Source organism: Rhinolophus sinicus, chromosome 18, assembly GCF_057876585.1.
Source record: "Rhinolophus sinicus isolate RSI-liver-muscle chromosome 18, RSI-T2T, whole genome shotgun sequence".
Lineage (NCBI taxonomy): Eukaryota > Metazoa > Chordata > Mammalia > Chiroptera > Rhinolophidae > Rhinolophus > Rhinolophus sinicus.
The window spans coordinates 74,557,017-74,629,105 of NC_142518.1; the positions used below are offsets into that span (position 1 = coordinate 74,557,017).

The following is a 72,089-nucleotide window of genomic DNA, read 5'->3' on the forward strand; positions in this document are numbered from 1 at the left end:
GAAGTTTTGTTCTCCATGGTCCTTCCAGGTCTAAAGTTCAACGTTCTGAACCCGGGGCACTCCTTGTGGTTCTGATACTATACTTAATCCAACTATCTTCATTTCATAACCAACCAAACCACGGATGCTCATCTCGGTTTTGGCCAAGACAAAAGGGGCAAAGTCTAGAAAAGCATATCTAAAACTGTGCTTCAGTGCTCATTTCTCAATAACCTAAAGTCCTGGCAAGATGGCCATACTTTGTTCAGGTTGGTTGTGTTAGTGTGGAGACAAGCTCCAACATTCCATGAGGTGTGAAAGAGCTGCTTGTTTTACACTAAGGTTCATTCTCCACATTCCCACAAGAGAGCTGGATATATATTGTTTTGTCTCCACTTTCCCACAACAGAGCTGAATATATATTGTTTTGTAGGCAAACCGCAGTTGGCTGAAGAACAAACATTGATTTAATGTTCCCTGTTTTTCTCCTTTCATATGGAAAGGGAAAGACCTGTGCAGGCTCTTTAAAAAAAAAATGTTCTCTATCATCCAGGCAGGATATGAACTCTGTTGTTGCTCCTCCAAATCAGCAAATGAACATTTGCTAAGCAGGCAGGGATGCAATTCAGGTAGGATACTCAGAACTCCCTGCAGTGGCCCCTGATTATTTCCAAGGTCACTCTCTTTTTCCACTCCCTGATATATCTTTCCAAAGCAGCAGATTGGAGAGGAAGGAAAATATGTAAGCACAACCCTCTCTCTCCTCCCCAATCCTTGACAGCCCCAGAGACCCCAGTTCTAGAGGCTTTGGGCTGTGCGGAGCCATCATACAGATGTAGTGGGTGATGTGCTAGAGTTTGCTTACACCAGTTCTTAAGGGTCACTTGTAGTCATCTCTTTCTGACTCTATGTTTAGTCATGTGGTGCTGTTAGCTTGCAATCAACGATTAGGAATGTTTTCACCATGGAAATTGGCAAACATTACAAATCAGGGCTTTTTTTCTCGCCCACAGAGCCAGTTGTTAAACATTTACTAGCACATCCTTGGGCAAGACAAACTGCCATTGTATCAGATGCAACTCTCTTCCATTCTCAGGTGAGGTGGGACCCTTTCAGCTCTTGACAAATGTTGGAAGCCTTTTACCAGCTGAAGGGCCTCACTGGACTTGGACTGGACTGCTTTGGTTCAATTTCTCACTTTTGGCTTGTTTTCTGTGGCAGTTCTAATGACATATCACCAAGGGACCCAGTCTCCTCACATAGAGGAAGTCTCAGTCCATCAGAGGAATTTGAGGCTCAGGATGCTGGACACTACTGTCAAGAGCAAATCCAAAGGAAAGTAAATGGTAAGAAACTGAATACAATTAAGGGAGCAGTAACTAGCCTGCTTTCAGGTTTCCAACCATCATTTTTGGGAGTGAGACCGATTCCATTACCAAAGAAAGAAGAGAATTTTACACAAAGCCAGAAACCGATTTGAACTTTAATGACCAAAACAGAGAGAATTGGGTTGAAGCCAATTTATAGAATGAATGAAATGGATGGAAATTGAAACAATACAGGCACAGAACAAACAGGCTTTAGGCCACGTGTAAATCTAGGCAAATATAAAACACATGGTATAGTCTCAGTGCACAGGCATTGCTTTCTGTCTCTCCCTCCCATATGTTCCTTCCCTTAAAAGTGGTCAGTCACATTTTGATAGTATTGGAACAAGAGAAAGTTATCCAGTGATACACTGCCTATGTTGGATTTCAAAGGAGAAGGAAAGGCCCCAGCTTGCCTTCCAAAAATAAGGTCAATATCCAGTTCTATCTCTGTCACTCCCATATAATCATCAAGTTTCAGTGCTAGAAGAATATTGTATATGTCAGTCCCCTCCTTTAACAACTTTGGAAACTGAGGCCCAGAAATGTGAATTCCCTGAAGTCTCAAAGCTGGTTAGTGGCAGACTGGGGTCAAAAGTCAGTACTAATACATTACTATAAAGCAGAAGTCAAGTGTTTCTTAAGGGCTCCCTCTTGTAAATATCCCTGTGAAGACAGAATATGTTCTTGTTAAGTTGGGAAGACCCTGATCTTGTTATTGCTCCTAGCTTTCCTATTATAGTCCATAGTCTGCAGTTCTTTTTTCCAGATCACAGAAATATTTACAAATTTAACTCATATGCAGTCCAGAAACCTTGGCTTTTAAAAGTTATTGATAACAAATGCTTGACACAAGAGCATCTGTGAACCAGGTGAAATTTTATCATGTGTAGTGGGGAAAGAATGGCTGGGGTGGCTTTGTTGTATTAGTAGTATATGAACAAACTTCTACCTCTGGGTGGTACTTTTTCTTTCTTCACCATCTGTATTGGCTCAAAATGACTGAGTACTTGGGATGTAATTTACTTCTGGATTGTAGAATTCTATTACTGGGACTTCCTCTTAGTTCTTCTACCATTTCCCAGTTACTAAGGTAATCCCAGTGATTGCACTGAGGTAGCAAATCCCTTTGTACAGAATACCAATATGTCTGATGAAAGTTCCTCTATGGACATTTAGGTTCCCTCTAACCCTTTTGACTCATACAATTTCTTTTCATAATAACTCACCATGATGGCACATTTTAGCAGTTAGCTGGTCATTGCTATCCTTTGAATTCTTTGAATCCTGAGTATTTTCTTGGGTTTCAACATTAAAGGACCAACTTGTAGATATCACTTTCCAATTCTGCTCCTGTAAGGGAAGAGGAAAGGGAATAAAGGGCAATGGATAAATATGTGCTGACAAGCTACAAATGGCGTGCAGCCCGGGGAATCATACACTTTCCATAAGGTTCAGAACAAAGGGGAACCCTAGACCCGCTGGAGGAGAGAGAACTAACATGTGTTGAAGGCCTTCCATGTAATAGGAAAGTTAACTTAGAGTCTTCCCAAATACCCCATGCAGTATGGGAAAACTGAGGCTAATGGAGACCAAGTTTGTGTGGACAGAGCCCCAGAAAGTAGTTTACAGGCTCTTGGCCTCACGTGGAAAGGTGCTGGCTTGGGTAGTGGATGGCCGTCGGCTGTGGCTGGTTGGCCGTTGGCTGTGGCCGGTTAGTCAATTGGCCGCTAGTATAACTGCTGTGGCTACGGAGGAGAGCCGAGGAGAGCCGAGGACAGCCAAGGATTGCCGAGGAACAGAGTCGAGGAGAGGAGAGTCGTCGGTCGGTTGGCGGAAAGGCGGGCGGCAGGCTGCACGTCCGGTGGGCCCAGCCTCCAGTGAGACCATAGTGGTATGACTCCCCTACCTATGGCTCCGTGGGTGTTCCTTTTTGGCCTCACTATATCCTGCGTTCTTATGTGGGGAGTGGGACCAGAGACCCCGCAGGCTGCCCCGCATGACAAATGGCGCAGCGAGCAGGGTCTCCTGCACGACACTCGGGTAGTAGATGGCCGTCAGCTGTGGCTGATTGGCCATCAGCTGTAGCCAGTTATCCAATTAGCCGCTAATATTACTGCTGTGGCTACAGAGGAGAGACGAGGAGAGCCGAGGAGAGCCGAGGTGAGTAGAGGAGCAGAGTCGAGGAGAGTGGAGGAGGGTTGTCGGTCGGTTGGCAGAAAAACGGACAGCAGGTCGCACATCTGGTGAACCCAGCCTCCAGTGAGACCATAGTGGTATGACTCCCCTACCTATGGCTCCGTGGGTGTTCCTTTTTGGCCTCACCATATCCTACGTTCTTATGTGGGGAGCGGGACCAGGGAACCTGCAGGCCGCCACACATGACAAAGTTATTAGGTAATAAGTAGCAGAATCAGAGTAAGACTCCAGTTCTGTTGAATTTCAAAATATGTGACCTTTCCATAACACAAGTCTGCCTCCATAAATGAAGGGAGGCACATCTGAGATGAGTCCTGACTGAACTCTTCTCACACCTCCTCCTGAAGAAGGGGATCACACCTGCCATGTTTATAGACTCATCTGCTCAAGTCTGAGTTTGGCAGCTGTTGACCCAGAAAGGGCATCAAAGGCAGTGAGAAGGGGAGGCATCAGCCTTCTAGGTGCAGAACCCAGGCTAAATTCCTGGCCTTACTTTGGAGCATTCCCACCTGCTGTCCCTTTACCTAGGCTAGGTGAATAGCCCCTCATATACCTGGCTGCCCTCACTTTACCTCCTGCACATAAACACTACTTGCCTAAGGAATAAATGTTCTAAGTATCCAGACAAGAGACAGGCAGTCAAGTCTTATGTAAACTCTTTCTAACACCTGTGCAAAGGGTAGCCTGCAGAAAACCATTTCACCTGCCTGTGGGTTTCTTTGCTGAGAGCACCAAATCTTAGCATTCACTCATGCAACCAATAAATAATGAACTCCAACTATGCTAACAATACCCAGCAACTAAAAATCCTAAAATATATGTGTGTTATCATTTTTACTACAAGGTAAAGTGAATTTTTCAAAGACTGGCCTATCAGAGTGAGTGTCTTCAGAGAATGAGGTAAGTTTACCTTCTTAGAAAATCATTCTCAATACTAGGTATGTGCTTAGAAAGTGAAGCCAGGGGTGGGGAATGGGGTGATCTTCAAATAAGGGGAGAATGAATCTCCTTATCCGGTTTATTTTGAGAATGTGTGCCAATTGAAAGCAGATAATGGACGTCATAGGAATGGCGGCAGTGGGGCGCACTGTTTGAGTTCTCAGTCGGATCTTATCAGAAACGGGAAGCTTATAAACCATCAAAGGACTCTGTTCATCACGCAGAACAGCGACGAGACTTGGGCAGGGATTACTTGCAGGTGGGGAAAATAGGGCGAGCAGGGGAAGAAGGAAGGGAGCGGAGTGGAGACGCAGCCCGCACCTGCAGCGGCGGTGGGGACGCAGGGTGGAATCACGGTCCACACCTGTGCTGTGGGGACTCGGCGGCTGTAGAAATTCAGCCTGCACACTCGGGCTGTGGAAATCTGCCCCGCACCTGTGCCTGTGAAAATCCACCCCACATCCACGGCTACAGATACGCAGGAGATCCCAGGACGGAGGAGAGCATGGAAGCCAGGAGGAGGGCTCTTTGCCTTGCGTCCCACAGCGGACCTCTCCTGCCGCACGGGCAGCATATCCAGCATTTGAGGCAATAACCTCATCGGATACCTCCCGTTAAACCTTAGGCGGGGCAAAGGACAAAAACTCCATACCTGGGCCCCTCCCCCTGCTCTTCCAATCCTACCCCTACCCTTCCAGAGACTTGAACTGGCCCCTGAACTGAGGAGCAGTGTCAGATTACAGAGGAGCCTTGGTGCTCGGGCTCTGGGAAGACTGGCGGGCGGCTCTGGCCCAGGGAGGAGGCTGAGAGGAGTGTGATTTTTGCTGGCCTAGGAGAGAGGGGACTCCTCCGTCCCCAGCCACCACATTTTCTGGCCTGCGGGAAGAGTGTGACACAGCTGGGCTGGGAAAGAGAGGACCCCTCCTTCTGTCCCCAGCCCCCACCCTTTCTGGCCTGCCTAGGGCGGGGCAATTACATAGGCAGAGGCACTCCCAGGGATCAGCAGTAAGCTGCAGATGCAGCTCCCAGCTTTCAGCAGCTGAGAAACCTCCTGTCCGCCACACACACACACAGGGAAGAGGTGCCCTAAGACTCAGGAGATCTGGACACAGGGCTGGTGGTGCTACTCTCAGTGAGCATATGTGCAGGCAAGGGCAGAAACTGCACTGGCTTTGTAAAAACTACCGTCCAGACCCCTCAGCCCCATGCATCTAAATCTGCAGTCCCAACGTCACTATGGGCACCAGGTGACCGGCTCTACCTGCACAATACGCAGGAGATTCTGTGCTACAGCAGAGGACAACCTGGAAAATACTTGGTGGGCTTAAGCCAAGACTGGCGCTGCTTTTTGTTCTGTTTTGATTTGTCTTTATATCTTTGACATCTTTGCCTGTGTTGAGTGGGGGTTGTTGGTTGTTTTTTACATGTGAATGTATTTGATTTTTTCTTTGTTGTTGTTGTTGTTGTGCTTGGTGATTTGCTTTGTTCTGAAATTGCCCTACCAGGGTCCAGCTTAAGAGGCACAAGATTCAACATACCCAGAGGCCAACTCCAGACCAAACTAGGGTACTAACTGGTTTGACCTACAAGAGACACACCCAGAGGGGATTCTTTATAGGCACAAGAGCCCATAGAGGCCAAACCACATTTAAGCGGTCAACCCTCACGCAGCAGAACACTCTGCGGTGGGCAGACACAAGTCTCACAACTAGTCAGCCTAGGAGTTAACACCACCTACTCACAAGCAAAAAGCAATTAAAGATCTTCTTTAACAGGACAATATACACAACACAAGAGTCACTTTTGGAGCACACGCAGAGGAGAAGAACAAAGTAGTGCAAATGAAATATAAAGGACACATACTACATATTAACCCAGCAAGAACTAAGAACTCCAGGGCATCTACCTAATACATCGAAGCAAACACAGACAGTCAGCCAGAATGAGGAAACAAAGAAACATATCCCAAATAAAAGAACAGAAGAAACCTTCAGAAATGGAACAAAATGAAGCAGAGGTAACCAAACTATGAGAGACAGAGTTCAGAATACTGATGATAAGAATGTTTAAGGAGCTTAGAGAGGACATCAAAAAGGATGTAGAAATCATAACGAACAACCAGTTAGAATTAAAGATCACAATTACCGAAATAAAGAACTCACTTGAAGGAATTAACAGCAGGTTAGATGAACCAGAGGATGGAATCAGCGACTTAGAAGACAAGTTAGCAGAGATCACCCAAACAGAACAACAGAAAGAAAAAAAGAATAAAAAACAATGAAGATGGTTTAAGAGACCTCTGGGATAATATCAAGTGCAACAACATGCACATCATAGGAATACCAGAAGGTGAAGAGAGGAAGCAAGGGATTGAGAACATACTTGAAGTAATAATGTCCGAAAACTTCCCAAACCTGATGAAGGAAACCAACATACAAGCCCAGGAAGTGCAGAGAGTTCCATCCAGGATGAACCCATACAGGCCCACACCAAGACACATTATAGTTAAAATGGCAAAGGTTAAAGACAAAGAGAGAATCTTAAAAGCAGCAAGAGAAAGACAGAGGGTTACATACAAGAGAACTCCCTTAAGACTATCAAATGACTTTCCTATAGAAACAATGAAGGCCAGGAGGGAATGGCAGGAGATACTCTAAGTGATGGAAAACAAAGGCCTACAACCTAGATTGCTTTATCCAGCAAGACTATCATTTAAAGTTGATCGAGAGATATAAAGCTTCCCAGAAAAGAATAAGCTAAAGGAATTTATTACCACCAAGCCAGCATTGCAAGAAATACTAAATGGACTTCTGTAAATAGACGAAAGATGAAAACAATCTAACTACAAATTTAAAAATGACAATAACTATGTACCTATCAATAATCACTTTAAATGTAAATGGATTAAATGCTCCAATCAAGAGACAGAGGGTGGCTGAGTGGATAAGAAAGCAAGACCCTTGTATATGATGTATACAAGAGACTCACCTCAGATCAAAAGACACACACAGGCTGAAAGTGAAGGGTTGGAGTAAGATATTTCATGCAAATGGAAATGAGAAAAAAGCTGGAGTTGCAATACTTATGTCTGACAAAATAGACTTTAAAATGAAGAAAATATTAAAAGACAAAGATGGGCACTATATAATAATAAAGGGATCAATTCAACATAGGACATAACCCTAGTAAACATTTATGCACCCAACATAGGAGCACCTAAATATATAAAACGGATATTGGCTGACATAAAGACAGAGATCAACAGTAACACTATCATAGTAGGGGATTTCAACACACCTCTGACTACAAGGGACAGGTCTTCCAGACAGAAAATCAATACGGAAACAACAGCCTTAAATGATACATTGGACCACTTGGATTTAATCGATATTTTCAGAGCATTCCACCCCAATGCTGCAGAATACACGTTCTTCTCAAGCGCACATGGAACATTCTCCAAGATAGACCATATGTTAGGTACAATTCAAGTCTTGATAAATTTAAGAAAATTGAAATCATACCAATTGTCTTCTCTGACCACAGTGCTATGAAATTAGAAATGAACTACAGGAAAAAAAACTGGAAGACACGCCAATTCATGGAGGCTGAATAACATGTTACTAAATAATGAATGGGTCAACCAGGAGATCAAGGAAGAAATGAAAGGATATCTCGAGACAAACGAAAATGAAAATACAACGACCCAAAATCTATGGGATGCCAAGAAAGCAGTCCTAAGAGGGAAGTTCATAGCACTGCAGGCCTACCTAAAGAAACAAGAAACATCACTAATCAACAGTTTATCTTCACACTTAAGGAATCTGGAAAAAGAACAACAAAATAAGCCCAAAGGGAGTACAAGGAAGGAGATAATAAAGATCAGAGCGGAAATAAATGAAATAGAAACCAGAAAAACAATACAAAAGATCAATGAAGCCAAGAGTTGGTTCTTAGACAAGATAAACAAAATTGACAAACGTTTAGCCAGACTCAGTAAAAAAAAGAGAGAGAGGACCCAAATTAATAAAATCAGTAATGAAAGAGAAGAAGTGACAAAAGACACCGCACAAATACAAAAAATTTTAAGAAATTACTATGAGCAACTGTATGCCAACAAATTTGACAACCTGGAAGAAATGGACAATTTCCTAGAGGCGTACAACCTTTCAAGGCTAACTCAAGAAGAAACAGAAAACCTGAATAGACTGATTACCACCAAGGAAATTGAATCAGTAATCAACAATCTCCCAACAAACAAAAGCCCTGGACCAGATGGCTTTACAGGTGAATTTTACAAAACATTCAGAAAAGAATTATCACCTATTCTCCTCAAACTCTTCCAAAAAATCCAGAGGGAGGGAAGACTCCCAAACACTTTTTACGAAGCCACTATCACCCTGATCCCAAAATCAGACAAAGACACCACAAAAAAAGAAAACTACAGGCCGATATCGCTAATGAACATAGATGCAAAAATCCTCAACAAAATATTAGCGAACAGAATTCAGCAATACATTAAAAAGATCATACACCATGATCAAGTGGGATTCATCCCTGGTATGCAAGTGTGGTTCAACATCCGCAAATCAATTAATGTGATACACCACATTAACAAAATGAAAAATAAAAATCACATGATCACATCAATAGGTGCAGAAAAAGCATTTGATAAAATCCACCAGCCATTCATGATAAAAACCCTTAAGAAAGTGGGAATAGAGGGATCATATCTCAACATAATAAAGGCCATATATGATAAACCCACAGCTAACATCATACTCCATGGGGAAAAGCTAAAACCATTCCCGTTAAGATCAGGAACAAGGCAAGGTTGCCCACTTTCTCCACTTCTATTCAACATAGTGCTGGAAGTTCTAGCCACAGCAATCAGACAAGAAAAAGAAATAAAAGGCATCCAAATCGATAAGGAGGAAGTAAAACTGTCATTATATGCAGATGATATGATACTATATTTAGAGAACCCTAGAGACTCCACCAAGAAACTATTAGAGCTGATAGATGAATTTAGTAAAGTAGCAGGATACAAAATTAATATTCAGAAATCAGTTGCATTTGTATATACCAATAATAAAACATCAGAAGGAAAAATTAAAAAAGCAATTGCATTTACAATTGCTCCAAAGATTATAAAATACCTGGGAATAAGTTTAACCAAAGAAGTAAAAGATCTGTACTCAGAAAATTATAAGACACTGAAGAAAGAAATGAAAGAAGATACAAATAGATGGAAACACATACCATGTTCATGGATAGGAAGAATTAATATAGTTAAAATGTCCATACTGCCTAAGGCAATATACATATTCAATGCAATTCCTATCAAACTACCAACGACATTTTTCACAGAACTAGAACATATAATCCTAAAATTTATATGGGGCCATAAAAAACTCTGGAAAGCCTCAGCAATCTTGAGAAATAAGAACAAAGTGGGAGGTATAACAATACCTGACATCAAATTATACTACAAGGCTACAGTAATCAAAACAGCATGGTACTGGCATAAAAACAGACCCATAGATCAATGTAACACAATAGAGAGTCCAGAAATAAATCCATGCCTATATGGCCATTTAATCTATCACAATGGAAGCAAGAATGTACAGTGGGGTAAAGACAGTCTATTCAATAAATGGTGCTGGGAAACCTGGACAGACACATGCAAAAAGATGAAGCTGGATCACCTCCTTACACCACATACAAAAATAAATTCAAAATGGCTTAAAGATTTAAATGTAAGATCTGAAACCATAAAATTCCTAGAAGAAAATATAGGAAGAAACTTCACAGACATTACCCGGAGTAAGATTTTTACTGATATATCCCCTCGCAAGAGGGAAGTAAGAAAAAAAATAAACATGTAGGTTTACATCAAACTAAAAAGCTTTTTCATAGCAAAGGAAACCATCAATAAAACAAAAAGGGATCCTACTGAATGGGAAAAGATATTTGCCAATGATATATCTGATAAGGGGTTAATATCACAAATTTATTAAAAACTCACTGAACTCAACTCCAAAAATCAAACAACCCAATTAAAAAATGGGCAGAGGACATGAAGAGACATTTTTCTAAAAAGGACATACAGATGGCAAACAGACATATGAAAAAATGCTCAACCTCACTAACCATCAGAGAAATGCAAGTAAAAACCACAATGAGATACCACCTCTCCCCAGTCAAGATGGCTATCATCAATAAATCAACAAACAACAAGTGCTGGCGTGGATGTGGAGAAAAGGGAATGCTGGTGCACTGTTGGTGGGAATGCAGATTGGTGCAGCCACTATGGAAAACAGTATGGAGGTATCTCAAAAATCTGAAAATGGAACTACCTTATGATCCAGCAATCCCACTCCTAGGTATCTATCCGGAGACATCCAAAACTCCAATTTATGCACTCCTATGTTTATTGCAGCACTATACACAATAGCCAAGACATGGAAACAACCAAAATGCCCATCGGTAGATGACTGGATTAAGAAACTGTGGTACATTTATACGATGGAGTATTATGCAGCCACAAAGAAGAAAGAAATCTTACCATTTGCAACAACATGGATGGACCTAGAGAATATTATGTTAAGTGAAATAAGTCAGACAGAGAAAGACAAATACCATATGATCTCACTTATATGCGGAATCTAAAGAAAAGAATAAGTGAATGAACTAATCAGAGACAGTTTTGGAAACATGGAGGAAAAACTGAGGGTTGCTAGAGGGGCGGGGGTGTGGGGATAAGGGGAAGGTGAGAGGTTTAGAAAATAGTCGGTAACCACAAGATGGCCACGGGGTTTTGAAAATTAATTTGGGGAACGTACAGAGGGATAGTGGATGGGGGGAGGGGGTTCACACAGTGAGAGGGATATAAATGATAAATGTCTAAGTTTTGCTTTGTCTTGTGCACCTGAAACTAATAAAAAATAATAATAATAATTTAATAGAAAAATTTTGGAAGGAAATACACCAAAGTGTTAAAAATTGTTTTTGTGAGTGGTCAGATTATTAGTGTTTGTATTTTATTTTCTATCTTGTTCTCTATTTTTCATATTTTCTCTAATAAATATACATTACTTTTATAATCAGCAAAAAAAAAAGCTCTATTCACAATCTCTTGACATTTCCTAATTTTACTGTTTGAATATTTAGAGTAAAAAATTACATTTTTCTCAAAAAAAAAAGCAGGTAATACTATTGACATTCTTAAAAACAATTAATTACCCTAACAGCCTCAGATATGGAGAGAATTTCCTCAAAACAACACACCTGGTCCAAGCAACAGAGGGGACTCTGTGGGCCTTGGTTTCTCCATCTGTGGGTTGAGAGGGGGTTGGATTGAATTGATTACTGAAGGCCCTTCAGGTACTGACGCCAACATTTCTTCTATTCTCAGTGCTCGATTGTTATTCCCAGAGAAATAAAATATGAATAAATCCTGAAAGTTTTGTTGGAAAATTTCCTGTTGTAAAAGGTTTTGCCTAAGAAAAATAAATCTGATTTACCATCAATCATTGATCAAAATATATGAGCTTATTATAATTATATGCCAGAATCAAATACAGTAATATAAAGATTTGAAGAGAACATAAATTAGATCATCTAGTCCACAGTTTCTCCACATTGACATTATTGACATTTTAGGCCTGATTACACTTTGCTTGGAGTGGGAGGCTATCGGGTACATTGTAAGGTATTGAGCCTCTGGCCTCTGCCCACTAGACGCCAGTAGCAACATCCCACCCATCCCCAGTTGTAACAACCAAAGATGTCTCTAGCCATTGCCAAATGTCCTCTGGGGATAGGATTGCCAGATTTAGTAACTGTATTTTATATGGCAACACTGCCTGGGAAGGGGGGTGTCACACAGGGTGACAGGTGGGGTCTCTTCTGGGGTCTCTAGTCCTGCTCCCCACATAAGAATGCAGGACATGGCGAGGCCCAAAAGGAACACCCACGGAGCCATAGGTAGGGGACTCATACCACTGTAGTCTCACTGGCGGCTGGGTTGGAGACAAAGGAGGCAGAAGCCACACGATCTGCAACCCGCCGTCCACTTGTCTCTGCCAACCAACCTCACTTGCTAGATGCAATCCACCTCTCTGCAATCCTCAACCCACACCCCGCCACACCATGCCACGCCAGGATGCCACACCACGCCACTACACCACCACAATGCCACACCTTGCTAGCTTAGCTACAGCAGTTATATCATTGGCTAATGGCTAACCAGTAACAGCTGATGGTCAACTAGTCACAGCTGATGACCATCTATTACCTGAGCCAGCACCTTCCTATGTGAGACCAAGAGCCTGGAAACTGCTGTCTGGGGCTCTGTCCCTACAGGGGGCAAAGTTGGCCCAGCTGAGAACCATCAAAGTTTGAAGCCCTTTATAATTAAAGCTCAGCCTTGGAACTTATTAGAAAAGCAAAATCTCAGGCCTCAACCCTTTCTGAATCAGAAAGGACAGGCGTTTTAACAACTTCCTCAGGTGATTTTTTGGTATATTAAAGTTTGAGAAACGATTTAGTTTTAATCCTATGTCTATATCAGACTTACCAATGATGCTTTAAAAAACTGTAGGTGCCCACCGTGATAAATCAGTAGGTCTGGGGTAAGGCCTCAGAATCCATATTTTAATTCTCACTGCTGCTTCTGCCAGTGAGTCTGAGATGCAATAAGGTTTAGAAAATGCTGAACTAGATAGTCCAAACCCTTCATTTCACAAATAAAACTGAGGCCAAAATGAGGCAAGCGACTGGCTCAGGTCACAAAGACTCAGTTGAAGAAACATTGTTAAGCCCCAGAAGTAGACCCAGGTCCACTGACTTCTCATCTAGTATTCCTCCTACTTTCCACTGCTTTCTCCACCATCTTTGAGGTTATCTGCCAAAAGTTGTCTATTACTAAGAGGAGACAAAAGGAAGCAGAGGTGTTGTAAAATCAAATAGACTCTCGAAACTCTGAAAATGTTATGAGTTAGTGGTATTTAAGATAGATAGCACCCTGGTAGGAATGCTGATTCTGGTCTCTATCATCAGCTATAAGGTATGTTGCATTTAAAAGTAGACTGACATGACTCTCATTGGGCTGGTCAAGATGGTGGAGTAGGTAAATGCTGTGCTTACCTCCCCTCACGACCACATCAAAATGATAACTAAACTATAGAACAACCATCATTGATAATTGCCTGAAGTCTAGCTGAACCAAAGCCCTACAACTAAGGATATACAGAAGAGGTGACCTCAAGATTGGTAGGAGGGGCAGAGACATGGAATGGAGTGGTCTCACACCCGCAATGACCATTGAAAATTGAGAGGGATATCTCAGCTGTGGAGGTTCCCCCAACTGCCCCAAAGGAGTAAGGGATCACAGCCCCACAACAGACACCCCAGCCCAGGGTTCCAGTGCTGGGACGAGAAGTTCCATAACTTCTAGCTGTGAAACACAGCAGAGGTTGTGGCTGAGTGAGACAAGGTCGGCAACAATCCCAGTGCTCCTCTTAAAGGACCCACACGCGGACTTACTCGCTGACAGACTCATTCACTCTGAGCTCCACCATTGGAGAAACAGATGAAAAGGTGCCAGGGACACATGAGGAGGAACTGAATTGTCTGGCTGCAGGGCGAGAGCTGGAGGGGCTGGTTTCTCACAGATGGAGGAGTTGGAAGAAGCCATAGTTTCTTTCTTGAGTGCTCCCCACTCCCATCATGCACACAGAGGCAGCTGCCATAACTGAGTCTCCATCAACCTGGCTAACACCCTTTGTTCAGCCAGTGCCTGGTGATTTCCAGAGACACCGCCCCACCCAACTTTCAGGCAAACCCAAACAGCTTCCAGGGGTTTTTCTGTATAAACAGTCTGTCTTGGCTCATGCTGTGGACTTTCCTAAAATCTCTCAAAGGTTTACAAAACCCAAACAAACAGCATCTGGCTTTGGTGTGTCCCTTACCTATTGCTAAGCAGCCCTAATGCCAGCACTAGGCCAGCCAGTTGAGGTTCACGGCTGGACCGATTGAGACACTTCCAAGTGCAGTGTGGGTGGTCACTATTTGTGGATTGCTTTGTGCCTTATGCCACGTGGTCCTGGGAGAGAGCACAGGCTGTGGCTGAACTTGGCCTGAGGTGGGGCCCCTCCAAGGAGGCTCTGGGAAATGGCACACATGGAGGCCAGCTTCCAACTGAGCCAGATCATCACCCAGCCACTTCTGAGGACGACACACCCAAAGGGCAGACTGAGCAGGCACCAGAACCCTGCTAAAGCGAATTCTGCTCTGTGGGGTCAGCCCCTTCACAACAGCTCCACTATAGTTACGACCAGTCCTCACAACTCATCAGCCCGAGGGTGAATCTCTGCCACTGGTGTGCAAAAAGCAACCAAGGTTCAACTACAACAGGAGGGCACACATAACCCACACAAGAAACATAGGTGGAGCACCCAGCTCTGGTGACCAGGGACATCATGCCATTGAACCCCACAGAAGACCTACTACATAAGGCCACAAAACTAAGACTGGGAGGCATGGCAACCCTATGTAACACATAGAAACAAGCACAGGGAGGCAGCCAAAATGGGGAGATAAAGAAAAATGTTCCAAATAAAAGAACGGAGCTGAGTTGAGATATGGATTTCCATTATGACAGCCTGCTTTTTATTCTTTTAAAAAATATTTTTATTAAAATATAGCTAACACACCATATTATACTAGTTCCAGGTGTACACAATAGTTATTCAACATGTATATGGCTGAAGAAGTGATCACCATGATAAGTCCAGCAACCATCTGACACCATCCACACTATTACAATATTATTGACTATATTCCCTATGCTGTACATTACATCCCCATGACGTATTTGTTTAATAGCTGGAAATTTGAACATCTTATTCCCCTTCACTTTACCCCTTTTAAGTTTTTTTTCAATTACATTTGACATTCAATATTATTTTATATTAATTTCACATATACAGCATAGTAATTATTTATATAACTTAAGAAGTAATCCCCATGACTAGTCTACTACCCACCTGGCATTATACATGGTTACTACCATATTATTGACTACATTACCTATGCTTTACTTTGCATCCTCATGACTATTTTGTAACTACCAATTTGTACTTCTTAATTCCTTCCATTTTCACCCTACTTTCCAAAGGCCTCCCATATGTCACCGTGATAAATATAGTACCCACCAGGCATCATACATAGTTATTAACATATTATTGACTATATTTCATATGCTTTACAACCCTATCACTGTTTTGCAACTACCAATTTGTGCTTTTTTTTTTTAAATTTATTGGGGTGACAATTGTTAGTAAAATTACGCAGATTTCAGGTGTACAATTCTGTATTACATCATCTATAAATCCCATTGTGTGTTCACCACCCAGAGTCAGTTCTCCTTCCATCACCATATATTTGATCCCCCTTACCCTCATCTCCCACTCCCCACCCCCCTGACACTCTGGTAAACACTAAACTATTGTCTGTGTCTATGAGTTTCTGTTTCTCATTTGTTTGTCTTGTTCTTTTGTTGTTTTTGGTTTATATACCACATATCAGTGAAATCACATGGTTCTCTGCTTTTTCTGTCTGACTAATTTCGCTCAGGATTACACTCTCAAGATCAATCGATGTTGTCACAAATGTTCCTAAATCATCTTTTCTTACTGCAGAATAGTATTCCATTGTGTACATATACCACAACTTCTTTATCCATTCATCTATCGAAGGACATTTTGGTTGTTTCCATGTCTTGGCCACCGTAAACAAAGCTGCAGTGAACATTGGAGCACACGTTTCTTTATGTATAAATGTTTTCAGATTCTTTGGGTAGATACCCAGGAGAGGGATTGCTGGGTCATATGGCAATTCTATTTGTAATTTTTTGAGGAACTTCCACACTGCCTTCCATAACGGCTGCACCAGTCTGCATTCCCACCAAAAATGTATGAGGGTTTTTCTCCACAGCCTCTCCAACACTTGTTACTATTTGTCTTGTTGATGATAGCCATTCTGACTGGGGTGAGGTGATATCTCATTGTGGTTTTTATTTGCATTTCTCTGATGGTTAGTGATGTTGAGCATTTTTTCATATGTCTATTTGCCATTTGTATGTCCTCTTTGGAGAAATATCACTTCAGGTCCTCTGCCCATTTTTCAATTGGGTTGTTTGTTTTTTGTTGTTGAGTTGCATGAGTTCCTTGTATATTTTGGATATTAGCCCCTTATCGGAGGCAATGTTTGCAAAAATCTTCTACCTTCAGTTGGTTTTTTCTTTATTTCCTCGATGGTTTCTTTTGCTGTGCAGAAGCTTTTAAGTTTCATATAGTCCCATTCGTTTATTTTAGCTTTTACTTCCATTGCCTTTGGAGTGAAATTTAGAAAATGCTCTTTGAATCTAAGGTCCATAAGTTTCGTACCTATGTTTTCTTCTATGCAGTTTATTGTGTCAGGTCTTATGCTTAAGTCTTTGATACATTTTAAATTAATTTTGGTATATGGTGACAGATAGCAGTCCAGTTTCATTCTTTTGCACGTGGTTATCCAATTCTCCCAGCACCATTTACTGAAGAGGCTATCTTTCCTCCATTGTATGTTTTTAGGTTCTTTGTCAAAAACTATCTGTCCATATTTATGTGGGTTTTTTTCTGGGTTCTCAATTCTATTCCATTGGTCTATGTGTCTGTTTTTCTGCCAATACCATGCTGTTTTGATGATTGTAGCCCTGTAGTACAGCTAAAGTCAGGGAGTGTGATACCTCTAGTATTGTTCTTTTTTCTTAAGATTGCTTTGGCTATTCGGGGTCTTTTGTGGTTCCAAACAAATCTGATTAACTTTTGTTCTATTTCTTTTAAAATGACATTGGGATTTTGATGGGGATTGCATTAAATCTGTATATTGCTTTGGGTAATATGGCCAATTTAACTATGTTGATTCTTCCAATCCATGAGCACAGAATGTCTTTCCATTTCTTTGTGTCTTCTTCAATTTCTTTCAAAAATGTCTTATAGTTTTCAGCATATAGGTCCTTCACTTCCTTGGTTAAGGTATTTTATTCTTTTCACAGCAATTGCAAAAGGCATTGTTTTTTGTATTTCTCTTTCTGAGATTTCATTGTTAGTGTATAGGAGCAACTGACTTTTGTACGTTGATTTTGTAGCCGGCAACTTTACTGTATTCATTGATTGTTTCTAACAGCTTTTTGGTGGAGTCTTCAGGGTTTTCTATATATAGCAACATGTCATCTGCAAAGAGTGATAATTTAACTTCTTCATTCCCAATTTGGATGCCTTTTATTTCTTTCTCTTGCCTGATTGCTCTGGCAAGGAGTTCCAACACTATGTTGAAAAGCAGAGGTCATAGGGGACAGCCCTGTTGTCTTCCTGAATGTAGAGCAAAGGGCTTCACTTTTTCATCATTAATTATAAGATTAGCTGAGGGCTTTTCATATATGGCCTTTATTATGTTAAGGTATTTAACTTCTATACCTATTTCATTAAGTGTCTTAATCATAAATGGATGTTGTATCTTGTCAAATGCTTTTTCTGCATCAATTGATATAATCATATGATTTTTGTCCTTTATTTTGATTATGTGATGTATCACACTGATGGACTTGCGGATGTTGAACCATCCTTGTGCCCCGGGGATGAACCCCATTTGGTCGTGATGAATAATCTTATTAATGCATTGTTGTATTCGATTTGCTAGAATTTTGTTTAGGATTTTTGCATCGGTATTCATCAGAGATATTGGTCTGTAGTTTTATTTTTTGTGCTGCCTTACCACGTTTTGTTATCAGGGTAATGTTGGCCTCATAAAATGAGTTAGGGAGTACTGTCTCTTCTTCAATGGTTTGGAAGAGTTTGAGCAGGATTGGTATTAGATCCTCTTTGAAGGTTTGGTAGCATTCACAAGTGAAGCCATCTGGTCCCGGACTTTTGCTTTTGGGAAGGATTTGGATGACTGATTCAGTTTCGTTACTGGTGATTGGTCTGTTTAGATTTCCCAGTTCTTCATGATTCAGCCTTGGAAGGCATATTGTTTCTAAGAACTTGTCCATTTCTTCTAGGTTATTGAATTTGGTGGCATATAGTCCTTCATAGTATTCTTGGATGATCCTTTGTATTTTCGTGGTGTCCGTGATAACTTCCACTTATTCCTTTCTGATTTTGTTAATTAGTGTCTTCTCTCTTTTTATCTTAGTGAGTCTAGCCAAGGGTTTGTCAATTTGGTTAATCTTTTCAAAGAACCAGCTCTTTGTCACATTAATTTTTTCTATTGTCTTTTTGTTCTCTATTTCATTTAGTTCTGCTCTAATTTTTGTTATTTCCTTTCTTCTGCTGATCTTGGATTTCACTTGTTCTTCTTTCCCTAGTTCTTTAAGGTGAAACATCCGGTTATTTATTTGAGATTTTTCTTGTTTCTTTTTTTTTTTTTTTAATTTTATTTTATTAAATGTATTGGGGTGACAATTGTTAGTAAAATTACATAGATTTCAGGTGTACAATTCTGTATTACATCATCTATAAATCCCATTGTGTGTTCATCACCCAGAGTCAGTTCTCCTTCCATCACCATATATTCGATCCCCCTTACCCTCATCTCCCACCCCCCACCCCCCGCCCCCGTTGATATAAATTTCCTTCTTAAAACTGCTTTCGCAGCATCCCAAAAATTTTGGTAGGATGTATTTTCATTGTCATTTGTTTCTATGTATCTTTTGATCTCTCCTCTAATTTCTTCTTTGACTCAGTCGTTCTTTAAAAGTATGTTGTTTAATCTCTATGTATTTGTTTGTTCCTGCTTTCTTTATGCAGTTGATATCCAATTTCATAGCCTTGTGATCGGAGAATATGCTTGGCATGATTTCAATATTCTTAAATTTGCTGAGGCTGATTTTATGTCCCAATATATGGTATATCCTTGAGAATGTTCCATGTACACTAGAAAACAATGCATAGTCTGATGTTTTAGGATGAAGTGCTCTATATATGGCGATTATATCCATTTCATCTAATGTGTCTTTTAGGGCTGCTACTTCGTTATTCATTTTCTGATTGGATGATCTATCCATAGCTGTCAATGATGTATTTAATTCCCCTAGTATATTTGTTTTTGGTCAATTTCTCCCTTTAGTTCTATTAGTAGTTGCTTGGTATATTTCGGTGCTCCCTGATTGGGAGCATAAATATTGATGACTGTTATGTCTTCTTGTTGTATAGTCCCCTTCACCATTATGAAATGTCCATCTTTGTCTCTTGTTATCTTTTTCACCCTGAAGTCTCTTTCATCTGATATCAATATGGCTGCACCTGATTTTCTCTGGGTACTATTTGCTTGGAGTATCAATTTCCACCCTTTCACTTTGAGTCTATGCTTGCCCTTGTAGCTGAGATGTGTCTCTTGGAGAAAACATATGGTTGGGTTTAATTTTTTTATACAATCTGCTACTCTGTGCCTTTTTATTGGTGAGTTCAGTCCATTTACATTTAGGGTGATTATTGATATGTGAGGATATCCCGTCATTCTGTCTTTAGTTTTCTGTTAAGGCTGTGTCTCCATTGTTTCTTTGCCTTTTGTTGTTGACTATTATTTCTGTGTGGTGGTATTGTATGATGTTTTCCTCTCTTTCTTCTTTTATTACAGTATATATTTCAGTTCTGGATTTTTTTGAGTGGTTACCCTTAAGTTTATGTGAAAGAGAGTTTGATATTTAGAGTATTCCGTTTTCTTCAGCACGCTTACTTTCTCCGTTCCTGTATTCTGGTTCAGGAATTTACTCTCCCCTTATTTATGTTTTGGTTGCCACAAATTGTCCCTGTTGATGGTGGTCAAATAGCCTCCTTTAGTATTTCTTGTAGTGCAGGTCGTGTATTAGAAAATTCCCTTAGCATCTGTATGTCTTTAAAGGTCTTTATTCCTCCTTCATATCTAAAGGATATCTTTGCTGGATATATTCTTCTTGGCTCATGATTTCTCTCTTTCAATAGTTTGAATATTTGGTTCCACTCCCTCCTTGCTTGTAGAGTTTCTGCTGAAAAATCTGATGAAAATCTAATGGGCTTTCCTTTGTAATTTACCGTCTTCTTTTCCCTGGCTGCTTTGAGGATTCTTTCTTTGTCGTTGATTTTAGACAGCTTCAATACAATGTGCCTTGGAGAAGGCCTGTTGGGATTGAGGTAATTAGGTGTTCTATTTGCTTCTTGGATTCGAGGGTCCAGTTCTGTCCACAAGTTTGAGAAGTTCTCATCAACGATTTGTTTGAATATATGCTCTGTTCCCTTCTCTCTTTCTTCTCCTTCTGGTATGCCCATTATTCTTATATTGCTTTTTCTGATGGAGTCAGAAAGTTCTTGTAGAGTTTCTTCATTTCTTTGAAGTCTCAAGTCTCTTTGTTCTTCCACCTGTGTAATTTCTAGGTTTCTATATTCGATATGACTGATTCTTTCCTCCATTTGGTCAACTCTACTACCTAAGCTGGTTATTTCATTCTTAATTTCTTCTACTGAGTTCTTAATCTCCAGAAATTCTATTTTGTTCTTTTTTAAAATTTCAATCTCTTTCATAAAATGCTCATGCTGTTCTTTGATTGTGTTTCTCAGTTCATTAAACTGCCTATCTGTGCTTTCTTGTATCTCGTTGAGTTTTTTCAGAACTGCAATCTTGAATTCTCTGTCATTTAAGTCACATATTTCTGTATCTTTAAGTGCCTTCTCTGGAGACTTTTCATTTTCTTTCTGAGCTCTCATGTTGCCTTGGTTATTCATGGCAATTACTGATTTACTATTTCTCTTCCTAGACATCTACAGGAGTGGCTTCTGCAACACGTTGTTATGAAGCGGTCTTTCTTTTGTTTTCCAGTACTTTTTGGTAGAATGCTTTATTTTTTCTCCAACTGCAGCTTATTTTTCTTCTCCCACATGGTAGTGCTATGTTTTCTCTGCACTATTCCAGCTTCTCACACAATGGCGGGATTCCGTGGGAAATGGGCTTTTCCTCTATTAATAGTTTGCGTGGGTCACAGGGCGCAGTGTCCGTGTGGGTGTGCGGAGAGTTTTGAAGTTCCAAAGCTCTTTCTGCACCAGATTCAGAGCCCGTATGTTTCAGTAGTTCTGTTTACTCCTGCAGGGATCCACTCAGTTAGGTGGGGCCAGGGGCGGGGTGAGTTGTGAGAGGTGGCCCAGAGCAATGGTGTCGACCACCACCATAGGTGTTCCCGCCTGCACAGCTCCCTCCCATTTTCTGAAACTAGTTGGGCTGCGAATCTTTCTGCGGTCCACAGTTCTCAGAACAGCAAATATTCTGTTCTTTTGATCTGACACTGCTACTCTTCCGCTTCTAGCACCAGGCAGGTGGGTGTGGGGTGAGCTCTGGGAGTGTAGGGAGGGGGCAGCTAGTCTCAGTGCCTAAGGCTTCCGTTCTGTGCTCGGTAGTGTGGGCTTAAACCACCGTTTTCAGCCTTCTTCCCTCAGTCTTTTCTCTGAAGTCTCTGCCGTGAGTGTTGGGTTCAGCCGTGTTATATGCTGCCCCCTCAGCCCTGTGGGCCATAACCGGAGCCCTAGCAGTCCGAGCTCTTCCCTCTCCCACAGCTGCAGTAGTTCTGGGATGCAGCGAGCTCGGAGCACTGAGCTAGGTCTGCATCCTGTTCCCGCGTGGCTCCGTGTCCATGCTTCTCCCTTCCCTCCTCCCCTGCTCCCTCGATTCGCCCACCTTTAGTTGGTTTCAGTAGTGGACCTCTTCATCTTGTCTCTCTGCTGTGCAGGGAGTGCTTTGTGGATTTATTGTTGTTCGATTAGTTGTAAATTCCCGGGGAGCTTTACAGAGGCTCACCTCACACCGCCATTTTGATGACATCTCCTGTAAGCTTCTTCTTTATCCATTCATCCATTGATGGTTGCCTCTATCTCTTGCCTATTGTAAATAATGCCATAGTGAACATATGGATGCACATGTACTTTTGAACTAGTGTTTTGGATTTCTTTGTATAAATACCCAGAAGTGGAATGACTGGATCCTTCTTTGTCTGTTGTTATAGCATTTGCTTTAAAGTCTATTTTTTCAGGTATTAGCATTGTTATCCCAGCTTTATTTTTTTTTTTTCCATAAAATACCTTTTTCATCCTTTTACGTTCAGTGTGTGTGTGTCTTTTAATCTGACGTGAGTCTCTTGTAGACAGCACATATAAGGGTGTTGTTTTCTTGTCCATTCAGCCACCCTATGTCTTTTGATTGGAGCATTTAATCCACTTACAATTAAAGTAATTGTTAATACATATGTAGTTATTGCCATTTTATTAATCATATTTTTTTATCTTTTTTTCCTCTTCATTTTCTTAAAGATTTGCCTTTACTCTTTCTTGTTATACTGGTTCGGTGGTGATGAACTCCTTATCTTTTTGTTGTCTGCGAAGCTCTTTATCTGTCCTTCAAAGCTAAATCATATTAATAACTTTTCTGGGTAGAGTAATCTTTGTTGTAGGTCCTTGCTGTTCATTACTCTGAATATTTCATGCCAATCCTTTCTGGCCTGCAATCCTTTCTGGCCAATCCTTTCTGGCCTGCAAAGTTTCTGTTGAGAAAACAGCTGACAGTCTTATGGGAGCTTGTAGGTAACTAACTGCTTTTCTCTTGCTGCTTTTAGTATTCCCTCTTTGTCTTTAAACTTTGCCATTTTAATTATAATGTGACTTGGTGTAGGCCTCTCTGAATTCATCTTGTTTGGGATTGTCTGTACTTCCTGGGCTTGTATATCTATTTCCTTCACCAGATTAGGGAAGTTTTCCATCATTATTTCTTCAAATAGTTTTTCAATTCCTTGCTATTTCTTTTCTCTTTCTGGTATCCCTATGATGTGTATGTGGGTATGCTTGATATTGTCCCAGAGGGCCCTTAAACTATCCTCTTTTGGGGAGCGCATTCTGTTTTCTTTTTCCTGTTCTGATTTGATTTTTCCTTCTACCTTATCTTCTAAATCGCTGATTTGATCCTCTACTTCATCTCATCTACTGTTGATTCCCTCTAATATATTCTTTATTTCAGTTATTGTATTCTTCATTTCTGACTGGTTCTTTTTTTATGTTTTCTCTCTCCGTTTTTACATTTCTTATCTCTTTGTTGAAGTTCTCCCTGAGATCACTGAGCATCCTTATAAGCAGTGTTTTGAACTCTGTGTCTGGTAGATTGCTTGTTTCCATTTTGTTGAGTTCTTTTTCTGGAACTTTGTTTTATTTTTTTATTTGGGACATGTTTCTTTGTGTCTGAATTTTGGCTGCCTCCGTTTTTGTTTCTATGTATTAGGTATGTATTAGGTAAAGCTGCTATGTCTCCCAGTCTTTCCAGTTGGCCTTATGTAGTAGGTGACCTCTGGGGCCCAGTGGCATAGTCTTCCTGGTCACCTGAGCTGGGTGCTCCAGCTGTGTTCCTAGTGTTGATTGTGTTTGCCCTCCTCTTGTAGTTGAGCCTTGGTTGCTATTTGTGTGTCAATGAGAGGGATGGACTCTCAGACTGATTTGTTTGAGGACTAGCCATGACTACAGTGGAGGAGCAGTTGTGCAGGGGCTTCCACTACAAAGCAGGATTCACTTTAGCAGGGCTCTGATACCTGCCCAGTCTGCTTTTTGGGTGTGTCATCCACAGCAGTAGCCAGGTGGTGCTCTGGCTGTGTCCAAAGCTGTCCACTGGGCATGCAGGGCCCAGGGCCACATGGGAGGGTCTCCACCACAGGCCAAGTTCAGCTGCCCGCAGGCCACTTGGAATGAACCACAAAGCAATCTGCAGATGGTCACCACCACACTGGGCTTGGGGGTGCCTCAAGAGACCAAGCCTTGTTCTGAGGCTGGCTGCCACCAATGCAGGGCTTGGGGCTGCTCAGTAAGTGGTATGGGCATGCTGAGGCCAGGTGCTGCTTGTTTGGGTTTTGCAAACTTTTGAGAGATTTTAGGAAAGTCCATAGCACGAGCCAACACAGGCTATTTGTATGGAAAAAGCACTGGAAGCATCTTGGGTGGGCCAGAAATTTGAGTGGATCTGGGTCTTAGGGAATCACCATGGTTGGGGAGGAAGTGGTATTAGCCAGGTTGATGGAGTCTCTGATACGGCACCTGCCTCTGTCTGCATGCTGGGTGCAGGGAGGGCTCATCAAAGGAGCTATGGTTTCTGACAGTACTTCAGTCTGGGAGAAAGATGCCCCTCCAGCTCTTGCCATGAAGCCAGACAATTCAGTTCTTCCCCATATGTCCCTGGTGCCTTTCAAGGGGCTGCCCCAGTGCTGGAGCGCAGAGTAAGTGAGTCTGTCAGCAAGTAAGTCCATGCATGGAACCTTTAAGAGGAACACCTGTGACACCAGCTGACCTCCATCTCATGCAACCACAATCTCTGCTGGTTTTAACAGCCAGAAATTGTGAGGACTTCGCTTCCTAGCACTGGAACCCTCGGCTAGGGAACCTGGTGTGGGGCTAGGACTTCTCACTCCTCAGGTGGATGCTCCACAGCTGAGATAGCCCTCCCGATCTTTTTATTTATTTTTTATCAGTAGAAAAGAAAGGTTTATTCAGTGATTATTTGAGACTAATTGGTTAACATTTTGGGGAAAAAGGGTTTTTAAATAAAATTTATTTGTATGACATTGGTTAGTAAAATTATACGGTTTTAAGTGTACATTTCTATAATACATAATCTATATGTTGTGTTCTGTGCTCACTAACCAGAGTCAGTTCTCCTTCCATCACCGTACATTTGACCCCCTTTCCCCTCTTCTGCTACCCTCCCACCCCCTTACCCTCTGGTAACCACTAAACTGTTGTGTGTGTCTATGAGTTTTTGTTTCTTTCTCTGTCTTTTTTGTTGGTTTCATTTTTATACCCCACATATGAGTGAAGTCATATAGTTCTCAACTCTTTATGTCTGGCTTATTTCACTTAGCATGATAATCTCAGGATCTATCCATGTTGTCGCAAATGACAGTATTTCATCTTTTATTGTGGCCAAGTAACATTCCATTGTATATATGTACCACACTTCTTTATCCAATCGTCTATCGAAGGACACTTTGGTTGTATCCATGTCTTGGTCACCGTGAGTAATGCTTCAATTAACATAATATATATATATATATATATATATATATATATATATATATATAATCTTTATGGATAAATGTTTTTAGATTTTTTGGGGGGTAGATACCCAGAAGAACCCTCCCAATCTTTAACTGCCACACATGGGTGCAGGATCAGCCCATTCCATGTCTCCATGCCACCTACCAGTCTTTTTGAGGCTTCTTTTGTATGTTCTTAATTGCAGGACTTATGTTCAGCTAAACTTCAGGTGATTCCCAATGATGGTTGTTTTGTAATTGAGTTGTTATTTTGATGTGGTCATGAGAAGATGCAAGCACAGTGTTTACCTACTCTACCATCTTGACTGGAAAATCAACTCCACTGTGTTCTTGACCCAAGGTCAGGGCTGGAAAATTTACTACCTCCAGATTTCAGCTCAAATTTCAATATCTTCATACTCCAGAAAGAATGCAACATTCACCTCTTAGAAGAAGAAATCTGGAAAGGGTAAGGCATGAAGCAATCTTTGTTAGCTGCCCACTTCACCTCAACCAACATAGCCCATGGCCGAGACAGATGGAAAAATTAATATGTTCATTTGACATCTCCTGCCCACCCCCCGGCAACCACCACCAAAGGCTAGATCTTGTAATTCATTTTTTTCTAGGCCCCCAAGTTATTTATTATCAAGTGTGAAGAGTGCCCAAGGGACACTGTTGAATCAAATTTACCTTTATATTTAAAACGATTTGTTAGGATTTCTGAGTAATTACTTTAACACGGATTGATTATTGGATTGTCTTAGAAAACAGAAAAAGAGCTCACTTTCCAACAGTTTATGCTTGCCAATTTCCGCAGCTGGAATTAATCAACAAGTGGTGCAATACTTTGAGTGCCTACTATGTGCCCTGTGCTGTTCTGGGCATGATAGAAAAGGTAGGATAAAAAAGATAAGATATTATCTTCATTCTCAAAGAACTTACAAACAAATTCTATACACATGGAGCAATGGCAGGTACACATTAAGCTGTATGCATTGAGTTCAGAAAAGGAGTGGAGGTACCTGAGAATAAAGGTTTCATGGAAAGGTGGAACTGGAGTAAGACAGTGTAGGAGGGGTGCTGCTGTGTCTTCCTAAATCACAAACCATTTCTAATGCAAGCAATAATCTATGAGAGATCAAAATATGATGTCCAATCACCTGTTTGGGATTTACATAGCTTCTTTCAAATGTTATGAGATGTATCCATTCAACAAATACTTATTGACCCCTATTATATGCCAAGCTGAAGATAAACCAGTAAACAGGACAAAAAAGTTCCTTTCCTCATGAAGAGTTTATTCTAATTGTGGAAAGATATAATAAGCATATATTCAAATAATTATTAAGCAGCATGAGCGGATAGAGAGTGACCAAGGGTGTCACCTATTTTTCAAAGGGAGAGCCAGGGAAAGCCTTACTGAGAAGGCAACATCTGAGCTGAGACCTTAATGAAATGTGGGAGAGGCAGGGGATATCTAGGGAGAGAGTATATATACTTGTTTCCCTGGTCAGTCTTGCCTGGCATGGGCATGAGCAAACCTTTATAAAATCCTGCTCCCAAGCTATACCTGTTGCCATTCAAAATGGCACATTCCATCTGCTCCTCTAATCCAGTGCACCTGCTTCTGAGCTGAAAAAAAAGAAAAAAGAAAAAAGTTCCATCACTCCTTTGAACTGATGTATTTTAGATACCAGCAAGCATAGTGGAAATTTTGGTGTGAGTTGGGTGACCATTTTATCTAATGTCAACTTTAAAGTAATGCTAGAAGTTGTAAATGGCTTAGTTTTGACCCAGGCAGTTTTATAACCACTAGATTCTGCTTCTGCCAATCATTAAAATATCTGAACTAAAACAATTTTAGACACTATTATTAATCCAACTATATTATTAGTCTGACAACTCCTTTTATGAAAACTAGAAAATGTTTCCTAAACTCTAAGAAACCTTCTATCTTCTGTTTTAATCTTGATAGTTTATTTTTAAAAGCCCATTATATTTACTTTATTCTTTAAGTCTTATGAAGGGTTCAGACCCAAAACAATAAAATTTTGAACTAACCTAAAAGCCTTCCCCACTACCTCTTTAATTCCTTTCCATGCCAAATCCTCATAACTCCATTAAGCCTGTTCAAACAGCCTCATGTAAGGTTTTCCTCCTCAGTAGACTATCCCAGGATGTGAACTACATCTTAGGCTTTGTTGATACCCCTACACTATACCTAGCACAGTGCTTTGCCCCCAGGTGTTGTATAAATGCTTGTTTATTGATCAACCAAATGTAGGCAGTAATTGAGGTAAGCTTGGACAGAAGTCACAGTGCTGTAGAAACTGTCTTTCCAAATTCTTTGCTGATAAATTCATATTGATGTGCTCTCTGATAACTGGAGTCCTAGAGACAAGGGGGAATGACTGACCATGTTAACAAGGGTGGCTTCCTGGTCAGACACTGAGTCACTGTATAGCAATCTATCTACCCAGGAAGCCAAGTCATCTTCTACATGCATAGGTTACTGCAAAGACATTTGACTTTCTCCCCTTCTGGGAGATGAGGAGCCACTTGTCTGGGAAATGGAATGATCATTCCGATATCCTAACTTTAACACAGGATTCAATACATAGCTGGCTCATTGGGGCAGTGTCTAGGATACTTGGGCATTTCAAATAGAAGTATAAATCATGAATGGAGAAAAAAACTTTCATTTAAATTAGGCTGATGGAATTGGCTATAGAGGCTGATGAACAGATGCAGGAGACGTTTTGGAAGAACAGAGTAAGTAACTGATAGGCTATGGAGAAAAGGCAGATGTTAATTAATATGTTTCTAATATGGGGCCTAGGAGAATGACTTCTTCCTTTACCTTAAGCACTGCCATCAGTTGTCAACCCTTAGGCAAAAAGGACACTAGAGCATGCATTTCTTCTTAAGTTACTACCAGTGCCTCCAACACTGGCTTCCAAGAAAGCTGATTTAATGACCCGTCTTCCGTCATTCTGTTTATTTGTTTAAAAGTTAAGCTTGTTTAGTTATCGTTGATTTGTTGTGGGGCTGTCAGGTGTGATTTATCAGTAGCTTCTTCATGGTGACCTTTCAAATACAACCATGTTATTGCAGTCATGCCATTTTCTCAGTATCAGAGAAATCATTCAATTGACATAGTCATGTGCTTTTACAACTTACTAAATATGTGGGGTGCTGGGCCCTTTCTGTTTAGTTCTGTTTCATTAGAATTTGGTAACATATTAGCTAGATGTTGATTAACACTTAGCCTTGAAAGTTAATTTCAACATTTTAGTTACTCAAAGTACCCTTAACAACGTTTCTCCAGCAGGGCTACAATGAATGAAATGAGCATCACTCTTAGAACATTTGACAAGTTGCTATTTCCAAGAATACTTCTCATCTTTCAGGATGGTGGACTTTGTTCTCAAAGGCAAGTGCTTCTTGAATGAGCAATCTAATTTAGCAGTGTGATTTCCTTTTCTAGTTTTTGCTTTTGAAACCATGTTAATGTTTCTTTTGTTTGTTTGTTTGTTTTTCTTAAGTGCAATCTGGTATTTTTCTTCTTGAAAAACAGGTCATTGAAGGGCCCATTGGGGTTCAACTAGTGGGCCAAAAGAATGCCATAGGTTCATGGTGCCTCCCAACAGACACGATCTTCATCTTCAGTGAATTCAAATTAGAATTTTCCCAAGAAACTTCTGACATGGTTCCAGATATATAAGATCATTTGGACAGAGTGTAAGTAAATTGGTGCAGCTTTGTAGAGAGCAAATTAGTGACAATGTGGTATTATTTTTCACCTGTCATATTGGCAAAAAAAATTAAAAATTGATAAAAGCCAGTGGTAGTAAAGGTGTAGGGTAATAGGCACTCTCATGTTCTATTGATGGGACTGTATAACTACCCTTTGGAGAGTAATTTATAAATATGAAAAAAATTGTAAATGCATGTACCATTTGATCCAGCAATTAACTACTTTATGTCACTTACACAAAAGATATACTTGTACAATTTGGCAAAGGTATGTGTACAACAATACGAGTATTCACTGTGGAATTATTAGTTTATTACACACACAAAAACTGTAAACAACTTATTTTTCATTAATCACTTGAATAAATGATAATATGTCTGTAATATCGAATACCATGCCATTGTTACAAGTGATAGTGTAAATCTGTTTGACTGCTTTGAAGCATCCCCAAGGTATTTGAAAAAAGTAAGTTACAGTATGGTATTCATATTAGTCAAGGTTCTCCAGAGAAACAGAACCAATAGGAGATATATGTGTATATCACACATGCACATTTTCTCTCTCTCTCTCTCTCTCTCTCTCTCTCTCTCTCTCTCTCTCTCTCTCTCTTTCTCTCTCTCTCTTTGTGTGTGGTGTGTGTGTGTGTGTGTGTGTGTGTGTGTGTGTGAGAGAGAGAGAGAGAGAGAGAGAGAGAGAGAGAGAGAGAAAGAGATTATAAGGAATTGGATCAGGTCCTTATGGAGGCTGAGAAGTCTCAAGATCTGCAACTGGCAAGCTAGAGACCCAGGAAAGACAATGGTGTAAGTTCTAGTCCAAAACCTGGCAAGCTTGAGATGCAAGAAAAGACAATGTTTCAGTTTGAGTCCAAAGCCAGGAAAAGTCCAATGTCCCAGATCAAACAATCAGACAAAAGAAGCTCCCTCTTAGTTGCAAGAAGGGCAGGCTTTTGGTTCTATTCAGGCCTTCAACTGATTAGACGATGCCCACCCACATTAGAGACTGCAAACTGCTTTACATAAGCTACCCATTCAAATGTTAATCTTATCCAAAAACACCCTTACAGACACACCCAAAATAATGTTTAACCAAATATGTGGACATCCTGTGACCTAGTCAAATGGACACATAAAATTAACCATTACAGTATGTATGGTATGATCGCACATAAAAAAAATAAATAAAAATACAACTATATGCATAGACAGAAGAAAATATTAACAGCAATAATCTCTGAGCAGAGACCCTGAGGTTTGGGGTATAGATTGGGTACCTATTTCGCTTTATACCCTTTATAGTTTTGTTTTTAGTCGATTTTAAAAACCATGATATTGGATTTCTTTTTTTTTTTTTAATTTTATTTTATTAAATTTATTGGGGTGTCAATGGAAGGAGAACTGACTCTGGGTGATGAACACACAATGGGATTTATAGATGATGTAATACAGAATTGTACACCTGAAATCTATGTGATATTGGATTTCTTTATTGCTTTTATAATTTTCAAAATGAGTAAACAATAAAGTAAAAAGTAACATGGAAGTCCCTCTAGCTCAGGTCCATGAAAATGGTTGTAAGGGAAAAGGCCAGGGGTGAGGTAGCAGGAGCAAAATCTATGCAAAACACTGTACAGTGTTTGCTATGGCTGGAGGACAGACTATGGAGAGACCGCACAGTGAGAAATGAGGCTGGAGATGTAGACAGGAGGAATCATCAATGTTTTGTCGTGTGAGATTGTCTCTCTCTTTGAAGAATGTTTGGTATTCCTGTCCCCTTCCCACTGAATACAAGATGCCTCCCTCAGTTATTGTAATAATCAAAACTGCTCCACCACACATACACCTTTATAAACACTCTTAAAAGAGTACCCTCTCAACCTTGGTTGAGAATCACTGGGGCTTGATGCCCTGCTAATGAATTTGGACTTATTCCCGTAGGGCCTGAGCTTTTCAAACTGCAGTAGAAGATGGTGTGCAACAGGATATTTGAATTCCTAAGATAAACATGGCTAATCTTCTTGAAGCATCAATTTTATCCAAATACTTTCTTAAACTGATGGAAATATGGCAATATGCAACTTTATATTAAAATAAACACAGATATAATATAGACTAGAGTGCTAAATTACTAAATTCCTAAGATAAAAAAGAAAAAGTTTCTTGCACTGAGCTGCTTCTAACTATACTCCAAACTCCTGGAGATATTTCAGTTGGAAAGTTAGAGAAGCAATGGAGATTATGTCAACGAAATATTTGAAATGAGAGAAAAGTATGATCAGATTTGCATTTTAGAAAGATCACTTTATCTGCTGTTGGGAAATGCATTAGAAGAAGGTACGACATACAGACAAACCAGTTGGGAGTAATAATGGTAAGGGCCTACACTATGGAGAGGATGGATGGAGATGAGAGATATTTATGAAGTAGAATTGACATGGTTTAGTGAATGAATGGATGTGGAGAATGAAAGAAAGGAAGATATTGATGTCAGCCATGTTTCTGGCTTGAGAAGCTAGTGAATAATAAAATAGAGAAATTAAAGGATTAACAGAATTAGGGAAGGAAAGGGAAAAGTTTATTCAAGCTTTTGAACACATTGAATTTAAGTTGGCTATAGATTTCCAAAAGATTTGTATAGTAAACAATAGTAAATGCACACTTTCAGCTCAGGTTAGAAATCTGGGCTGGTAATCAAACTTTTGAAATTATAATTACTTCGGTGGTCACTGAAGCCATGGGCATGGATGAGTTAACCCAGGGAAAGTGAGTGGAGTGACAAAAGAAGGGTTCTGAGAACAGAACCCTGGGACACAATGGCATTCAAAGGTTTGGTTGAGGAGAAGGAAACTGCAAAGGAAACTGAGAAAGAGTAATCCTAAAGATAAGGGAAAAAAACAGAAAAGGATACTGCCATGAAAGTCAAGAAAGAAGGCAGTTTTAAGTAGAAGGGAGTGGCCAGTAGTATCAAATGACACAGAAAATAAAGTCAGGTAGTGACCAAGATGGGTAAAATTGAATTTGACAATTAAGAGGGGACATTAAAGTAGTTTCAACTAGATTGCAACAAGTTGTAATTGGTTGAGGAGTTCCCATTGCAATGAGATCATGAAATGCATAGGATGACAACTGTAGATATTTTTTGAGGGTTGTTGTTTGTTGTTATTGGAATAAGGCTTGGCCATCTTTAAATACTGAGGAGAAGGGACAGGAAACTGGGAATGATTAAAGGTAAATTTGAGCAAGAGGGAAAAAAAGTGAAGATTGCAGGGCATATGTGAAGAGGTGAGATCCACATCACAGATAGAAGGGAAGAAGACAAGAATGAGCTAGATTTAGGTATATTTGTCACCATGTCAAGGCAGAAAGTTTGGGGTGCTCCCTTTCCCAGATGGCCTCTATTATCTTGGCGATAGAGGAAGCAAAGCAATCTGCTGTAAGAGTAAGGTGTAAATGGGGTAGAGAAGGAGACTAAAAAGTGAGCTTAAAATTTGGAGTACGCATTGTAAGGATGGGAAATGTTACTGACTGAGGCGATATGGAGAGATTTCTGGATATTGGTGTCGTTCCAGTTGCTAAAGACCAAGCTTTAATAGGAATCTCCGTGTGGTTGTGTGATTATTTCTTTCTAAGGCTCAGCAACCTGGAACTAAGAGGAGAAATATGATGGCCTTAAATACAAATTTGTTCAATGAATATAATTCAGTGACTGCTGGGGAGCAATGAAGTATCATGGCCCAACCTGTTATCTGACCATTAAAAATGATATGATTCACCTGTCTGTTCCTCTGTACTTGGCACATAACTATACTATTTTTGGCAGTGCTAGCCACATTTCAGAGACCCGGTAGTAAATGTCGAAATAAGCCCATCTGACTGTATTGGCACCTGCTCTGCAGACTGCTTTTATCTGTGACAAAGTGGATATTGTCACTATTTATGACTACCTCAGTTACATCATCTGCATGTATGGTTCCACACATGAAAAATTCAACAGCAAATTGGAGGCTGAGAAGAAGCTTTTCAGTCATAAGAAGCACATCTCCATCTTTCTTTCAGGAGTGAGATATTACCAACATCAAATGGGATGATTCTGGTGTTGAATATGATATGAAGTCCACTCGTCTCTTCCCTCTCTTGGAGAAGGCTGGAGCTCACATGATGGTTAGAGGCTCATCATCTCTTTCCCTTCTAAAGATGTCCCCATGTTTATGATGGAAGGGAACCATGACAAGTATGATCATTACCTCAAGATTATCAGTATTACATCTTGTACCATGAACTGCTTGGCACCTGGTCCAGGTTATTCATCCATGACAACTTTACGGTCATGGAGAGACTCATGATCACAGTTCAGAACATCACTTTCACTCTGAAAAACATGGATAGCCGCTCAGGAAAACAGTGGCATTTTGGTCATAGTGCTGCTCATATAATCATCCCTACAAATATTGACACCACTAAGGCTGTGGGGAAGGTCATTCCAGAGCTGAATGGGAATTTCATTGGAATAGTCTTCTGTGTCTCTACCCTCAACATGTCTGTCAGATCTGACCTGCATTCTGGAAAAAGCAAACAAATAGAGTGACATCAAGAAGATATTAAGTCAGGCAATAGAGGGCCCATTGAAGGACATCCTGGCCTACACAGAGGACCAACTTGTCTCCTGTGAGTTTAACAGTGACACTTATTCCTCTATCTTTGATGCTTGGGCCAGCATTGCCCTCAATGATCATGCTGTCAAACTCATTTACTGGTATGACAATAAATTTGGGTGCAGAACCACATTGTGGTCTTCATGGTTCACATGGCCTCTAAGAAGTAGGAGTCCTGAACCAGTACTTCTAACAATGAAACAAGAGGAAGAGAGAGGCCCTCAGTTTGGGGAAGCCCTATTTCAAATCTACCATTTACTACATTAAGAATGTTGATCCTCAACATAATTCCCATCCCAGGTCCCTTAGAAGAAGGGGTACCATGAACATAGTACCCTATATTCAGCAGGGGGAGAACTTAGGTGGTTTGCTATGAGCAAAACTTTGAAGCGAACTGCCAACCAAAGGGTATGAGGAATTTCAAATAAGAGCTTTAGTGGAGACACAATTTGGACTTGGAGTAGAAATGGGCCTTAGCTCATGGTCTCTAGGCATGGCTGTTCATGCCCTGTGGAACAGATTAAGACACTTTTCCCTTGCCTTCTTTGCTTTATTTGTGCTGTATTTTTTCCTCTACTGACCTACTCATTGGGGTTAAAACTGGCTATACATGTCTCTTTAGCTACTAGCGCCACTGCAGCTGTGATACCATCATGAATGTCACCTTTTAACCAAGGAGACCATGATATATGTCACAAGATGCAAAACCTAGTTATTCTCACTTAATAGAGGCAAATAGCACATTCAGACAGAGGAAGGATATTTCCCATGTGTGATAGGGGAGGCTCTTTGCATGTGTATATATAGAGGCAGGGGGCTTCCTGTGGACTGCAAGGGTGGTCTTGAGGTCTGGGAACCCTCAGGCCATATTTCTGTCCATGTTTTATTTGTGCATCCATTAAGAACAGATCTCAGTATGACCTAAGAATAGACATTCCTCAGCCCCTCACCAGGCATTGGCTCTGTGGGAGGTCTATAGTTAAGCACAGTAACTATTTCCCAATATGGAGTTCGGGAACCCAATGAGCATAAAATCCGAGCCTGAAGAAATGTGGGTCTCATATAGAGGTTTTGGAGTTAGTCACCCTGGCCATGTGAAGAAAATCCTTAAGTCCTCAAATAACACCCCCTCCATTTAATTATGCTACCAGGCTCTATTCTTTTGGGTTAAGCACGAGTCATTCTCTCTATATATTCTTTTGGGTTAAGCAGAGTCAGTCTCTCTGTCTCTCTGTCTCTATATCTCTCTGTCTCTGTCCCTCTCTCTGGTGTTGGGGAAAATGCTCTTTAAAAACATACAGCTAGAACAAGAAGGGAGTAAGTGGAAGTGTTGGAAGCTTGAGAGTGAGCCAGAAAATGTAAGTTTGGGCAGATGAGGTCAAAACAACCAACCTTAGGAATGGCTGGCTCAGAGCTTGCTGGCTTGATTGTTCTCTGTACTCAGTGTGAGGACGTAGGCCAGGAAGCACCTGTCAAATCCAAGAAGGTACAGAACCACAAGTTCCCTTATACTTGTATCTTCAGGATAAATCTGGATATTTGTTGAGCAGGAAGCAGCTTAGTACACAGAAAAAGTACATAACTGGGACTCATCTTAGGGAAGAAGGCAAGACCTGGGTAAGCCATGGGCCCATGCTGGTCTGAACTTCAATTACCTTTGGGCTTTAAGCAGTGTGAAAGTGGGGAGCTCCTGAGAGGGGAGTGAGGGAAAGGAGTAGAGATCATATGTTATTAATTAGAAAAGAAGGAATGAGAAGAATGCCACGCTTTAGCTTAAGTTCTCCTTGTAGGTTGATGACAAGCCACATGTAAAGCTTAAGATGGGTATTTTTCAAACTCATCTTTCTGCCCCACTGGGGCAGCTCCAGCTGTATGGTAAAGAAGCAGATGTGGCAAAAGAGCAGGATGTTTTAGTCTTTGAGTTTCAAAGGGCCAAATGGAGGTGGAGATCTGGTCCTTTGGTCTTCCAAACACTGAAGATTGAAAGGTTTGTGGCTCTCTGGGACGGTGTTTCTTAGCCTGAGTAGAGGCCCTGTTTTTTCAGGTGTGACTATAGGGAAAAAAAGAAAGAAATCAGGTTGGATAGGCCCTGTGAGGGGAGAATATAGGTTTTCTCAGGTATAATGGCAGAAATAAATGGTCATTCTTATGTCTGCAAAGAATCCTTGGATATTTGACTGAAATTGCCAGTCAAGACTCCAAGATGGAACTATCTGCAAGTCTCCAAGCAGAGAGGTGTTTTCCCTGGATTGAAGGCTGTTACATACCTAGGTCTCCTCTGGATAGAAGGAAGAGGGAAGATGCTTGATTGGCTATGCCTTTGCCTGGGAGAACACAAAGAATTTTAATGACTTCCTGTGTAAACTCTTGAGGGGCCTTGAGTAGCCAGTGTAAACAGGAGGCATTTCAGTTGATTAGATTTATGTTTCTGAAATCAGGAAACAGGCCAACATAGGCCTCTGTTTAGCTCCGTTCCATGGAATTGGAAGTTGGAACGTAAGGAGATACTGCCTCAGATTTCATCCTGTAATCAGTGGCCAGTCTGTCTTTTTGGCTTTTATCTTAGCTGCTTCTATATAAATATATATTTGTATATATACTTATACAAAGTTTCCTCTGTTCTTGGGGAGGTTGGTGACTAAAAGAGGGTCTGGCATCCATGATGGAATCACTGAGTCACAAAATGATCTCCTTCAAACCTGGGACAATAGTTCTGTAAGGTACAGGGATTGGACTGTATAGTCTTGAACATTCATTTTAGAAGATCACTTGCATATGAAGCAAAAAAGTTATAGAGGAGCTTCAATTCTTCATTTGCTGGACAAATCTCTAGAGTCTAGACCATTTAATTTCACTCTTATTTCCACTTTATATTGTGCAAAGAGCTTGGCACCTAAAGTTAGCCTTGGATTCCAGCTTGGGCTTTGCCACCAGCTAACTCTATAAACTACACAATTCACTACATAAGAATAGCCACCATTTATTAAATGCATACTATGTCATCCCTATGATAAGCACCTTACATAGGTGGTCATATTTCATCATCATAACGAACCTAGGAGCTGGAGACGATTATTATCCTCACTTGAGGAGGCTATTGTTCCTAAGTTGAGGAAACTGAAGTTTAGTAATTTACTCAAGGGCAATTGGATAATCAGTGGAAAAGTGCAGATTGGAATCCAGAATTGTCTCAAAAGCCAATGGTCCTAAACACTACACTAAACTGCCTCCACCTCCATACACACCTCCATGCTCTTTGTGTCCTGGGTCCATGTAAAATAGGAAAAATACCTTGAATAACACCTAATCTGCCTTCTTTACAAGTATGTTTAAAGGATAAGTTGAGAGGATAGCTGTTCCATTCCATGAACATTTATTGAGTGTTATGGGTGAGGCATTGTTCTGGGTTTGGGTATTTAACAATAAATAAGATGGTGTTCCTTCACTCCAGGAGATTATCATCTGAATATGAAACTGCCTTGAAAAACATAAAGCATTATAAGAGTGCCAATTTCCTGTGATATAATTTTATTTCATGTACAGTGAAGGGAAGCTAATAGCCATAGGTACAGAACAAGCTTGGGTAAAAATCCCACATGGCTTTCAGCTGCTCCCTACAAAACTTGGCAACCAGCTGTTGCCAATCCTCATTGAGAATGAAAAAAAAGGAAACAGGCAATAATTTCAAATGTGACCATAATGTAATGTGACTGGTGCTTTTTCACAAGCATATTAGAATGTGCACATCCAATGGAGGGATGTTCCCTGCAGACTAGCACCTTGGGAGGTGAAATCTCTGTGCCTTTATGGCAATGATGTGGCCATTCCTCAAAATATTTTGGGGGGACTGCTCTTTAGTAATTGAGTTCAGAGCCTGTGGCACATTCTTTTGAATATCCTCAGTGGTTAAAAATCATTGTCGTTTGAGAGTGGATTTGATTTTAGCCAACAGCCAAAAGTCACTCAGAGCCAAGTCTAGAGAATAAGGTGGATGATGAAGCTCAGTAACAGAGTTTTTAATTAAAAAACAACCCACTCCCTCTCTACTTTATTCCTTTCCCCACCCTACTTCACTCTACCTGCCCCTCTCTCCCTCCCTCCCTTCCAAGTATGACTATGAAACATTAAGACCACTTTTCTTGTGTGGTTCATAACCTAGTGCAAACAGAGGTTAAATGACTACTGCCAAGGTCACAAGATTAGCTAAGAGGTGAGCTAGGATTAGACCCCATATATCCTGCAAATCACAACACAGGAAACTTCAGCTAACAGAGTAATTTGATGGCAGAGGGGCCTAATTACTGGAAATAGATGAGCAAAGGACCATGGACTCTTCCCCTAAATCCCTCACAGAGGACATAAGTATAGTGCTGCTTGATGGCCACAAGAATACTCTGTGATTTGGTACTTGTCTCCAGATAAATCCAACTGGGGATAGGCCAACATCTCTAAAAACTAATTTTACAAGTACAGCATAAGTAGAAGGAGGAAAGAACTCTCTAATTCCTTACCCACTCTGGCAACAAAACAACAGCAAGACTGTAGGAGAGCCAGAGCTGTCCCTGAGCAAGATTGTGAAGGCAGGGAAATATGCATCGTTGACAACTACATTTTCAAATTTGTACCCTTCCCCATCACTACCTTCTCCCTATTCTCCAGTTAGGGAGAAGTGTGTCTGAGCATTACATTCATGCAAAGGGGTGTCACAGACCACCTGAATTTTAGAAGGGGGCATTGAGGCCATGATCATCCCCCAAAAAAGATCAGACTAGGAGGTGCGCTTGATTAAATGAGGACTTACTTTTAGGCAAGGCAAGGATATGCCAAATCACCCTAAAGAGACAATATCCACCTCTCCTGTGTATGAAGTTATACTTGGAGTGAGCTCTTATCGCAGCTTGCTTTCCCTAAAGTACTGGCTGCTGCTTGAAGAGCTGGAATTAAATCACAGAATTGAATTTCAGAGCTGCCAAAGCCCTTAGTGAATAGGCCATTCCCTCATTTTGAAAATTGGGGCCTAGGGTGTGAAAGAGAAGCAGGCGGAAAAGTAGTTTGCTGCTCCCAGATCCCACAAGAAATTCATGGCCCTACTGGGGCTAGAGCCCAGGTCCCTCGCTTCCCACCACAACAGAGCATGCTGCTGTGATTAACTGACATTTCCTGGGCCTCCTCTGGCCAGCAGTTATTTGCAGAAATGCCCAGCTCCTCATTCAACGTACCTCAAAGGCTTTTTGATGTGGATCATAATTCCTATGTTAGTTTCCTCTTGCTATTAAAGCTCTGTGTTTCTCAGGGGAGCAGGGGTTGAGAGAAATGTCAGAATCCTGTGCTCTTTCCAGAGGCCCAAAACCTTCTCTCTTTTGAGGACAAATAAATCCCCTTGGGAACCCAGGAGCATTGCTTTTGAGCCCAAAGAGCCAACATCCCTTCCACAACAACTCTAGTTTGTACTTGCTGTTGAATCCCCAAGATGAACTATTGGAGAAAGTATTCCACCAATTATGTTGCCATGGGGCCCAGAGCACATGGTCTTGATTAGAATGAGCAAAATCAAAGCAGATTTCCCCCTGTGAAGGTCTGAAAGCAGCTTGAAATCCAGCCAATATTGTTCCAGCAGCCAATGCCTGGCTTCCAGCTGCTTTCTGATGAAAATTCCAAGCTCAAAGAGATGATACCTGGAAGGGTACATGGAGGTGCAAAAGGCCAACCTAGGGAGGAAGAGAACTGCAAGAGGACTATAGGTAGAAGAGTGCTAGTTTACTGCTTCTCCCAGCCCCTGTGTCCCAACTTCAAACCCCAATAGACCCAGGCAGAACTGATTGTCAACCCATCACAGTATGAGGCACCATGGCGAGAATCATCGGACATTAGATTAACTCCTACCTCCTGCACAAAGTCTTCTCAGACTATTCTAGTTCACCAGTGGCCTTTCAGCTCTTTTTAGCAAGAAGATGGTTGCTCACAATTGAGTACATCTCTCCACTATTACATGTGGTTTTTCATTCTCCAGTGGGCATGTTAGTTTCTTCCTTCGTATCTGTATTGTGAGATTCTTGAGATCAGAACCTGTCTCCTCCTTCTTCGCATAACCCATAGTGCCTTGCTCAGTTAATACCTAGCAGGTAATTGAACACAGAGGAGATTCTGGACAAGGCACAGAAGCACTACTGGTCCTCTTTGCTTTTGCTGGCCTTTTCAATTTAGGTTGCCACACACCTGCACAGCTATACTGGGCAGGAATAATTGCAAGAAACACCAGCCCCTGAAGAGGCCACCAGAGCAGAGGTTGAGGATAGGTGAGTGCTTTAGTGGTATGTGGCAGTGAGGCCAGGCAAGTTGGGCACGGGAAGGGAGAAGAACATTAAGAGGAAGAACTAAATCCTCCCCATTTTTATCTAGAGATTACTTAGCCTAGAGAAAAATCTGTGGGAGAGAAGAGGAGTTAAGAAGAATCTTCTTTAATCTTGGCATTTGCTAATTCCAGATGTGAGCCCCACAGCTCTTATTTTGGTACATCTGGGAGCCAAGCTTTGCTGCTATGGCTGTTTATGTGGCAGGGGCAGGTGGGGTGCTAAGGAGGGGAAGTTAGAAAAGTCAAGAACTTTATGGATTTGTGTGTGTGTGTGTGTGTGTCTGTGCGTATTTGCACTTTCTTTTATTATTCACGCTGTGTCCCAGCTTGGATGCTACTAGATAAACTAATGCCAGTTCCTGTCACCCCTTCTCTGAACTGTCACTAAGAGCTCCCACCACCAATAAGATGTCATGAGAATAATAGGTTGACTGCCACATGCTAAGTAGAAACACATGACTTGTCAATCAAACAAGAATCAATTATTTTCCGAAGACGCAGAGCATTAATAGAAATGGAGCCCCCAAGCTAGACACAGAGAACTGAAAATAACCCCTCAAGAGACAAGCTGGAGAAAGAAGCTGATTTCTGGTTTAGTTTTTCTTTATTTGTGCCAGGAATCTCTAAAGTACCCATGAAATTAAGAAGTGCTCTGACTCTTGAAGATTCCTGCAGGACTGTTCAGAAATTTCAAGGCAAGCAACCTATGTCATTCCCTCAAGCTGGGGCTCTAAGTCATCCAAATTGCATCCAGGTTCTCTATCAGGCAGAGAGGGTGACCTGATCTTGGAGGTTCTCTGCCTTTGTACACCCCATAGTCCTTCACCCAGGACAGACCTACACATCATTGCCTACATCACCACTTGCAAACCAAGAAGTAATGAGCTTGTAGTAGCACGAGGAATAGAAGTCAGGCAAAAGGAAGCACTTCAAACAAAAATTAAGTGAACATCTCAAGAAATTTTTGAAATAAGGATGCTGTGGCATCTATCTGGTATGGTCTAAATGTGACTTTATTTCTCAAAGTCCCCTCTTGCCCTGTGATCTTGTCATCTCAATGTACTCCTCTTAGAGACCCAGAAGAAAAATAACTGTAATCCAAGAGGGGCACTGCCCCACCCTCATTGCCCTCTCTCCTTTTTCACTGATGCTGTTTTGCTTGCCTGCTTGTTTCAGACACCTTTTGGTTCTGACGCCTTTGTTGAAATGTACTGGTGCTTATCAAAAGTGGAAGGCAACATTAGAGCAATTTCAAGTGTGGGCTTGTGGGTACCCTGATTTCAGGGATCCCTAGAGTTTGAGCTTAACCTGGTGGGCGGTTTGAAATGTGTTGCGGGGGGTGGACCATCTTTAAGTGAATCTCTGTATCTCTTCAAGAATCTCTTTTCTTTGGAAAGGCATAAACACATACTTTCACAGGCATACATGTGCACATACAAAGCCTTCCCATACAGGGAAGCTGAATGATATAACTATGCCATTATCATGGAGAGCAAGAGGTCAAGGGAGCCAAGTTTAAAGTTTTCTAAATAAAATAGTCTTTAAGTAACAGTACTAATAACAGAATTTTGGAGTTGGAAGGAATCTAGAAAAAAAATCTGTTCCGGCACCTCTGTTCTCAGTTCTTCAGAGAATGTTCTTATTCCCTCTCTTTCAATTGAAGATGTACCAGCTACTTCCTTTCAATAACAATAGAACCAACACAGTTCCTTGTAATGTTGGCCTTAGAGTCTCCCCTGCTGTACTGAGTGTAATGGATACTGGGTTGCTGGTGTCCAGTGTTTCACCTGAAACCGTAATTGGGTATCAGAGCTCCACAAACCTGCTGCCAGAGGGAGACTATAGGTGGCTCCAAGAAGGAGCCAAATAGCAGTTTGGGCCAGTATGGAAGACCATGGGACTTAAGAAATCTGGTGGTCCATCCCGGGTTTGGGTAGTAAGTAAGGTTGGGGTAGTAAGTAAGCTACATGAGGGAATTTACCTAAGCACTTCTATAAATCTATATTACTTCACAACTGCTATGATTTCTTAGGATTGTCCTAAAGTCCTTTGAGGTATGTTTACATAGCGGGATAAGGCATACCAGGGTGGGGAGGGTCTCCTGGTTTTTAAGTTCCTGCTTTAATTTCAGTGCTTTGAATTTACCAGGCAGATACGTTCTTGTTGTTTAGCTATGAGCAAACATGGTCTCAGCATGGCTTATTGTTGTGGCCCAGGAACACTCAGAAGCAAGGTTACCTCCATTTCATTTATTCTTCTTTCTTTCCTTCCTTCCTTCCTTCCTTCCTTCCTTCCTTCCTTCCTTCCTTCCTTCCTCCCTCCCTCCCTCCCTCCTTCCCTCCCTCCCTCCCTCTCTCTCTCTCTCCCCCTCACTCACTCCCTCCTTCCTTCTCTCTAATTCTTTCATTCTTTCCTTGTTTCATTCTTTCTCTCTATTTCTTTTCAGCACCTCTCTTAGAATCAGAAACTGAAGGCAGTTCCAGGAAGTCTGTGCTGCATTCAGCATTGCTGGGGGTAAACAAGTGTGCTAAGTTGGCTGCAGTGACTCATGCATGGCACGGAGCTGACTGGCCTGAGGCCTGGCCACCTGACTTGTCAGATCAGGGAAGCCCTGCTGTCCTTGCACTCTGCCCTCCATTGCTCTGGCTCAACTCAAGGCAGAGCACAGTGGCTGGCCTTGTGTACTTTGGCAAGGCAACACTGTTGTAATAGGCCAGGATGAGGTTTTCCTCAAGCCACTATACAGTCCCCTGGGAGACTGTTAATGGCCCAACCTAGCTGAGAATTCACTTCCTCTCAAGACTTCATCAAGAAGTTGTAAAATGCTCAATGACTTCCTTTGACATTGGAAGGAATACAGCTTGCTGTCAGGCTCAGAATACTCACCATGGGAAGCTTTCCAAAAAGGGAAGTTTTCCTAGGTTAATAAAAGGCAGTTAACCAAGCAGCCTAGTGAAGAAGCAAAGCTGGGTGGAGTCAATTAGCCAGAATGGGTAATAGGCATTCCCCATTGTTATTGACAACAGCACATGAGGAAGTGCTCTTAAACTGAAGCATATAGGCATTAGGGGAGCTTGAAGGAATAGTCTGGATTGCTGGCAGACAATGGCCCAGGCTTAGAAGAAGACATGGACAGCAACTCCAAAGAGGATCTTTGGCAGTTTAGGGGCTGGATGTGCATACCTTACGTGGAGTGCAGAGACCATTCTCCAGTGTAATCTTTGGTACCTCCATTTGAGAGGGCAACCTGGATAGGTTCCTGGGTGTGTTGGGCCATGGTGCCCAGCCACAAAAGACTTCTTTTTGTCTATTTTTAGGACAGAAACTGGAAAATTCCTTCCTTATAAGAAAGATTAAAGGGGGAAAAAACACTAAATGATCTGCAAAATTGCTTCTAGCCCAAGGGGTTGCTGGCAATCAGCATCTGCTCAACCAAGATGCACGTAATATGTGAGCCTGATCTAAGGAATTGGAAATTTCTTTCCCAGCATTTCTCTGTCCTTCTGGATGAGGGAGCAGCTTCCGCAAGTGATTAAAATAAGGTTTCTTCTTACCTGAAACAGGAAGCATAGAGGGCCAGGCATCCTGTGGTTCTTCTGATCTTCACTCCACAAAGCCCCTGCCCTGGCTGCCCAACCTGTTTACCCCATCCACTTTATCATTATTCAGCTATCCCTCCACCCCTGGTATGCCAAGCCATTCTTTCTGTTATCATCTCTCTCTTTACTTACTCTATAGAGTATGTATGTATTTCTAACAATGTATGAGTGGTATATGTGTTAGGCAGGATAAGATAGGCTATGTTACAACAACAAATAGACTTACATACCAGTGACTTGACACAGCTAAAGGTTTTTTCATTTAAATGTAAAATCTGATGAGAACATCATGGGTTCTCCTCCAACGTGTGCAACTTGGGAATCTAAGCGCTTCCATTCTGTGATGGCACCATCTCAACATGAGGCTCCAAGTACTTTGTAGCAGAGGAAGAGAGGACTGATGGTCCCAGGAAATATTGTAAGGACCAGGCTAGGGAGCGGTTTCTGTTATTTCTTCCACATCCCATTGGCAAGAACACAGTCATATGGGCCCCACCTAACTGCAAGGATGGGTGGAAAATGTAACCTTCCTGTGAGCCCAGGAAGAGGAAAATGAAACAGGACTTGGTGGACACATAACATTGTCTCTTCCAGAGTTTACTTCTGTGGTTTTGTGCCTCTTTTTCCATCTTGGTGTCTGTCTTTTAGGGGAGAACCTTACATCCACACACAGAAGGATGAGTTTAACTACCTAACAGTGGGTATGAAGATTACCTCAGAACTAAAGTAATAGGTAGAGTGTGGCACCCCCAAGAACACAATAGCACATATCCTTGTGGGTGCCTCTTTATCTGATGGTAAAATAGGGATGTAATGCTTATCTTGCAGTGCTGTCAGGATTAGAAACACTATAGGCTACACACAGGTCGGAAAGGGTCGTCTCTATTTTGCCCTGTCCCTGTGAAAATTCATAGTCTCAAAAGTAGTTCCAGAAGCTTTTAGGCTGGCTTCTCCAAGATCTAGTGACGCCTGTAGCATCTTGTAGTGAGCTATTCTCTGATATGTGGGCTGAAGATGGTGCCTGACTGTCACTGTAAGCCTGGGTGTATAAATTTCACCTTTCTGAAGAGACTGGCCTGTTTTCTGACAGGCATGCCTAGGTGAGGAGATTATCCAGCTCTGCACAGCAGAACAGTAAGGGTTTCATTATACAGCAATAGAGAGCTCCACAGAGCTGTTTTAAGGAACTGTAATAGTTGGCATTTATTGAATGCTTGCTTTATGCCAACTACTTTATATGTATGTTCTCATCTAATCTGCATAAAAATCCTCCCAACTTTACAAATGTAGAAAACTGAAGCTCAAAGAGATTAACAAAATTTCCCAAGATCGTGCAGTTAATAAATGACTGAGCCGGGTTGTGAATTCAGGTCTGTCGGGCTTTGAGGGGGTATAATGTGAGTGGAAAGGAGTGCTTTGCAGAGTGGGTTCTTCTGTTTCAATTACATTTTTCCCTCTGCTCTAGCTCCTTTCTCTGTTAGAACTCCCCCTTTCTCCACTTCTCCTTTTCTTGATAGCACAAGTCCAGAACATCTAATGGAAGACAACAATTTGGTTTAGAAGCAGCTTCCAAACCATAGAGACATTTCAGAAAGGATTTCTGAATCAAAGGCAATCTTGTCTATCATAAGTGGACAAATTGATCTATTAGAGAAATAGCATATAGCTAGAGAGCCATTGGCAATTAGTGAAGTAACCTTGGGTTCTCAGCTAACAGGCCCCAGCATGAAGCACTGTTTTGGGGATTTAATGCACAGCTGTAGGGGAAATGCAGTCAGTGCTGAGCTAACCTTGTTGAACCTGTAATGGGGCAGGAGAAGAGTAAGAACAGTATGAGGAAGCTTCTGCCACCAATCCATCAGGGACCAGATAGGAAACTTGCTGGTAAACAAGGAATGTGCTACCAAGGAATCTTCTGTCAGCCCCAAATGAAACAGTGGCCAGGGAATGAACTGAGGCCAGCCTGGATGAGGAGTGGGGTAATGCAGAGAGGGTGTCAGAGTTACGTGAGCCTGTAGATATGTCTACTCCAACTCCCTCATTATCCCAGTGAGGAAATCAAGTCTCAGAGAGGGGAGAGTAATCACACAGGGATCACATAGCTCACCAGTGTCAGAACCAAGACTAGAACATGGGTGTTTAGACTCTAAACAGATGGCTCTTTTCACCTTGTCAATACATAATGAAGGCAACCAATATTTGGAAAAGGTGGGGACCCCTAACTGTGTGAACACATTTGCAGGGGTTGGGGGAGATCATGTGATAAGAAGTCTACTTGTGCTACCTTGCTTTATCCAGGAGCTGTACCAAATTGTTGCTGGAAAACCTTCTATTTGTTTACCTATAGGACATTCCAGCATTTAGCATACCCACATGCCTCAGAAGGAAAATGGAAAGAACCATCCTTCCATCTTCTTAACACTTTGACCCAGAGCCTTCCTATCCGATATACTCACACCTGGCCGTTCTTCTGGAAAACTAGCCAGTGTCACTTCAGACCAGCCAGTAAATACTTCCATAAGGCTAGATTGTTAACATTCATATAGACCAGAACTTTCCAAAAGCCAAGGAGCAGACCAGTTCCAAACTGCAACCATGTTTCCACTGGTCAAATTCCACTGGTCTGTGTTAAATTTAGATGAATCAGGACAATACAGAGGTTTTTTTGCTGCTGTTGTTGTCTTTCTTTTAGTTTTAATTAAAATTTACTGGGATGAGAATTGTTAATAAAGTTACATATATTTCAGGTGTACAATTCTGTAATAAGTCATCTATATATCACATTGTGTGTTCAACACCCAGAGTCAGTTCTCTTTCCATCACCATATATTAGACCCCACCTACCCTCTTCTAGGATCCCTCTCCTCCCTCCCCCCTTACCCTCTGGTAACAACTAAACTACTGTCTATGTCTATGAGTTTTTGTTTCTTCATTTGTTTGTCTCGATATTTGTTGTTTTCAGTTTTATATACCACACATCAGTGAAATCACATGGTTCTCTACTTTTTCTGTGTGACTTATTTCACTTAGCATTATAATCTCAAGATCCAACCATGTTGTAGCAAATGGTACTATTTCATCTTCCCTTATGGCAGAATAATATTCCGTGATGTATATATACCACAATTTCTTTATCCATTCATCTATCCAAGGACGCTTTGGTTGTTACCATATCTTGGCCACCGTAAATAAAGCTGCAATGAACATTGGAGCACAAGTGTCTTTATGTATAAATGTTTTCAGATTTTTGGGGTAGATGCCCAGGAGAGAGATTGCTGGGTCATACAGTAATTCTATTCTTAATTTTTGGAGGAACCTCCACACTGCCTTCCATAACGGCTGCACCAGTCTGCATTCCCACCAACAGTGTATGAGGGTTCCTTTTTCTCCACAGCCTCTCCAACACTTGTTACTATTTGTCTTGATGATGATAGCCATTCTGATTGGGGTGAGGTGATATCTCCTTGTGGTTTTTTTTTTGTTTGTTTGTTTTTTGTTTTTGTTTTTGTTTTTTGCATTTCTCTGATGATTAGTGATGTTAAGCATTTTTTCATGTCTATTTGCCATTTATATGTCCTGTTTGGAGAAATGTCTCTTCAGGTCCTCTTCCCATTTTGTAATTGGATTGTTTGGTTTTTTTGTTGTTGAATTGGATGAGTTCCTTATATATTTTGGATATTAGCCCCTTATTGGAGGCGATGTTTGCAAAAATCTTCTCTCATTCGTTTAGTTGCCTCTTTATTTTGTCGATGGTTTCTTTTGTTGTGCAGAAGGTTTTTGTTTTGATAAAGCCCAATTCATTTATTTCAGGTTTTACTTCCCTTGCCTTTGGAGTCAAATTCATAAAATGCTCTTTGAACCCAAGGTCCGTAAGTTTAGGGCCTATGTTTTCTTCTATGCAGTTTATTGCTTCAGGTCTTATGTTTAGGTCTTTGATCCATTTTGAGTTAATTTTGTTACATGGGGACAGATAGCAGTCTAGTTTCATTCTTTTGCACATGGCCTTCCAATACTCCCAGCACCATTTATTGAAGAGGCTGTCTTTTCTCCATTGAATGGTTTTTGCTTCTTTGTCAAAAATTATCTGTCCATATTTATGTGGTTTTATTTCTGGGTTCTCAATTCTATTCCATTGGTCTATGTGTCTGTTTTTCTGCCAATACCATGCTGTTTTGATTATTGTTGCCCTGTAGTACAAGCTGAATTTAGGGAGTGTGACACCTCCAACATTGTTCTTTTTTCTTAGGATTGCTTTGGCTATTTGGGGTCTTTTGTGGTTCCACACAAGTCTGATGATTTTTTATTCAATTTCTTTAAAAACTGCCATTGGGATTTTGATGGGAATTGCATGAAATCTGTCTATTGCTTTGGGTAATATGGCCATTTTAACTGTATTGATTCTTCCAATCTATGAACATGGAACATCTTTCCATTTCTTTGTGTCTTCTTCAATTTCTTTTTAAAATGTCTTATAGTTTTCAGTATATAGGTCTTTCATATACTTGGTTACGTTTATTCCTAGGTATTTTATTCTTTTTGTTGCAATTGCAAAAGGAATTGCATTTTTTAAATAATTATTATTGCTTTTCTGAGATTTCATTGTTAGTATATAGGAATGCAATGGACTTTTGTATGTTGATTTTGTAGCCAGCAACTTTACTGTATTAGTTGATTGTTTCTAATAGCTTTTTGGTGGAGTCTTTATGGTTTTCTATATACAGCATCATGTTGTCAATACAGAGTTTTTTTACAAATTAAATTTACTGTAAATTTATTCTGTGCTTCTTACCTTTTCGGAGTTAAAGTATCATTTTTAAAGGAAATGATGGAGATTTTCTCTTGTAGATGTATTTTTGCTTCACAAAATAACCTATGCCGTTCCTAAATTAAATTATTTGTACTCTTGAATCAAATTCTATGCTCTGGGAGCACTAGAATAAGCTACCCATCCTGTTTTCAGCAATGTATCTAATCCCCCATCTCTGGGCCCTATTATCTATGCTTGCTGCTTATTTTTCCCAACTTTGTTTCTGCCCTGAAAGATAAATCTTCACATGCAAGGAACACAGCTGGTGTCAAATATTAGTGATGATAATGCTAATCATGCTCTATCAGATGCTTAATGCGATACCCAGGAGAAGGAACATACACCATGCCTGTTTATTAATGGAACTGAGGATAGCTGCACTACTAATAAATTAATTGCTCCATGATGTGAACCTCACACACCCTTAAGGCTCATCCTTGTAGCCATTGGCAGGATTAAAAAAATAATTCGACTTTTCCGGAAAAATGGAAGCGTGAGGTGAGCATCTGTAAAGCTCCCCTGGAATTTACAACGAATTGAACAACAATAACTCCACAAAGGACTCCCTGCACAGCAGACAGGCAAGATGAAGAGGTCCACTACCGAAATCACCTACAGGAGGGAGATTCGCGTGAGCAAGGGGAGGAGGAAAGGGAGAAGTGCAGATATGGAGCCGCGCGGGCGCAGGACACAGACCCAGCTCAGTGCTCCGAGCTCGCTGCTTCCCAGAACTACTGCAGCTGCAGGGAAGGGAAGAACTCGGACTGCTAGGGCTCCGCCAGGGCTCCACAGGGCTGAGGGGGAAGCATATCACACGGCTGAACCCAACGCTCATGGCAGAGATCTCGGAGAAAAGACTGAGGGAAGAAGGCTGAAAACGGTGGTTTAAGCCCTCACTGCCGAGCAGAGAACGGAAGCCTTAGGCACTGAGACTAGCCGCCCCCTCCATCCCCTCCCAGAGCTCGCCCCGCCCCCACCTGCCCGGTGCTAGAAGTGGAACAGTAGCCGAGTCAGATGAAAAGAACAGAATATTTGATGTTCTGAGAACTGTGGACCGCAGACATAGATTCGCAGCCCAACTAGTTCTGGCAAAGGGGAGGGAGCTGTGGAAGCAGGACCGGCTGTGGTGGTGGTCGCCGCCATTGCTCTGGGCCACCTCTCACAACTCACTCGTCCCCGGCCCCACCTATCTGGGCGGATCCCTGCAGGAGTACACAGAACTGCTGAAACATACGGGCTCTGAATCTGGTGCAGGAAGAGCTTTGGAACTTCAAAAGCTCTCCACATACCCACATGGACACTGAACCCTGTGACCCAGGCGAACTATTAACAGAGGAGAAGCCCGTCTCCCAGGGAATCCCCCCATTGTGTGAGAAGCTGAAATAGTGCAGAGAAAACATAGCACTACCGTATGAGAGAGCAAAAAGGGATGCAGTTGGACAGAAAATAAAAGTCTACCAACAAGTACTGGAAAACAAAAGAAAGGCCTCTTCCTAGCAACCTGTTGCAGAATCCACTCCTGTAGATGTCTAGAAAGAGAAATAATAAATCAGTAATTGCCATGAATGACCAAGTCAACAAGACAGCTCAGAAAGAAAGTGAAACATCTCCAGAAAAGGAACATAAAGACATGGAAAATTGTGACTTAAATGACAGAGAATTCAAGATTGCAGTTCTGAAAACTCGATGAGATGCAAGACAACACAGAAAGGCAGTTTAATGAACTCAGAAACACAATCAAAGAACAACATGAGCATTTTACAAAAGAGATTGAAATTTTAAAACAGAACCAAATAGAATTTCCGGAGATTAAGAACTCAATAGAAGAAATTAAAAATGAAACGGCCAGCTTAGGTAGCAGAGTTGACCAGATGGAGGAAGGAATCGGTGACATCGAAGATAGAAACCTGGAAAGTACACGGATGGAAGAAAAAAGAGACTTGAGACTTAAAAGAAACAAAAGAATGCTACAAAAAATTTCTGACTCCATCAGAAAGAGCAATATAAGAATAATGGGCATACCAGGAGGAGAAGAAAAAGAGAAGGGAACAGATAATATATTGAAACAAATTGTCAATGAGAACTTCCAAACTTGTGGACACAACTGGACCCTCGAATCCAAGAAGCAAATAGAACACCTAACACCTCAATCCCAACAGGCCTTCTCCAAGGCACATTGCATTGAAGCTGTCTAAAATCAATGACAAAGAAAGAAACCTCAAGGCAGCCAGGGAAAAGACAACGGTAACCTACAAAGCAAAGCCCACTAGATTATCACCAGAATGTCTATAAGCCAGGATGGAGTGGAACCAAATATTCAAACTATTGAAACAGAAATTATGAGCCAAGAATAATACATCCAGCAAAGATATCCTTTAGATATGAAGTAGGAATAAAGAACTTTCTACTTTTTCTGTCTGACTTATTTCACTCAGCATTACACTCTCAAGATCAATCCATGTTGTCACAAATGTTCCTATATCATCTTTTCTTACCGCCGAATTGTATTCCATTGTGTATATATACCACAACTTCTTTATCCATTCATCTATCGAAGGACATTTTGGTTGTTTCCATGTCTTGGCCACCGTAAAAAAAGCTTCAATATATAAACCAAAAACAACAAAAGAACAAGACAAACAAATGCGAAACAGAAACTCATAAACACAGAAAATAATTCAGTGGTTACCAGAGGGTAAGGGGGTGGGGCGTGGTGGGTGGGAGATGAAAGTAAGGGGGGTCAAATATATGGTGATGGAAGGAGAACTGACTCTGGGTGATGAACACACAATGGGATTTATAGATGATGTAATACAGAATTGTACACCTGAAATCTATGTAATTGTACTAACAATTGTCACCCCAATAAATTTAATTTAAAAAAAAGAACTTTCTAGACATACAGAAGCTGAGGGAATTTTGTAATACACGATCGACACTATAAGACATACTAAAGGAGGCTATTCGACCACCATCAACAGGGACAATTCGTGGCAACCAAAACATAGAAAGAGGGAGAGTAAAGGCCTGAACCGGAATATTGGAATGGAGAAAGTAAACGTGCTGAAGAAAATGGAACACTCTAAATATCAAACTTTCCTTTACATAAACTTAATGGTAACTACTCAAAAAAAATCCAGAACTGAAATACATACTCTAATAAAAGAAGAAACACAGGGAAACATCACAGAATACCACCACACAGAAATAATAGACAACAACAAAAAGGCAAAGAAACAATGGAGACACAGACTTACCAGAAAACTAAAGATAGAATGACAGGAAATCCTCACATATCAATAATCACCCTAAATATAAAAGGACTGAACTCACCAATAAAAAGGCACAGAGTAGCACATTGGAACAAAAAAGTAAACCCAACCAAATGCTGTCTCCAAGGACACATCTCAGCTACAAGGACAAGCATAGACTCAAAGTGAAAGGGTGGAAATTGACACTCCAAGCAAATGGTATCCAGAGAAAATCAGGTGAAGCCATAATGATATCAGATGAAACAGACTTCAGGGTGAAAAAGGTAACAAGAGACAAAGACGGACATTTCATAATGGTAAAGGGGACTATACAACAAGAAGACATTAGAGTCATCAATATTTCTGCCCCCCATCAGGGAGCACCGAAATATACCAAGAAACTACAAACAGAACTAAAGGGAGAAATTGACCAAAACACAATTATACTAGGGGACTTAAATACATCATTGACAGCTATGTATAGATCATCCAAACAGAAAATAAATAGCAAAATAGCAGCCCTAAAAGACAAATTAGATGAAATGGACATAATTGACATATATAGAGCACTTCATCCTAAAACATCAGACTATACATGTTTCTCTAGTGTACATGGAACATTCTCAGGTATACACCATTTATTGGGACATAAAATCAGCGTCAGCAAATTTAAGAAGACTGAAATCATACCGAGCATATTCTCTGATCACAAGTCTATGAAATTGGACATCAACTGCAAAAAGAAAGCAGGAAAAAACACAAATACATGGAGCTTAAACAACATATTTTTAAAGAACGACTGGGTCAAAGAAGAAATTAGAGGAGAGATCAAAAAATACATAGAAACAAATGACAATGAAAATACATCCTACCAACATTTTGGGGTGCAGTGAAAGCAGTTTTAAGAGGGAAATGTATATCACTACAGGCCTATCAAAACAAACAAGAAAAGTCACAAATAAAGAACCTCATGTTACACCTAAAAGCACTAGAAAAAAAAGAACAAGCGAAACCCAAAGTCAGCAGAAGAAAGGAAATAACAAAAATCAGAGCAGAACTAAATGAAATAGAAAACCAAAAAGACAATAAAAAAACTTAATATGACAAAGAGCTGGTTCGTTGAAAAGATTACCAAAATTGACAAACCCTTGGGTAGACTCACTAAGATAAAAAGAGAGAAGGCACTAATTAACAAAATCAGAAACAAAAGAGGGGAAGTTATCACGGACACCACAGAAATACAAAGGATCATCCAAGAATACTATGAAGGACTATATGCCACCAAATTCAATAACCTAGAAGAAAGGGACAAGTTCTTAGAAACATATACCCGTCCATGGCTGAACCATGAAGAACTGGAAAATCTAAACAGACCGATCACCAGTAACGAAATTGAATCAGTCATCCAAAACCTTCCCAAAAGCAAAAGTCCAGGACCAGATGGCTTCACTAGTGAATTCTACCAAACCTTCAAAGAGGATCTAATACCAATCCTGCTCAAACTCTTCCAAAAATTGAAGAAGAGAGAGTACACCCTAACTCATTTTATGAGGCCAACGTTACCCTGATACCAAAACCTGGTAAGGAAAACACAAAATAAGAAGACTACAGACCAATATCTCTGATGAATACAGATGCAAAAATCCTAACAAAATTCTAGCAAATCGAATACAACAATGCATTGAAAAGATTATTCATCATGACCAAGTGGGGTTCATCCCCGGGGCACAAGGATGGTTCAATATCCGCAAATCCATCAATGTGATACATCACATAAACAAAATAAAGGACAAAAATCATACGATTATATCAATTGATGCAGAAAAAGCATTTGACAAGATACAACATCCATTTATGATTAGAACACTTAATAAAACAGGTATAGAAGGAAAATACCTTAACATAATAAAGGCCATATATGACAAGCCCTCAGTTAATCTCAAAATTAATGGTGAAAACCTGGACCCCTTTGTTCTAAGTTCAGGAACACGAAAGGTCTATCCCCTATTCCCTCTGGTTTTCAACATAGAGTTGCAAGTCCTTTCCAGAGCAATCAGGCAAGAGAAAGAAAAAAAGGCATCCAAATTGGAAATGAAGAAGTTAAATTATCACTCTTTGCATATGGCATGATCCTATATATAGAAAACCCTAAAGACTCCACCAAAAAGCTATTAGAAAGAATGAGCGAATACAGTAAAGGTACCTCCATACTGATTTCCATAGTGGCTGCAACAATCTGCAATCCCACCAACAGAGCACCAGGTTTCCCTTTTCTCCACAACATCTCCAGTACTTATTGTTTGTTGATTTGTTGATGATAGCCATTCTGACCGGAATGAGGTGGTATCTCACTGTGGTTTTTATTTGCATTTCTCTAATGATTAGTGAGCTTGAGCATTTTTTCAAATGTCTGTTGGCCATCTGTATGTCCTCTTTAGAGAAATGTCTCTTCATAGCCTCTGCCCATTTTTTAATTGGGCTGCTCATTGTTGTTAAACAAACAAAAACAACAATGAGCAGCCCAATTAAAAAATGTTTGTTTTGGCATTGAGCTAAATGAGTATTTATAAATTTTGGATATTAACCCCTTATCAGATGTATCGTTGACAAATATCTTCTCCCATTGAGTAGGCTGTCTTTTTGTTTTATTGATGGTTTCTTTTGTTGTGAAAAAAAGCTTTTAAATTTGATGTAATCCCATATTTTTATTTTTTATTTTACTTCCCTTGCCCAAGGGGATATACCAGTAAAAACATTACTCAGGGTAATGTCTGCAAATTTATTCCCTATATTTTCTTCTAGGAGTATTATGGTTTCATATCTTATATTTGAGTCTTTAATCCATTTTGAATTTGTTCTCATATGTGGCGTAAGGAGGTGGTCCACTTTCATTTTTTTAAATATGTCAGTCCAGCTTTCCCAGCACCATTTATTAAATAGACTGTCTTAACCCCAATATAAAATTTTGCTTCCATTATAACAGATCAAGTGACCATATATGAATGGATTTATTTCTGGGCTCTCTATTCTGTTCCATTGATCTATGTGTCTGTTTTTATGGCAGTACCATACTGTTTTGATTACTATAGCCTTGTAGTATGATTTGATGTTGGGTAGCATGATACCTCCAACTTTACTCTTATTTCTTAAGATTGCCATGGCTATCCAGGATATTTTATGGTTCCATATAAATTTTAAGATTATATATTCTATTTCTGAGAAAAATGTCCTTGGTAGTAATTTTATAGGAATTGCATTGAATCTATCTATTGCCTTAGGTAGTATTGACATTTTCACTATATTAATTCTTCCTATCCATGAACATGGTATGGGTTTCCATTTATTTGTCTCTTCTTTGATTTCTCTCTTCAGTGTCATAATTTTCTGAGTACGGGACTTTTACTTCTTTGGTTAAATTTATTTCTAGATATTTTATTGTTTTTGAAGCAATTGTAAATGGGATTGATTTCTTGATTTCTCCTAATAGTTTATTATTGGTGTATACAAATGCAACTGATTTCTCAATATTAGTTTTGTATCCTGCTAATTTACTAAATTTGTTTCTCAGTTCTAATAGTGTTTTGGTGGAGTCTTTGTGGTTCTCTATATATAGTATCATGTCATCTGCATATAAAGAAAATTTTGCTTCCCCCTTTCCAATTTGGATGCCATTTATTTCTTTTTCTTGTCTGATTGCTGTGACTAGAACTTCCAGAACTATGTTGAATAAAAGTGGTGAAAGTGGGCAGCCCTGTCTTATTCCTGATCTTAAGGGGAAAGGTTTTAGCCTTTCCCCATTGAGTAAGATGTTAGCTGTGTGTTTATCACATATGGCCTTTATTATGTTGAGATATGATCTTTCTAGTCCCACTTTGCTATAAGTTTCTTTTATCATAAATGGCTGCTGAATATTGTCAAATGCTTTTTCTGAATCTATTGATGTGACCATATGATTTTTATTTTTTCTTTTGTTAATGTGGTATATCACGTTAATTGATTTGCAGATATTGAATCAACCTTGCATACCAGGAATGAATCCCACTTGACTGTGATGTATGATCTTTGTAATGTGTTGCTGAATCTGGTTTGCTAGTATTTTGTTGAGGATTTTTGTGTCAATGTTCATTAGGGATATCGGCCTGTAGTTTTCTTTTCTTTTTTTTATTTTTTATTTATTTTATTAAATTTATTGGGGTGACAATTGTTAGTAAAATTACATAGATTTCAGGTGTACAATTCTGTATTACATCATCTATAAATCCCATTGTGTGTTCATCACACAGAGTCAGTTCTCCTTCCATCACCATATATTCGATCCCCCTTACCCTCATCTCCCACCCCCCATCCCCCACCCCCCTTACCCTCTGGCAACCACTAAACTATTATCTGTGTCTATGAGTTTCTGTTTCTCATTTGTTTGTCTTGCTATTTTGTTGTTTTTGGCTTATATACCACATATCAGTGAAATCACATGGTTCTCTGCTTTTTTTTTCTTGTAATGTCTTTGTCTGGTTTTGGGATCAGAGTAATAGTGTCCTTGTAAAATGTGTTTGGGAGCCTTCCCTGCTTCTGTATTTCTTGGAATAGTTTGAGGAAAATAGGTGTTAATTCTTTTTTGAATGTTTTATAAAATTCCCCTGTGAAGCCATCTGGTCCAGGACTTTTGCTTGTTGGGAGCTTGTTGATTTTGATTAAATATCTTTGGCAGTAATTGATCTGTTCAGGATTTCTGTTTCTTCTTGATTCAGTCTTGGAAGATTGTATGCTTCTAGAAATTTATCCATGTCTTCCAGATTGTCTAATTTTTGGCAAATAGCTACTCGTAGTATTTTCTTAAAATTTTCTGTATTTCTGTGGTATCTGTTGTCACTTCTCCCCTTTCATTTCTGATTTTATCAATTTGGGTCCTCTCTCTCTTTTACTTGGTGAGTCTGGCTAAGGGTTTGTCGATTTTGTTTATCTTTCAAAAAAAGCAACTCTTGGTTTCATTGATCTTTTGTATTGTTTTTTTTTGTTGTTGTTGTTTTGTTTTGTTTTTGTTTTGTCTCTATTTCATTTATTTCTGCTGTGATCTTTATTATTTCCTTCCTTGTATTTCCTTTGGGCTTGTTTTGCTGTTCTTTTTCCAGTTCCCTTACGTGTAAAAATAGCTTGTTGATTTGATATTTTTCTTATTTCTTTAGATAGGCCTGCATTGCTGTGACTTTCCCTCTTAGGAATGCTTTCACTGTATCCCACAGCTTTTGGGTAGTTGTGTTTCCATTTTTGTTTGTCTCTAGGTATCTTTTGGTTTCTTCCTTTATCTCATTATTGACTCACTAACTATTTAGTAATGTGTTATTGAGCCTCCATGTAATGGTATGTTTTCCATATTTCTTCTTGAAATTGATTTCTGGTTTCATAGCATTGTGGTCAGAGAAGATGCTTGATATGATTTCAATCTTCTTAAATTTACTGAGACTATTTTGTGGCCTAGCATGTGGTCTATCTTGGAAAATGTTCCATGTGATCTTTAGAAGAAAGTATATTCTGCTGCTTTGACGTGAAATGCTCTAAAAATATCAGTTAAATCCAACTGGTCTAAAGTGTTGTTTAAGGCCACTGTTTCCAGGTTGATTTTCTGTCTGGAGGATCTGTCCATTGGTGACAATGGGGTGTTGAAGTCCCCTACTATGAAAGTGCTACTGTTGATCTCCGTCTTTATGTCTGTCATAAACTGTTTTATGTATTTAGGAGCTCCGATGTTGCCTACAAATAACTTTGAATAAATTCATTTCTCTCTCTTTCCCAAGGTAGAGAATACAACTATGGTGAGTCTCATAATTAGGTGAACTAGCATTCACTGGCATAAAAACAAGATGGAATTTTAAAATCAGTTAATCTAGTATCATGAAAGCATTATTTTAGGAAATTAGTCTGGAAAACTGATATCTAGGACATCTGGCAGTTCTTAGCAGATTCTCATTCAAGTTTTAACTTTATTTTTTTTAATTTATTTTTTAAATTTATTGGGGTGACAATTGTTTGTAAAATTACATAGATTTCAGGTGTACAATTCTGTATTACATCATCTATAAATCCCATTGTGTGTTCATCATCCAGAGTCAGTTCTCCTTCCATCACCATATATTTGATCCCCCTTACCCTCATCTCCCAACCCCCACCCCCCTTACCCTCTGGTAACCACTGAACTATTATCTGTGTCTATGAGTTTTTTGTTTCTCATTTGTTTGTCTTGTTCTTTTGTTGTTTTTGGTTTATATACCACATATCAGTGAAATCACATGGTTCTCTGCTTTTTCACTCTGACTTTTTCACTGAGCATTACACTCTCAAGATCCATCCATGTTGTCACAAATGCTCCTATATCATCTTTTCTTACTGCAGCATAGTATTCCATTGTGTATATATACCACAACTTCTTTATCCATTCATTTATCGAAGGACATTTTGGTTGTTTCCATGTCTTGGCCACCGTAAACAAAGCTGCAATGAACATTGGAGCACACGTGTCTTTATGTATAAATGTTTTCAGATTTTTTGGGTAGATACCCAGGAGACGGATTGCTGGGTCATATGGTAATTCTATCCGCAACTTTTTGAGGAACCTCCACACTGCCTTCCATAATGGCTGCACCAGTCTGCATTCCTACCAACAGACTATAACGGTTCCTTTTTCTCCACAGCCTCTCCAACACTTATTACTATTTGTCTTGTTGATGATAGCCATTCTGACTGTGGTGAGGTGATGTCACATTGTGGTTTTTATTTGCATTTCTCTGGTGATTAGTGATGTTGAGCATTTTTTCATATGTCCTCTGCCCATTTTTCAATTGGGTTGCTTGTTTTTCATTGTTGAGTTGTATGAGTTCCTTGTATATTTTGGATATTATCCCCTTATCGGAGGCACTGTTTGCAAAAATCTTCTCCCATTCAAGTGGCTGCCTGTTTATTTTGTTGATGGTTTCTTTTGCTGTGCAGAAGTTTTTTAGTTTGAAATACTCCCATTCAATTAATTTAGCTTTTACTTCCTTTGCCTTTGAAGTCAAATTCATGAAATGCTCTTTGAACCCAAGGTCCATAAGTTTAGTACTTATGTTTCCTTCTATGAAGTTTATTGTGTCAAGGATTATGCTTAATTTTCTATCGATTTTGAATTAATATTGGTACATGGTGACAGATAGCAGTCCAGTTTTATTCCTTTGCACGTGGCTATCCAATTACCCCAGCACCATTTATTGAAGAGGCTGTCTTTGCTCCATTGTATGTTTTTAGCTTTTGTCAAAAATTATCTGTCCATATTCATGTGTGTTTTCTTTTCTGGGTTCTCAACTCTATTCCATTGGTCAATGTGTCTGTTTTTCTGCCAATAACATGCTGTTTTGATTATTGTAGCCCTGTAGTACAAGCTAAAGTCAGGGAGTGTGATACCTCCAGTATTGTTCTTTTTTCTTAAGATTGCTTTGGCTATTCGGGGTCTTTTGTGGTTCCAAACAAATTTTTCGTTCTATTATTTTAAAAATGACATTGGGATTTTGATGGCGATTGCATTGAATCTGTATATTGCTTTGGGTAATATGGCCATTTTAACTATGTTGATTCTTCCAATCCATGAGCACGGAATGTCTTTCCATTTCTTTGTGTCTTCTTCAATTTCTTTCAAAAACGTCTTATAGTTTTCAGCATATAGGTCTTTCACGTCCTTGGTTAAGTTTATTCCTAGGTATTTTATTCTTTTTTCTGCAATGGCAAAGGAATTGTTTTTTGTATTTCTTTTTCTGAGATTTCATTGTTAGTATATAGGAATGCAGTGGACTTTTGTACATTGATTTTGTAGCCAGCAACTTTATTGTATTCGTTGATTATTTCTAGTAGCTTTTTGGTGGAGTCTTTAGGGTTTTCTATATATAGCATCATGTCATCTGCAAAGAGTGATAATTTAACTTCTTCATTCCCAATTTGGATGCCTTTTATTTTTTCTCTTGCCTGATTGCTCTGGCAAGGACTTCCAACACTATGTTGAAAAGCAGAGGTGATAGGGGACAGCCCTGTCGTGTTCCTGAACGTAAAGCAAATGGCTTCGGTTTTTCACCATTAATTTTAAGATTAGCAGAGGGCTTGTCATATATGGCCTTTATTATGTTAAGGTATTTTCCTTCTATACCTACTTTATTAAGTGTTTTAATCATAAATGGATGTTGTATCTTGTCAAATGCTTTTTCTGCATCAATTGATATAATCGTATGATTTTTGTCCTTTATTTTGTTTATGTGATGTATCACATTGATGGATTTGCGGATGTTGAACCATCCTTGTGCCCCGGGGATGAACCCCACTTGGTCGTGATAAATAATCTTTTCAATGCATTGTTGTATTCGATTTACTAGAATTTTTTTTAGGATTTTTGCATCGGTATTCATCGGAGATGTTGGTCTGTAGTTTTCTTTTTCTGTGCTGTCCTTACCAGGTTTTGGTATCAGGGTAATGTTGGCCTCATAAAATGAGTTAGGGAGTATTGTCCCTTCTTCAATATTTTGGAAGCGTTTGAGCAGGATTGGTATTACATCCTCTTTGAAGGTTTGGTAGAATTCACTAGTGAAGCCATCTGGTCTTATATTGCTCTTTCTGGTGGAGTCAGAAAGTTCTTGTAGAGTTCTTTCATTTCTTTTAAGTCTCAAGTCTCTTTCTTCTTCCGTCCGTGTCATTTCCAGGTTTCTATCTTCAATATCACTGATTGTTTCCTCCATGTGGTCAACTCTACTACCTAAGATGGCTGTTTCATTCTTAATTTCTTCTATTGAGTTCTTAATCTCCAATATTTCTATTTGGTTCTTTTTTTAAAATTTCAATCTCTATCGTAAAATGCTCATGCTGTTCTTTGATTGTTTTTCTGAGTTCATTAAACTGCCTTTCTGTGTTTTGTTGCATCTCACTGAGTTTTTTCAGAACTGCAATCTTCATTTCTCTGTCATTTAAGTCACATTTTTCCATATCTTTAAGTTCCTTTTCTGGAGACTTTTCACTTTCTTTTTGAGCTGTCTTGTTGCCTTGGTTATTAATGGCAATTACTGATTTATTATTTCTCTTCCTAGACATCTACAGGAGTGGCTTCTGCAACAGGTGATAAGCAGAGGTCTTTCTTTTGTTTTCCAGTACTTTTTGGTAGAATGTTTTATTTTGTCTCCGACTGCAGCCTTTTTTTCTCTCTCACAGTGTAGTGCTATGTTTTCTCTGCAGTATTTCAGCTTCTCATACAATGGGGGGATGCCCTTGGAGACAGGCTTCTCCTCTGTTAACAGTTCGCCTGGGTCACAGGGCGCAGTGTCCGTGTGGGTAGTGAAGAGCTTTTGAAGTTCCAAAGCTCTTCCTGCACCAGATTCACAGTTTGTATGTTTTAGGGGTTCTGTTTACTCCTTCAGGGATCCTCCCATATAGGTGGGGCCAGGGGAGGAGTGAGGTGTGAGATATGGCCCATAGCAATAGCAGTGACCACCACCACACCGTTCCTGTTTCCACAGCTCCCTCCCCTTTGCCAGAACTAGTTGTGCTGCTAATCTGTGTCTGCGTTCCACAGTTCTCACAACAGCAAATATTATGTTATTTTGATCTGTCACTGCTACTGTTCCGCTTCTAGCACCGGGCAGGTGGGGGCGGGGCAAGCTCTGGGAGGGTAGGGACTAGGTGCCTAAGGCTCTGTTCTCTGCTCGGCAGTGAGGGCTTAAACCACCATTTTCAGCCTTCTTCCTTCAGTCTTTTCTCTGAGGTCTCTGCTGTGAGCATTGGGTTTAGCCATGTTATATGCTGCCCCTCAGCCCTGTGGGCCATAAGCGGAGCCCTAGCAGTTCGAGTTCTTCCCTCTCCCACAGGTGCGGTAGTTCCAGGATGCAGCAAGTTCGGAGCATTGAGCTAGGTTTGTGTCCTGCACCCGAGCAGCTCCATCTCTGCACTTTTCCCTTCCCGCCTCCCTAGCTCATGGGATTCGCCCACCTTTAGGTGAATTCAGTAGTGGGGCTCTTCGTCTTGCCTGTCTGCTGTGCAGGAAGTCCTTTGTGGAGTTATAGTTGTTTGATTAGTTATACATTACGGGGAGATTTACAGAGGCTCACCTCACGCCACCATTTTGATGACGTCTAGTGATTTACTTGTTAATCTGGGAGGAAACATGAAGAGATCAAGAGATTTCTCTTTTTTTTAATTTTATTTTATTAAATTTATTGGGGTGACTCTGGGTGATGAACACACAATGGGATTTATAGATGATGTAATACAGAATTTTACACCTGAAATCTATGTAATTTTACTAACAATTGAGATCAAGAAATTTAAACATAGCATATGCCTCTTTATCTTCTCTAAAATGCACAGAATCTGGCTTTTTTTTTTAAATCTACAGCTAGTGTTTTAGGACCATAAATGAGAGGATGAAAGTGTTTTCTCCACACCTTTAAATTATTTCCAGTTCAATTTTCTGTCTCTTCGCCAGAATTTTTGTCAATAGAGAAGAATGGTGTGATCAGTTACCAAAATATTTGACCTTAGCAATTTGGGTTGGATTTTTATTTGAAGAGGTATTTTTAATGCTTGGGGACTTCATACCACAAGGCAAATATTGAAGCTGCACTGCAAAGTTCAAACAGAAAATACTGGAAAGTTTAGTCAGCCCTACCTTGGTCCCTCTGCATGCTAAAGATTGCCTCTCTCAGAATGATGTATAGAACCAGTCAAAGAAGGCCCCCAGCCCTTCCACCAAGCTTGCTACCTTTTCTGACCACATCCACCAGCAGGTTTGCTATAATTAACTTTTGTTTCCAAATTTTATAGAAAAACCTGGTCTGTAAATTTGGGTGGAAAAGAAGAGAAATTGGGTCAATAACAAAAAGGAATGAAATTGAGTGATTTTAGTAATCTCTCTGTCTGTGTCATGGTGTGATGGGGTGGAAATTATTAATGTGCATATGTTAACAACCTTCTCCTCCTCCCATTGCATCAAGGAGAGGTTGTATTTTTATTTTCTCAGATACTCACCATTCCAACCTCTCCCTCCTATGTTTGGCAAAATTGATCTTTGGCCTTTTGTGATGCAAAATCAAGAAGAGTGAACAAGAACACGTGAGAAGTTGGGGGGGTGGATTTAGACTGCATTCTAAGCCAATATACATAATCAAATGCTTGGAGTGAGGGAAACATTGAGAAAAAAATTGTTCTGCCTGGAGATCCTGGAAAAGTTGGTGGGAGTGTGATGAATTGAAGAGAGAGAGATACTGGAGACCTGTAGAATATGACGCAAAATAATAATAATAATAAACAGGAAAGAAAGGGGGGTTGTAATGAGTTGTTTTGTATCCTCTTCATGGTTTTTTATTAGTACCAGAATTTGAATTATTTTTAAATCACTTTTGGCTGCTAGACTATGAGGTATGATCAAACAAAATGGTGACTATTTAAATAAAAAATTAAAAAAAAACACTATTACAGTAAAAGATACATTGCCGTTAATCCCCCTCAAAATATTTCTCCTCACTTCTAACATACTCATCGCATCATTCTTACCACTTTCTGAAGCAGTTCTGGAAATCCTCTTTTGTGAGTGTCTTTAGTTGCCCTGTTGTGGCTTCCTCAATGTCCTGAATCATTTTGACTTTGGGGAAGAACGAGAAGTTGCACAGTGCCAGATCCAATGAATAAGGTGGATGAGGACACTCTGTAACTTTTTTATTTGACAGAAATTGCCATACTAGAAGCAATGTGTGACATGGAGTGTTATCATGATGGAGGATGAAACTATTTGCCCATTTCATGTAAATGCATTGTTTGTGATCCATGATTTATGGTACTTTTTTAAAACACACCTTCTCTCAACCATAGCTCACACCCAACTGACCACAATGAACAAGTTGAAACTTGTCACACACTGTTACTGAGGTTCAACGTGCCGCTTCCTGTATTGAAGATCCCTGCCTTTCCATTAGATGGCATGTGGCAGCAGCATTCACCATATATTTTGATTGCGGTGGAAAGGCTCCATGTCACACATCATTTCTGGTATGGCAATTTCTGTCAAATACAAAAATTACAGCATGTCCTCATCCACCTTATTCACTGGATCTGGCACCACGTAACTTCTGGCTCTTCCGTAAAGTCAAAATGACCGTGAAAAGTAAACATTTTGAATCAATTCAGGACATCAAGGCAGCTATGACAGTGCAACTAAAAGACACTCACAAAAGAGGATTTCCAGAACTGCTTCAGAAAGGGGTCAGAGTGATGGGATAAGCATGTTCGAAGTAAGGGGGAGTATTTTTAGGGGGAATTTATGGCAATGTGTCTTTTAGTGTAATAATTTTTTTATTTAAACATTCACCGTGCATTTTGATCATGCCTCATATGTCTTTGACCAAGACACTACTCTGACATTGGACAACGAGGGTCCTTACTCCATAAAAGTTTCATTAAGTTCATAAAATCATCTTTCTCTGAAGTTGAATGCCTTGCTCCTATAGATATGCAATGACACTTCATAGCAGATCTGACAAATTGGCTTTTCCCAGTAGCTAATCACCAAAGCCTTCCCTCGGGCCTAGGCCCTGGTGAGATGCAGTCTAGTGGCAATAGCAGTATCCCTCATCCCTAACATTTGGTTAGAATTTTTAAGTTTCCCCAGTATTTTGACATTAATTTTCTCTTCTATCCTCACTGCATCCCTATGAGGTAGGTAGGACCACAATGTACTTGTATATCTCTACTGTCCTTTGCTGGCAAATAATTCGCAGAGACCACAAATCCTTAGGCTCCTAATCTCAATCCATGAGACACCCCTCAGAGACTTCAACAATGAAATGTCTGTTATCCAAAGGATTACTTGATACAGGAGATACTTGAGAATAGATAAGGGTCATCTTAACTGTCCATTCTTCTAGGTTGTCCGTGACAGGTCTCTATTATATTAAGCCAGGTCAACAGAAAGCAATTTACCTTAACCATAATATTTTAGCTTTGTGAGGGAAAAAGACTCTTACTGCCTGAAGATTTGACATTTTACAGCCTTTATTTTAAGGGGAAAAATTTCCATTTGAAGATTATGTCTATATATTTTGTAAAACTACATTGTCTATTATAATAAACACTATTATACAAGGAATCACATGATAAATTCCTCCTAGAATTCAGTGACAAGAAAAAAATCTATCTAGGCACGTTGAACACATAGGCTTTTTTTTTAACTTTACAGAGAACCATGTAACTTAATTTTGCTATTTTCTTTCCTTAATTTTGCTGTTTTCTTTCCTTTTTACCTTATCTGCTAAGAAACTCAGAGTAAAATGTTGTGGCCAAATACAGTGATTTACCATAGGGCTGTCTGCAGCCTCTAGTTATGTTTCTTGTAACATGCTTTCCTGTTTTTAATTTGAATTGACCTGTTTTTATGTGTTCTTAACATTTGAAACCTGCTTAAGTCTAGTTTAAGGAGGCATATTAGGGAATCATAGAACCAAAGACTCTCAGAGTGGGATGGGATCTTAAAAGATCATTTATCTCAACCTCCCATACAATGCTAGGATTATTGTCTACTCTTTCCCCACCACATGACCATTCCGCCTCTGAATGTTCCTAATAACAGAGAACTCACTATCTTTAAGGCTGAAACATTCATTTTTGGACAGCTCTGATTACTGGAGAGTTCTTCCTTATGTTGACCTTATGTCTCCATCTTCCATCATTTGATCCTGATTCTAGCTCTTGAGGCCACATAAAACAAAGTGAAAACCTGCTCCCCATGGTATCCTTTCACATATATCAAGAGAGCTATCATGCCGCTGCTCCTTAGTACTTTGGTCACCACTTCTCTTGGCTAAGTGTCACAATTCCTAAATTCAGTTCCCCTCAGTGTCTCAAGAAAAAACCATAGTAAAAAAAAATAACTGAATTATTTTCAATATATAAATGGGGAATATTTTGCTATCAAAGGTGAGTGAACATGAAGAACAAAGGTGGACCAGCAATGGCATAATAAAAATGTGACTTTATCTCTTTAGACTTTTACGAGAGGAATACAAAAACGCTATTGTTTTTCAAATCAAAAGCAATGTATCTAACCTCAATTTAATAGACACAACAGATACAAAATACTTGGTTTTTATAATAGTTAATTAAATTATATATATATTTCATTTTATATATCTATCACTCTCTATATATATGTATACATAGAGAAAAAAATAGAGAGAGAGAAAGAGAGAAGGGTGATGAGAGATTGACAGATGGATAGGAATACAGGAAAAACATTAAGCAAAAAAGGAAAAGAGATGGCAATGCACAGAGGAAAGATACATACACAGAGAGGCATAGAAACATTCATTTATTCATTCAACAGGTATTTGTTGAGTGCCTTTTATATGTTTCAGGCACTGTACAGAGTACAAAGATGAATCAAACATGGTTCCTGCCCTCAAGAAGTTTGTAACATTTATTAGTTTTTTTTCTTTAGTTCAAAGTATAGCAGAGATAACAAAACAAGTATACAAATAGCTATAAACAAGTTAATATCATATAACCATTAAAGAAGTAAAGGTAAAATCATTATTGGATATCAAAAATAGAGATAGATCACTAGAGGGAACAAGGAAAGATTCTGAGGAAAGTGTTATTTGACTAGACTGTGAAGAATGGGCAGAATTTGAACCTGTGGTGTTAGGAGGCAGGGATGGAATTTTAGGTAGAGGGAAAAACATGAATATAGGTATGGAATCAGGAAAGGTCAGGGAAAAGATCAAGTGATGGGTTTGGGCTAGAGCATAAACTATACAAAGGAGGATAGAGAAAGCAAGGTTGGAACGTAAAACGGAACTTATAAAAATAGATAAATATTGAACATTTTGGAATAGGAAAATTATAAGATCTGAACTTTCATCCCAGAAGAGTCCACTGAAATACAGACAGAGGTATACATGCAGAAGGGGGAAAAATTACTTCTCTAGAGTGACATAATCATCTTATAACACCCTTTTGGAACACTATCACCACAAACCATTAGTGTTGTAGTTTCAAATTATTGGCATAAATGGGGATATTCCATGTTAATATTTGTCCTGTGGTGTCAGTGATGAATTTAACATAAATCTGACTGATGGGGCAGGTTCTACAGACTCACAACCATCCCAAATAATTTACTGTGACCCTAGATTGTTCGAGGACCAATGGATACCCAAAAGAACAAGGATGTCTTGCTTCTTAACCACACCAAAGATGTTGCAATAAAGTTAATATACTGTCACTTATAAAGAACCCAGTAGCTCCATCATCTAGTCCCCTAGTGGGATTCATGCAATTGCTTGGAACTGTTGTTTTTCCTTTGATCTCTCATTCCAGGAAGGCATGGTCATGAGTTCACCTGGGACTACTCCGATGATGGGTTCAATCACCCCTGTAGCAGCTGGAGTCAGCAAGTGCAGGGTCGAAGTCCCTGTCTGGCCAGTGTATATCCACTGGGTACACTACTGTACTCACAACTCAGATTTCATGGCTCTAGAGGAGAAAGGTGTTATAAAATAGTAATCAGAATTTGTTCTTATCTTGCTTTGAAGTTTGCAGGCTTGGTTCTCCTCTGACTTCCCTCACTACATACTGAACCTCTAATTTGAATGATCGGCACAGGGAAAATATTCCTAAGATGTCCTCTGAAGTCAGGTCTCTTCTCAGATATATCTGAGACTTTAATTCTATAAATAGAAATAAGGCCATGTGCTATAAACAGCAAATGAATCTATTGGGCCGGGCAGAATTAGAGGTTTGTTTCCTACCCATCTGGGCCAGATCAACTTAGGGACATGCATGGCTATGGATGAAATCTTGTCTGCATGGTAATGGTGATTTTGTGACCAAGGAATCTACAATCTCATATCTCTCTCTCTCTCTCTCTCTCTCTCTCTCTCTCTCTCTCTCTCTCTCTCTCTCAGTACAGTCACACAAACCAAAGTATTCCTGCCAAGATTGTACCCATACATACAGTTAGGGGTCTTACTCCCAGATCTCTAAAAAGCAGTGTTTCTAAGGGTCAGGAATTGTCCTTGATAACTCAGGTAACTTTTTGACTTTGGTAAAACAGTTCCACTTCTACTAAATAGATGGTGACTTCAGGAAGATCCCAGAGAGGGACACGGTTGATGGTCTCCAAGGCCCTGCTAGCTCTATGATTCTATGTGTATATTCATTTGCTTGGAAGTAGGTCACCTTTGCAAAATCTTTAGTGGCATCTGGGGACACTCTAATTTGCAGTGAGCCACACTGAGAATATAGATTAATGATCACCTCGGCTCTCAATGCGTCATTGAAAGAGATCCACTGTTGTTTGGTTTGCAGCAAATCCAGACTGGAAAAGAAGTAAGGTATCAGGGTTTTTACAAACCACTCCAGAGAAATCCAAACAACACACAAATAATAGATATTTAGTGTTCTTAAAAAGATAGCTGTGTCTATGTCTAGGGTCTACCTGTCAACTATCTTGACCAAATATGATGACATGGACCAGAAAAGGGGTGAAAGAGAATTATATTGCACCAATTCCATTATTTTAATGGGCTAGAAGCAACCAGCCAGATGGGAAATGTGCTTGATTAAGTCAACCAGCTTTGGCTGGAGAAGAGGTTAAAATAAAATGATCAATCCATTGTGGCCTTTTGTCTAATTAATGCTTACTTGAGTCAACTGAGTCTTTAAGTTACATCCAATTGTTTGATGTTGCATAGAGGTGACCACCCAGTGCACGAAATATTACTGTTTGGCTGCTTGCCACCTCCCACTACTTGCAAGTTGATTCCACTTGGATTAAGAACAAGAATGTGATGAGATGAGTAGCTTAGTAATAAAATTGTTTATACTAAGTCTAAGACAAGGTAGGCAGAATGGGAATCCTTGGAACAACACTTTTTGGGAGAGTAGCTTTTTGTAGTAAATCAAGTTACAGCCCTCTGATGATGTAGATAGCCATCTGCTATCTCCTCCTGCTCAGCTACACCAAGTAAAATAATGAACAAGTGGGTCACTGAAAGCTGCCCACAATCTAAACAGATTCAGCCTCTACCAAGAAAAACTATGAGCAACACTGCCAGCAATGTCATAAATGGAAAATGGAGTAATTTGAGAACCAGGTGATTTAAGGTATTCTTTGTCTGGTGTTATAATAACATGCAGTAATCTATGAAATGAGCCCAAACAGGAAGGATAAAATAAAGGTTCTAAATGGATTTTGAGCAATTTTAATTTCCTATGTGCCTTTCTGTGTTTTCTAAATTTTCTACAATGAATATGTATTGATGTTGAGATTAGTAAGAAAAAAATCTAAAAGGGCTTAGATAATGTCCCATGACATGACTACTTGGTTAAGTTACGTTTGTAAAGTACAGTAAAACCTCAATAAGCAGAACTCAACTTCCAGTTCATTAGCATTTGGTTTTCATTTTCCCAATAATCCATTTTGGGAAGAGGCAAATCACAAGAAAACAAGCAGACATAAGAGGTGTGATGAAACTAATTTAAATCTCTATTTGCAAACCCTGTTTAAGTTGTTTTCGAAGTATCTTGTTTTGGACAAGAAACATAAGCAACTTAGGAAAAGAGCTGTGAAAAAAAAGTCATTTTGGTCCCTCTGAACCACCAACTCAAGCCACTGTGCTAGTAGCAACAGGTGAATAGATAAATGATTCACACTATAGTCCATGAAATAAGTCAAATTGGTACATGGGAGTAGAGACTGTTTTTCCTCTCCACAAATAATTATAATGCTAAAGCAAATTGAAGAAAGTTTTATTTTGGCCAATGCAGAGGGCCTAATGAAAAAGAATCCAAGAAAGGATGTAGTGGTTTTAGATAGGGGTTTATGACACAATCAACTAAAAGAAGAGTTGATCATGAACAGGACAGGATCAGTAGGCTAGACAAGGTAGGCTTCGTTGACATGCTGGCCTAAAGAAATACCAAAGACAGAAATGGATAGGGTTGCACACAGAGCTAAGTATCACCCTTAGTGGGTCTTATTGCTCAAAAAGACTTTGGTCAGTAGTAGTCTTTGTTTTCCAGGCCTAGCCCCAGGGTTACAATTCCTGGGCTTAAAGGACTAGATTATGTTTGGGAGAGTCCTGATCCATGAGCCTGTAGTTACTGCCCCCTTCCCTTTTCCTTGCCCCCAACAATTCTTCCATACTCATACAAGAGTACAGTGTGACTCTAGAAGTGAAGTCTGTTTTGAGTTGGTACCTTTCTTGGAAATTTCCCTTAGGCCTTGCTTCTCTCTAGAAGTATTAAAAGTTCAGCTTTTGACTGAGACCGTGCCACAAGTAGAGGATGATATTTCAGTTTCCTTCTCTGCTACGTCTAGAAAAAGGAACTCAGAACTCAGGTCAGGGAGTATGAAAGACAACTTCAGCTTTCATCAACAAAATGGCGGCATGAGGTGAGCTTCTGGAAATCTCCCCTGGAATTTACAATAAATTAAACAGCTATAATTCCACAAAGGACTCCCTGTATAGCACACAGGCAAGACGAAGCGTCTCACTACTAAATTCACCTAAAGGTGGGAAAATTGTGCAAGCAGGGGAAGAGGGAAGGGAGAACTGTGGCAATAGAGCTGTGCACGCACAGGACACAGACCTAGCTCAGTGCTCCGAGCTTGCTACATCCCGGAACTACCGCAGCTGCGGGAGAGGGAAGAACTCGGACTGCTAGGGCACTGCTTATGGCCCACAGGGCTGAGGGGGCAGCATATAACATGGCTGAACCCAATGCTCACGGCAGAGACCTCGGAGAAAATACTGAGGGAAGAAGGCTGAAAATGGTTGTTTAAGCCCTCACTGCTGCAGAGAACTGAAACCTTAGGTACTGAGCCTAGACTCCTCTTCCTTACCCTCCGACAGCTCACCCCACCCAAACATGCCCAGTGCTAGAAGTGGAACAGTAGCAGTGTCAGATAAAAAAAAACACAGAATATTTGCTGTTCTGAGAACTGTGGCCCAAAGACAAGGATTCACAGCCCAACTAGTTCCAGCAAAGGGGAGGGAGCTGTGGAAGCATTACTGACTGTGGTGGTGGTTGCCGCCATTGCTCAGGGTGACCTCTCACACCCCACCCTGCCCCTATCCTAACTTATCTCTGTGGATCCCTGCAGGAGGAAACAGAACTGCTGAAACATACGGGCTCTGAATCTGGTGCAGGAAGAGCTTTGGAACTTCAAAAGCTCTCCGCGTCCCCACAGGGATGCGGTGCCCTATGACCCAGGCAAACTGTTCACAGAGGAGAAGCCTGCCTTCCAGAGAAACCCCCATTGTGTGAGAAGCTGGAATACTGCAGGGAAAACATAACACTGCAGTGTGAGAGAGAAAAAAGAGCTGCAGTCAGAGAGAAAATAAAACATTCTACCAAAATGTACAAAAGAAAGACCTCTCCCTAACAACCTGTTGCACAAGCCACTCCTGTAGATGTCTAAGAAGAGAAATAAAAAATCATTAATGGCCATGAATAACCAACGCAAAAATACAGCTAAGAAAGAAAGTGAAAAGTCTCCAGAAAATGAACTTAAAGATATGGAAATAGGTGACTTAAATGACAGAGAATTCAAGATTGAAGTTCTAAAAAAAATTCAACAAGATGCAAGAAAACACAGACAGGCAGTTTAAGGAACTCAGAAACACAATCAAAGAACAACATGAGCATTTTAACAAAGAAATTAAGATTTTAAAAAAGAACCAAATAGAATTTCTGGAGATTAAGAACTCAATAGAAGAAATTAAGAATGAAATATCCAGCTTAGGTAGTAGAGTTGACCAGATGGAGGAAAGCATCAGTGACATCGAAGATAGAAACCTGGAAATAACACGGATGGAAGAAGAGACTTGAGACTTAAAAGAAATGAAAGAACTCCACAAAAACTTTCTGAATCCATCAAAGGAGCAATATTAGACTAATGGGCATACCAGAGGGAGAAGAAAGAGAGAAGGGAACAGAAAGCATATTCAAAAAAATAGTCAATGAGAACTTCCTAAACTTGTGGAAAGAACAGGATCCTCAAAAGCA

The 72,089-nt window shown here is 40.1% G+C and overlaps 1 pseudogene; it reads left to right on the forward strand.

Moving 5' to 3' along the window:
- The first annotated feature begins 28,329 nt into the window (after positions 1-28,329).
- LOC109439367 (glyceraldehyde-3-phosphate dehydrogenase pseudogene) lies at positions 28,330-34,189 on the forward strand (annotated as a pseudogene).
- Positions 34,190-72,089: the final 37,900 nt, after the last annotated feature.